This window comes from Lissotriton helveticus, chromosome 4_1, assembly GCF_964261635.1.
Source record: "Lissotriton helveticus chromosome 4_1, aLisHel1.1, whole genome shotgun sequence".
Classification (NCBI taxonomy): domain Eukaryota; kingdom Metazoa; phylum Chordata; class Amphibia; order Caudata; family Salamandridae; genus Lissotriton; species Lissotriton helveticus.
The window spans coordinates 2,141,329,650-2,141,401,738 of record NC_136063.1 but is presented as its reverse complement, the minus strand read 5'-3'; positions in this window follow the sequence as shown (position 1 = coordinate 2,141,401,738).

Here is a 72,089-nt window from a genome sequence, read left to right as displayed (position 1 = left end):
AGGGGTGTGTGAGGGTGAGGGTGAGGGGTGTGAGGGTGAGGTGGTGTGTGAGGGTGAGGGGGTGTGTGAGGGTGAGGGGGTGTGAGGGTGAGGTGGTGTGTGGGTGTGAGGGGGTGAGGCTGAGGGGGTGTGAGGGTGAGGGGATGTGAGGGGGTGTGAGGGTGAGAGGGTGGGTGAGGGTGAGGGGTGTGAGGGTGAGGGGTGTGAGGGTGAGGGGGTGTAAGGGTGAGGAGGTGTGAGGGTGACGGGGTGAGGGTGATGGGGGTGAGGGTGTGTGAGGGTGTGAGGGTGTGTGAGGGTGAGGGTGTGTGAGGGTGAGGGTGTGGGGTTGTGAGAGTGAGGGGGGTGTGAGGTTGTGAGGGTGTAAGGGTGAGGAGGTGTGAGGGTGAGGGTGACGGGGGTGAGGGTGACGGGGGTGAGGGTGAGGGTGTGTGAGGGTGAGGGTGTGAGGGTGTGTGAGGGTGAGGGTGTGTGAGGGTGAGGGGGGTGATGGGGTGAGGGGGGGTGAGGGTGTGAGGGGGGGTGAGGGTGAAGGGATGTGAGGGTGAGCGGGTTTGTGAGGGTGAGAGGGTGTGTGAGGGTGAGAGGGTGAGTGAGGGTGTGAGGGTGAGGGTGTGTGAGGGTGAGGTTGTGTGAGGGTGAGGGTGTGTGAGAGTGAGGGTGTGTGAGAGTGAGGGGGTGAGGCTGAGGGTGTGTGAGGGTGAGGGAGGGTGAGGGTGAGTGTGAGGGGGGTGAGGGTATGTGAGGGTGAGGGGGTGTGTGAGGGTGAGAGGGTGTGAGGGTGTGAGGGCGAGGAGGTGTGAGGGGTTGTAAGGGTGAAGGGGTGTGAGGGTGAGGGTGTGTGAGGGTGAGGGTGAGTGTGAGGGTGTGGGGTTGTAAGGGTCCGGGGGTGTGAGGGTGAGGGTGTGAGGGTAAGGGGGTGTGAGGGTGAGGGTGTGAGGGTGAGGGGGTGTGAGGGTGATGGGGGTGAGGGTGAAGGGTGTGATGGTGTGTGAGGGTTAGGGTGTGAGGGTGAGGGTGTGTGAGGGTGAGGGTGTGTGAGGGTGTGAGGGTGAGGGGGTGTGTGAGGTGGTGTGTGAGGGGGTGTGAGGTGGTGTGGTGAGCGTGTGAGGGGGTGTGAGGGGGTGTGAGAGAGAAGGTGTGAGGGTGATGGTGTGTGAGGGTAACGGTGTGTGAAGGAGAGGGTGTGAGGGTGAGGTGGTGTGAGGGTGTGAGGGTGAGGTGGTGTGAGGGTGAGAAGGTGTGTGAGGGTGAGAGGGTGTGTGAGGGTGAGAGGGTGTGTGAGGGTCAGAGGGTGAGTGAAGGTGAGGGTGTGTGAGGGTGAGGGTGGGTGAGGGTGATGGTGTGTGAGGGTGTGAGATGAGGAGGTGTGAGGGTGAGGGGTGTGTGAGGGTGAGGGTGAGGAGGGTGAGGGTGTGTGTGAGGGTGAGGGGGTGTGTGAGGGTGAGGGGGTGTGAGGGTGAGGTGGTGTGTGGGTGTGAGGGGGTGAGGCTGCGGGGGTGTGAGGGTGAGGGGATTTGAGGGGGTGTGAGGGTGAGGGGGTGTGAGGGTGAGGGTGGGTGAGAGGGAGTGTGAGGGTGAGAGGGTGTGTGAGGGTGAGAGGGTGGGTGAGTGTGGGTGAGGGGGTGTGTGAGGGTGAGGGGGTGTGAGGTTGAGGGGTGTGAGGGTGAGGTGGTGAGGGTGAGGGGATGTGAGGGTGAGGGGATGTGAGAGTTAGGGGGTGTGAGGGTGAAGGGGTGTGAGGGTGAGGGTGTGTGAGGGTGTGTGAGGGTGTGTGAGGGTGGGCGAGGGTGTGTGAGGGTGAGGTGGTGTGAGGGTGAGGGTGTGAGGGAGAGTGAGGGTGTGTGAGGGTGTGTGAGGGTGTGAGGGTGTGTGAGGGTGTTTGAGGGTGAGAGGGTGTGTGAGGGTGAGACCTAATCCGCAGTTTGGGGAAAGAAACTTTTCGGAAGCCTTACTGTAAATCTCGCCCTTCATCCCTGCCGGGATGGCATAGGCTCGACCGAAAAACGAGCATAGAGGCACGGGCAGCGAGGGGAACAGAAGGGAAACTGGGCTGAGAGACACAGGGGCAGCGAGGGGTAGAGAAGAAAAAAACGGGAAGAGACACGGGGCAGAGACAGGTAAAGAAGGAAAAACCAGGCTGAGAGACACGGTGATGGCGAGTGGAACAGAGGGAGAAAAACGGGCACACACCACGAACAGGCAGTGGGGGAAGACTGAACAATTCTTCTCTTTCCCATAAGTAAATGTCGGCAACATTGACAACCCTTTTATGCCTGCTTTCTTGTCGTATAGTATTAGATGTGAGAGTTCTCGACCTAACAGGTAGGGTGTTTACTCCAGAAGGGGTCACTTTCCATACATCCAGAAGAAAGAAATGTAACTCAAGGTTAGTAACCTATATAGCCTTCCCTGATGTCCCAAAACTGTGTGTGGTACAGGGCAATAAAGTTTACGAGGTCATGACGGAAGACATTTGCCCAGAGGTGGTATGACAGCTTTTATCGCCCTTACAAATCCTCACAGAGCAGTACACTCCCCAACTATTGTGAGGTGGGTCCCCTGGGCCACGCAGGAAGGTGGGATAGACACCTCCAAATTCGGGACCCATTCGGTCAGGGGGCGATGGCCTCTAAAGCGTTCTCTTTAGGGGTGCGGCTGGAGGATATCCTGAATGCTGCAGATTGGTCCTCAGATTCCACCTTCAAGAGTTTCTATTTTAAACTGATAGAAAATCTGGCCTCCTTAGTGGTGGACATGCTTTAAATTAGCCTAATCCTAGCCTCCGATCCCGACATAGAATGAAACATTTCCTAGCTATCGTAAAGGAAAGTTTCAATTCTATTAAGGACTCGAAGGCAAGGATTAGTCTAACCAAGTTTCTTGACACTTCCCTCCCAGAATATCTTGATTGTTGATGATGTTAGTAATCCTCTGATTGTTTATGGTTATCAATATAGAATGTTTCCTGTTTTGTAAATGACTATACTGTGTATCATTTACTTGGTTATTGCGGACAATGTTGGTTTGCACCCCCAAGTGGTGACTTTGCTTCTTTTACCTTCGTGGGATTGGAATCTAGTAAACAAGAGTGATATGGACATTTATCGGCTGTGTTCGCAGGGAGAAAGAGCAGGATAGAGAGTCCTTGGGGGTAGTTGTTGGAGCATTGGCTGCTTGATTGGACATTATCCGTGGAACCTTCTTTTGTTGATTTCCTGAGGTTTCATGGGAAATGTAGTTTTTGTTCTTATAAATGGCAGCTGGATGAAATAAAGCAAGAAATAAAAGGCCCAAATGCTCGCCTCTGAGTCCTTAATAGAATTGAAACTTTCCTTTACGATAGCTAGGGAACTTTTCATTCTTATGTGCCATAAAATGTCTTTGGGAATTGATTGATTTGATTTTTTGATTGTAAAATTTAATAAAACTTTGTTTTCATAAACTATTTTTTAATGAATGAGCTCTCCTGGTACCAAAGTGTGTAAAGATTACTATGTTAGAAGCCCCACATCCCCTGCACAGATGCATCATGTGCAGGACGCATATGCTCAACATTATCCAAGCTTAACAGTGAACACACCCTTTGCCTTTTCTGTTCTATTCTCTCTGGACACCCCCATTGCTGATGGACCAGACAATATTTTGTGTGCAGGCACATTCCAAATTCACAACTGGAAAGAGCACCCTCTTTTGTAAAATCAGTTGAGAAGAAAAGGTCAACTATCCAATTCCAGTATTCTTTCTTTATTTATACTCAGTATTACACCAAAACAGCCAGTGCGTTTCATTACTTTTAGCTATGGAACTTATTCAGAGCAATAGAGTGTATTGGTTTATTGCATGACTGAAAATGCTGATACATGGCAATTCCAGTCCAATTCCATTTTGCATGCAGTCACATGGTAAGGATACCTCATATGCTCAGCATGTAGCATAATTGTTGGTCGCACACAAACCTATCAGTGTGCATTGTCCCCCATTCATAGTAGGATTGTACTTGATTTGATTTAAGAATTTTTATATTGTGCAATTAAATGAAAGGTGTCTTAGAACTGAAGCAGGGGGAAATCTCATTATGTCGTGAAAATCCTGGTCTGCAGAGCTTTTCTAAAAAGATGTAACTAACCATGAGCTATGAACTGAACTGTGAGCAGGTTACCATGTTGGGCAGTCAAGGACTGCACCAGCCAGACTGGGAGTAACAAAACTTGTGCACAGAAAGCGGCAGAGAGTTTGATGACCTTAGAAGATGACCTGGAACATGATGGGTCATTTTCAGACTTAAATAGGTTGGACCTACTTGATGGAAAGCTCCAAAAGAGATATACCTACACTGGAGCATCACTCTTTTAGAGATTGGAAGCCAGTGTAAGGACTTGGGGAATGCGTAAGAAGAGGTAGTGACAGGTGCATCAAGTACTAGACGAGCAGCCGAATTCTGGATGCACTGAAGTCTCAGTATAACATATGAAGGTGAGCCCAAAAAAGAGAGTTATAACAATCCAATTGACTGAGAATAGTGGATTGAATTACCATATGGCAGGACACACTGGGGTGATAAAAAATAATAGTTTGCAGAATTTTCAATAAGAAAAAGCATTAGAAATAGAGGAGTAAGACTGATTTGCATATGAGCAGGTCTAAACTGGGGTGGCCTGGTGAGCAAAAGAATGATGGATTTAACCCAGATCTCTTGACTGGGGGTGAATGTTTTGATTTGTTCTGTATTCCGTGTGTCATTTGCTACTGGATGTCATGGCATGGTTCGCCTCGAAGTAGTGGCTTTGGCACATTAGTGTGATGCCCGGGATTGGCAGAAAGCACGGTCTTCTAGTGTTTCTCTAGACAGGAGTCAAGTAAAAACCGAGGGGACAGGGGCACTCCATGCCATGCCTGCTTTTCTGTGGCCACCCTCAGCATAACCCCTTGTTTATGGTGGCCATCCTGTCCTGTATTGGGCATTTGTGACATCCAGTGGCTTCTCTTGAAGTACATGGGAATGCAAAGAAACGTGAGGCAGAATTTGTTAATGTAGCATGATAGATCATGTTAAGACTGAAAAAAGTGACAAGCTAATGCTTTGGGCCATAACTCCTACACTTAATATTCCTATATTATAAATCTTTCCCCCATGCTTAAAATAATAATGCACCAACTTGGCTGGATGTTAGCCAAATGATGTAGTGTACAAACTCCATACACTGTGCCTCTCTTCCCTACCTCTCTCAAAACCTTTCAAGTCATATCCTTTCATGCTCACTGTACCTTGCTAGACACAACATCCTGGCTGTACTGAACCCACCCTATAAAACATCCAGGTACAAGTGCCATTGGGTCCAATGCACTAAGAGACAGGTCACATAAAGTGGTTTAAAAATGCGCACCAACACTTTTCGACCTGTCACTGACTTTGCAATGCAACTCTATGTACTAACAGGTCATGCAGTGAAAGTCACAATACAACCTACCTAATGAATATTAATTAGACAGATTGCTATTTGCGACCTCCTATCATTGGCTACAAAGACAAAGATGCTGGTCTGCAAGGTACAGCACACCGCCATCACTGTGTTTGCATTCAAAATGGGAAACTTTAGTAATAAGGCAAAGAAGCTGATTTAAAAAAACATAAAAGTTTCCAGACATAAGGGAAGCAGTCAGTGGTCTGCTTCCACTATTACCACATGGCACAAGTTACAAAGAGGAAGCTGTCCAACAGCGACAGATTCCCCTTTACCAATCTGTCACTACCTCCTTTTAGGAATCCATAACTATTGAAACATCTCATACCAAATCACAATTAGAAGGGATGCCCCTTTCACGATTCAGAGTGAGTTCCAAAACACCTTTTGCGAATCAGAACGCCATTTCTGAATCACAAAAGGTGTTTAGCAAACACTAAAATATCATTTTAAGGTCGCAAACCCTGTGATTTTGCGGATCTCAGGGTTTATGACTGAAAAATGCTTTAATACATCGGGACCTGAACTCCTTCAACTGGAAGAGCATCCAATGTGAAATCTGGACTAATCCCTGCCTTCCCACACCCAAATCCCACTCACATTCCACCTCACAACTGCCCTGGACCTTTGAGTCCTGATTCTTTTAGCCCTTTTAGCCCCTGTACCCTACTGCAAATATGTCATTAAGAATTTTTTTAATATTGTTTCCTATTTCAACCATATTCCGCTGCAATTTTCTATAAGGAACGACTACTCTACTAATGATTGTATGTACCCCAATGTACCTATGTACAGCCTTTCAATAGGAATAGCCTACCCTCCTGATTTAAAATAATAAAAACCCCTTTAAAAAGATAAACATAGAGAATATAAATGCTAATGAAATACTATTGATAGGACAGTTGTAGGAAGAAAAGTACATTTCTTTAAAAAAAATCCACTGCTGATTGAAGAACAAAATGTAATCTTATTTTAGCATCTGTGCAAAAACACTTTCAGTTTGGAGACACAATGTCCCCATTTCAGGTATTGAGGTAATCAGGTTGGAAACCCCACACCCGGTAGTTACCGGTACCGTGGTATTTGATAATTGCCAGTGGTAGACTGGGAGCTAAAACCTGCCCTGGAAAATAAGTCGTTATCAGCCTCCTAGTGTACAGAGTGATGTAGTGAGTGAGTCTGACCGTCTCCAGGAGGATTTAGGAAGCGGGGTGTAATTATATATGTGTCTAAAAGCAAACTATGTGAGTTTGCTCTGAGCTGTTTGCAGGAGGGATAACTGATGATCTCTCTGTCCATCCATCAATAGGAGCAGCCCATGGTCCTCAGCCTAGGGGGGTGTCCATGTGTTGCTTATGGTCTTGGTTTTTCCCCACTGCAAGTTTACATGCTCAGAATGAGTGATAACAATGAGAATCAGAGCCAGATTTATCAAGGGATTCATTGCCCGTGCACCACGTAGGGTGTTGCTATGGCAACACCATCCCTAAGTCAGGTTTGCCAAGCAACGCAAGGCCATTTTGGTTGGCCCTGCGTTGCTTAGTAAATCTGGAGTATTGAAAGGCAGCGCAAGTCGCTGCTTTGCGTTACTCTGCCCCAGGGAGGTGTTGCATGGGTTGAGTGTGTGTGTTCCCATGCATCCACCCATGGATTTTGGCGCATTTCTATATTTACCAACAATGGTAGACCTGGCACTGCTTCAAAATGCTACGCCCTCCCAGGGTAGGCAGAACGAGAAGTATCTTTCTTTCTACTCTTTGTTTCCTCTTTCCAAGTGTGATGCATTTTACAGTACACTTAGAAAAAGGAAAAAGCCTAGGAGGATTGTTTTTGTGCAGGAAGGGACTTCTTCCTGTACAAAATCAACCCTTCCCATAACCCTTGTAGCATGGCGCAAGGGTGCCTGCATTGACGCTAGGCAGCACACAGTGTGCCAGCGCAGGGAGAGAGCAGAAGTGCATCTTATCTTAGTAAACAAGCAGAATTTCTGCCTTTTCCCTTTCATGCAGCCCAGTGCAGCACGTTACTTTGCTGCGTTGTATGAACGGTTAGTAAATCTGCCCCTCAAGCTTCAGCCAGATGTAAATAACAAGACCACAAGATATTCAGCACAGGGAGAAAGAGTAATATGCCGCTAGAGGCAGTTTTGTGTAGGAAGGCATGCCTTACTGCACAAAAAACAATCCTGCTTGTAACGCAGGCACTCTTAGACCACAGTGCAAAGTTGCCTGCTTTGGCGCTAAGAAGCAGATTGTGCGCCAGCACAGCATCAGCCAAGCACAGCAGAGAGCAGGAATACACCATATATATTGGTAAATATGGCGTATTCGTGCCCTCACTCTTTTACACAGTGCAGCGCAGCAAGTTGTCTTCCTGCGTTGCATGAAACCTTGATAAACCTGGCCCTCAGTGTTTAAGCACTGATTTCCACAGTTTTTCTCTAATTCCACGCACATTTCCTCCTTCCTATTTTGCCAGGTTTTTCCTGACAATATAAGAAGTTGGAAATGACGGACTGGCAATTCAGGGCGACACCATGTTTCTGTCGGAATTGGGGTTAGGGTGGGGCTCGTAACGAGCCTCTTATCATTAAAGAGATATGTGTGTAATCTGAAAGAAAGCGGTTCACATCCTGTTGTGGCCAGTGAACCTTTCATTCTTCCACCATTGATAAAATAAGTATCTTTGATCTGGCTAATGGATACACCTGTTTTCAGTGCAAATAAATTGTAAAGTATGTTATACAAGGCTTCTTTCTCTTATTATTATTATTAACTCTAACAGAAGCTGATGAACGGGCCCGGCGACCCAGTTCCTATTAAAGATCCCTTGCTTTTTCAGATGTCTCTCTTTTTCTTAAGCTCCCTGTACCAGAGCTTAATTTGTGAATAATAAGCGCCAGGGCCTGCATCAGGAGGCCACTGCAGCTTCAATCAAGCAGTATTTGTATAGCGCGACTTATCACTCCTGGGGTATAAAGGCGCTGGGGTGATCCTCAGTCAAAGAGCCTGGTGTTGAGTACCTTCCTGAAGTCGGTAAGTGAAGGGGAGGTTCGGTGGTGGAATGGGAAGTTGTTCCAGGACTTGGCGGCGAGGTGCGGGGGACGTGTGCAAGGGCTAGGGATGCGAATTGGGGATGTCTGGTCAGTTGGGGGAAGGTCAGGCGGTGGTTGATGTAGGAGGGTCCTATGTTGTGGAGGGACTTGTAAGCGTGGGTCAGACGCTAGAACTGACATCTCTTTGGGACTCATCTCTTCAGCTTGCACCAGACAATGCCACTGCCAGTGTGATAATTCAGCCTATTCCAAGCTCCTAGAGCTATAAGAATGGCTTGGGTGGTAGTCAATATTCATTTTTAATGTACATTGAATTAATAAACAACTGTTGTGTGCTCATCTCTATATTAGACAGAACAGCGCCACCATGTGGCAAACATACAAGCCTGGTGCTGACAATCAAGTGGCGGTGCCGAGCACCGGAAACCAGTGGTTCAAATTAAGCACTGCCTTGTATAGCAGCATTTTTATATAGCTGATGTTTTCTCCACTGTAGTGCAATAACAAAAATAGGTTGTATTGGATTTCCTTTTTTTTCCGGCGCCCTCCATTTCTGTTTTGCGATACTGTGTAGAGTCGGATTCAGCCAGTCTTCCCGGACTTCAGAAATCCTTTTATTTCAAAGTGCCTCAGATGTGGGGTCTTTCGCATCCAATTACCCGTGGGTTCTTCTCCAGCACTGCCAGCCAGCCTCCTTCAAAGAGAGCGACAGCGCTCCTGCCGGCAGCTCTGGGAGCGGAAGTCATCATGCTGCTGTTAGCTCGGCCTGTTCCTGTGAAGACGAGTTCAAAGGTCAAGCTGCGAGGCGGTGTTTCCCCGGTACTTCCCTTCTGATCACACAGAGGAGCCGCACCGGTGCCTCTTTCAAGCCTTTAGTTTCTTACCTCCCAGAACTCTACAGTTTGAGGGGGGTGGGTTCTGTCAGCCTTCAGTACATCTTCACGATCCTGATTCGTGGGCTAGTCAAATGCATTTATAAAGAGGACGTCACGTAAGATGCAAGGAATTTCAGTGCTCCATGCAAAATAGGCATGCATGCCAATAGACCCGATCAAGGCTGGAGACTCATTATTTTTTAAGCCAAAAATTTCTTTATTTTAGAAGTCTCATGCTGAAACTGCTTCTGCTTCAATATAAGTCAATTGCGGAAATACATTGTCCCGTAATTTTAGTTAAACTATCCCACTTTCTTCTACTAAAATGTTGGCATGTATGAATAGAGTATGTGAAAAAGCATTTATGGAGGCTCTTTGCAATGCCACTAGGAGGCGTTCTTAGGTCTGACCAAACCTTATAGAAGCGCGGGTCTTTGGTAGAGACTAAGGGCCCCATTAGGATGTCTGGCGGATCCATACACGCCCGCCACCTATTCCCCCACTGCCATATTACAATGGCGGGGGGGACCGCGGAGGGATGGAAAGACCGTCCGCCGCTTTTCCGCTCCGGTCGCCTTGCGGCCAGGGCCGAAAAGGTTTATTTTGGTGGCAGCATCTATTAGACACCGCCAGCCATATTAATATGGGCAAAAACACATGTCTTTCCGTGGCGGCATGTGGTCTTCACTTTGGGGGCCCCCTGCGGACCCCCAGAGTGAAGGAGAGGTGGGGGGTGCACACGGGGGGTACCTGTGGTACCCCCCTGCATTTGCACAAAGAAAGCGGCAGCCACTGGGCGGTGCCTGCCGCTTTGTTTATGCAAATGCACATGTGCATTTTTAGCATTGCGGCGGGCGGTGCTGAGAGCACCGCCCGCCACAATGCTAAAAATGCAGGATGCACAATGCTAAAAATGCAGGATGTGCCCGCCACAGTGGCGGGCGCATCCTAATACCCCCCACGGGACCCCCGCCCTTATGCGGGCGGTCCCAATCCCCGTGAGGATGGCAGGCGGGCAAAGTCCGCCCACCATCCTAATGACCCCCTAAGACTCTGGCAATATGATAGATACATCTCAAGCATTCCTCTTCTGAGCAGTCGGATTGTGTCTTCTGTAGTAGCACGGAGGACTTACTTTAACACTTCTCCAGACTCTTCGTCCACCCTGTACAAAAGAATGCATGGACAACATTAATATTCAGCAATAGCACTGATCTCAGTAGCTGGAGGGGAGTACGGGTGGCAGCCGCTAAACATCTGGTCAAGGATGTTGGCCGTGCGCTACTTAGTCAGCATTTCGGCCAAACAATAGTTTTATTAGATATAGTTATAAACTAAAGGAAGCACCACAGAAAAACGAGTTGGATGTGGTGTTTTAGGGTGGACTAGTGATTCCAATGCAGGGACGTGTGTGTGGCCCATAAACACAAGTTGAAATTCTGGTGCATCCGCTCAGCTTTTCATCCTTCAGAAGTCGATAAAATTACCACAATTGATTTGGCTAATAAAAAAACATTGTGAGTGATCCAATCTGCAAATTCCAGTTGAGACTTACACATGCCTTTTACCACCTGGTCTTTTTTATCCTGAAATGTAAAATATCTGCTAATAATAAAAATGGTCGTTGCCTGAGAGGACATTGTAGAAGTATGTCTCTGGGATATAAAAACAAGTATTGGGCTCACATGTATGGATGCCGACAAAAGGATAACACACAGGCCGATTTGTTCTGGTGCAGTCAGGACAGAAACCTACGAAGTGCTTCGCGTGTCATCCCCGTATGTGGATGTGCCACTCTGCCTAGGTTCTGATCCTTGATGCAACTAGAACTCATCTGCAGTGGGAGCCTTTGTGCACCTGAGAGCAGCTTGGGGTACGACCCTTGCACAAAATGTTGGCCTCCTTCTTCCTAGTTGGAGTAGATGGTATCAAGGCCTTTAAAGATTGTGTAGTTTCTGGTCACTTTGCCAACCTCGGTTGCTCTTTCACTTTTTTACTTGCTCTTGAGGTGTGTTTGTGCATCAGTAGACTAGACAGTACCTTTGCCTTTAAAAATGTGCATACCTACAGCTCATGCCACCAACCACCATATCCCCCCCCCCACACACACACTGCAGATTTCATTCTTTAATTTATGTTACATCCACTTGGACCCCGTAGTTGAATCCTCACAATGCTCTGACTCTCCGCCTCATTTCATGTTTTTGCCCCCTGAATTTCGGTTCTCAGACACCAGTTCGAGTCTCTTCAACAATGTATTGTGCGAGTTGCTTTACCCATCTGAAAGTTCTGAATTTACTCTTGCATCCATTAAATGGCCAGTGATTAGAACTTTAGAAGCCAGCTTAATTTGGAGTATGCCCACATATCTGTTATGGGATTGGAGTGAAACGGTGAACAGGCACAACGGAACTGAAGTTACTGGGAAATAATTCTGTAGGAGTTGCCCCCATGGATTTATTAACACTTGAGGCTGCTTTGCATTTGGGCACCTGGCAAGGTTGGCCATTAAAATCCAGAAGAAACAATAAGCTGAAAAGATAGATGACTTAACTGGGGATAAATGCAGCTAAAATTGACCACGAATGCTTTGGGAAGAGCGAAAGTCATTAAACGGATACTTACCTTTTGGTGACTTTAGATGCCCTGTTTTAGTGCGATAAACAACAGTGGTTAGCCCACAATGCATTAGCAAACCTAAGCTGCCTTTCAGTGAATAGCTTTTTACAATCAACATACCATTTGTTGCAGCAGCCTTTCACTGTGCTGACACATCACCCTCCATTAAACTCAGTGCAGCTGAATATAGCCTTAGAGCCCGCCGTAGCATGCTATACCGGCCATCAAAGCCCTGCCACAGTGTTTTTGGCAAGGGCCTTTAAAAAAGGAGTGGGTCTTTAATGGCCGGTATAGCCCAGCAATGGTGAGTTATAAGTCTATTAGAGCATTCCGCAAGTTCACGCTATATAAAACTCCGTAAAATAAATCAATAAAATAAACTAGAGGGCAAAATATTCTAACAAATAAAACAAAGGCCTCAGTGAGCCCAAGAGGATTTAAATTCCCTCAGGCTCCGTGAGGCCTTTGTTCACAGCAACAGGTGCGAACGACACCTTTGGAATGTTGGAGCTCAAGGCTTCTACCATCCATTAGAAGCCCGGCGCACTCCATTGTCTTCAAAGGAGCTCTCAGCATTCCAATGTTCTAATACAGATTATATTGGTAAGGGTTTAAAATTGAGCAGTTTGGAAAACTGTGTGATTCATAGGAGTCCTTAATTGAGAATGGCCAAGAGTGAGACATTGATGGGAGAGTGGAGAGCCTCACCCTTTCAGAGAGAGAGAAAATGAGTAAGACCCAGAGGCTGCACAGCTAACCCAAGAAGATAAACTATTATCCAATGAGTGAGACTGCCTCCCAAAGAGTAAGAACCTCAAAAGTTGTAAGCGACTATGCACCAAGGAGCTAGACTCACATCCAATGGGAAACACTATGCATGATGATGTGGGTCACACTGAAAAAGTGAAAGTGAGCTGCAAGACATACAACTCATACAGAGTGACTGCCTTGCGCAAGGAGTGAAACTTACCACCAGCAAGTGAGACTGTGTGCCAAGGAGTGAGACTGACACCCGATGAAAGAGACTGCTCATTGTCATGTGTGACTCACACCCATAAGTGACAGTGTACTCCAAGATATAATAATTATAGACATTAGTGAGTGACGTTTGTGCTTTAATAAGTGTAACTTACAACCAGTGAGGGAGGACGTACTCTAAAGCATGCGTCTCACACCCAATAAGAGAGACTGTGCAGCTGTGAGAGTTGCTGAGATGTACTGCAAGTGAGACCTGCTTCAAAGTGTGCCACACTGAGTGAGGTTGTTTGTTTCCTCTGCTTTTTCTCTTCTCTTTTCCTTTGTCTATGCATAATTGCTTTCGGCTGTGCTTCATGAACTTTGCATTGCTCAATGCCTGCAGATTATGCTCATGAAACACATCTGCGCACAGCGGAGACAAGGATTCTCCATTTTGGAATTTTGTGGAACTCAGGGCTACTTTAATGCCACAAAGCCAGTGCTTAACTTAAGCCAGAGGGTTCCAGTTCTCGGCACCAGAACTGAATTAGCAGCACTGGCACTTATGACAGTCTGCCACATGGTGGGCTCTCTGTCTGAATTAAACAGAGCAGAACAATAGTTGTTTAATAATTCAATATAAGTTAAAAATTACTAATACCTGCCGCCCATGCTAATCTTATAGCTTTGGGGGCCTGGAATATTCTCAATTGTCTCATTTATAGGAGTATGATGGTTAGTGGCTGGTTTGGTAGTGTCACTGGCAGCGCTGGCATGGGCAATGGGTGGTATAGGCTGCATTGGCCTCCTGATGAAGGTCCTGGCACTTAATATTTCACATATTAAGCACCGAACAAAGCATGTGTCCAGAAAATGAAGAATGCCACTGCGCAGCAAAACACAGAATGGGAAGCGTTGACATTTTATTGGGATTAGCTACATCTCACGCCAATGGCTAGCTGATTTATCCTTCAACATACCCTCCCTGGCCTACTCCAAGGAGATAATCTGCTTGGATATGGAGAGGAGAGATCTGCAGCTGGGTAGTTGTATTTTATAATACAGTAGTTGAAATATCAACTTGTATATATATCGTGCCCATAACATCGACTACCGAAATCTCATCAAGGTAAGTGTAAATTTACTATTATTAGTTCCTCCCCGATGATGTTTCCATCTTTTCATTTCTGTAGAGCGATATTTCGATCACGGTTTTGTGGTACAACCCCACACTTGTTTTATTGACGAATTCCTGTCTGCCTGCCAGTTGGCTTGGGCTCTGCCTAAATGTCTACTTCCAGCATGTTGCTCCAGCCTACTCTATCTCTGTAGGTCAACCATTTTCTATTGACTCACAGGGCTGAAGAAGGTCTGCCACAGAAGTCTGCTTGCATCAGAAAGTGAAGATGGCCATGAGGCAGAGGAAGCCACTGCCTGCCTGAGAGAATCCCAACTGGCAAGTTAGTACAGGATTTTGCTTTTGAACCTGGAAGATGATTTGTTGGCATCACTCTGCAACTCATAGAAGTGGATTTGAGACTTTTGTTCTCGATATTACAGCTACGAGAACACGTGGAAACCTTGTGGACTTTGTCAAAAACCCCCTTGAAAGAAGCTGGGATAATTTGTTTGGTCTTTTAAAAAAAAGAACTTAGGGGCTTCGACATTCTCGTCATTATTTTACAAATATGTTCTTAATAAAGATTTTTGAAAAGCATAAAATAGTGCATAACAAAAGCAATAGAATTACGATAATATGGACAATAAAAATTGTACGTCATAGATTTAACTGCTAAGAAGGAACAGAGCAAGCTTCAGCATCCCATTCTAAGAAAATTGCTGTAAAGTTAGAGGCTACCACGAGACTACTCATACATTCTTTCAAGTTTGTGTAGCATCTTCCTAGCCGGGGTACCCGTGATTACTTGGTATCACACATCTTTATTCTTCTGCTCTTAACGGCAAACTCAACATTCTAAAGCAATTTTCAGTGCAATACACTCTATCCATCATGTCATAGCTCTACGGAGTTCATCAGTAGCCAAAGGGGTTTCATCATTAACTCGCAAGACACAACATCTCTCCCTCTGTTAAACAAAAGCTACCAATTTTACAAAATATGTACACATATATACATTTAAATCTCCTCAATTAATCTCCTTGGAGCTGTAATTTTTCGACCTGAACGTATCATGTAAAATTGAGACCTGCCACCATCATGATCTAAGATCTGCTGTGATTGTGAAAAGGCAGCAGCACTCACTGGTTCTTCAGAATCAGTCCCTCCTTCAGCATGGAGATCTGGTTAACAATGAATCAAACGCCAGAAGTGAGAAGAATCTGTCATAATAGACTTCCCAGGCCACTTGGCAGTCACCATGTGTCTTTTAGTCTACACCACTTGAAAAGGTTCTGCATCAAAGTGAGCATCAGATTTTCTTTTCCGCATCCGACATTTGAGCACTCTGTCTCCTTTCTGGAAGACGATGTTTTTCATATGTCGTCTGCATCTTTTGCTTCTGAACCAAGCCCCTTCTATGAGTTGCATTCTCATCTCTTTCTCTCTGATTGGTCCTCTGAGGTATTTTGGTTGTCACTGCTCTCCCGAACATCATTGGTGGTCGAGTGAGGTGTTGAAGGTAAGCTCTCAATGTAGAATTTAACACAGTTTGTAAATTGAGCTTTTCAAGGGTAGCATGCTGCACAACTTTCTTTAGTGTGCTTACACTTCTTTCAACCAGTCTGTTGGCCTGCGGCCACAGAGGAGTGCTCTTTTGATGCTTTACATTCAGATGCACTAAAAAGTCTTTCAATTCCCAACTATTAAAAGGTGGGCCATTGTCAGATTTTAGTATGGCTGGAACACCCCATGTCGCAAAGATGCCACCCAGTCTCTCAATAACTCGGTCCTGAGTGGTGAATGAGAGAGCCTCATTTAATGGAAATTTTGAGTATTCATCCACAATCATCATCAGGTGATGTCCGTTGTTGAGTAGACTGAAAAAGTCAATGGCTATTTTCTCCCAGAAATGCTTCTGGAGTACTGATATGTGTAGAGAGTGCTGGGTAACTTTTGTGGGTAGGCCGATGAGATGCATAGATGGCAGGCCCTTAATCCCTTCTTAACACGCTAGTCGAGATACGGAAACAGACTCAGCCTTGGAGAGCTTATATTGTGGCAACGATTCCCCTACTTCATTCGTGGGCCACTTTAATCATTTTCTGCTGCAGACTCCCAGGAATCAAGTGCTGGTTCCATAAGTGATGTGTAATTAAATCTTTCAACTATAGCATGCCACTAACATGGCTCGTGGCAGTGATAGTATGTGCTAACAAATGACAGCTGGTGTGTTGATTTTAGGATAACGTTTATTATAAGCTTCAGCTGACTTGGATGGAGTTCTATAACCTTGAGTGGGGACTCTGGAAAAGTAGTCAGCAGGATTCTGGTTCTTTTTTAGATGGTGCACAATGTTATAATTGTACTCTTGTAGACGTAGTCCCCAACGTTCAATGCCAGGAGGCATATTGGCCTTTGGATTGCCAAATATTGTTAGTAAAGCTTGATGGTCAGTTACAAGCATAATAGGCTTTCCATACAGAAATACATGGAAGTGTTCACATGCCCATACCACAGCTAAACTCCTTTTTCAGGTTGTGAGTAAGCACGTTCTGGTTGGGACAAACTCCTACTTGCATACGCCACAATATGCCTTTGAGCATTCGGTTTCCGCTGTGTTGTGCAGGGATAGGACGTAACCCAACTGGGTTAGCATCAACAACATCTGTATAAAGTTTCGGATTGAAATGAGACATTTTAGTAGCATTCTCAATGGCTTGTTTGATATTCTTAAAACTGTTCTCACATTCATGTGACCACTGAAGTGAAACATTCTTTTTCATCAACTCTCTCAATGGAGCACTTACGGTGACAAAGTCTTGTAGATATCTAGAACAGTAGCTGGCCAAGCTGAGAAATGAACACACCATTGAAACATCTTGTGAGGGATCAGCATTTGACAGCGCTTGCACTTTAGCAGGATCAGGTGTCATACCCCCATCAAACAAGGTATGGCAGAATTTTAACTTTGTCTTAATGATCTAACGTTTATCTGCATACAAAGTCAAACCTGCATCAGCCAGTAAATGTCATACTTGTGTGAGAGCCTTATTGTGCTCTTTTTGGGTAGCTCCGAAAACCAATATATCATCGCCATAGCATAACAGGCTTTATAATATGTTGAATGAAGTCTTGAGAAAGTTATGCAGCTGATGACACACCAAGGCTTATCGTTTTGTATCGAAACAGACCGACATGTGTAGTAAAGGTTGTAATGTACCTGCAGTTTTCTTTGTGTTCCAACTGATGATACCCTTTATTCAAATCAAGGCGAGAGAAGACCTTTGCACCATTTAATGAGGTTATCATTTCAGCAATGTGTGGTCCTGGATGTTGTTCTCATTCAATTGCCTTGTTTGCCTGACGCATGTCAACGCTTATGCGGACCGCTCCTTCACTGTCCTTTTTGGGCACTGCCAAGATGGGAGAAATCCATGGCGTTGGACCAGTGGAACGCTCAATGATATCATGCTTAAGTAACGATTCAAGTTCTTTTTTAACAGCACCGTATAAATGAAAAGCAATTCATCTATGTCTTTGAGTAGCAGGACAGACATCCTCATTAATTGCAACTTTACTTTCAGAGTCTTAAGCTTTCCCAAACCATGAAACAATGAAGAGAACTGACTTTCATGTTGTAGTTCACAAAAATCGGTCCTGTCAGCAGCTGTGCTGAAGCTGAGTAGACAAGCACCTGACACTGTCTCTTGAAGCACATGGATGGGCTCTTGCAGTTTCATTTTCTTACGGTTTCATCGTCGCGACAAATTAACCTTGTCTTTTTAAAGGTGTGGATGCAGCCCATGTATTCATTGAGATTTTTCAATGGCATAAGATGTGGTAAGGGATGCAATTCATTATATTTAACCTCAGGCATAATGTTTATCGATGCACCACTGTTGATGATGAAAGGTATTGAACTACTGTTTACTTTCAGTGTAATTTTCGGACAATGCTTGAATGACTTTGGTCCTTTGGCATGTTAACTTTTCTTTGACTGACATTTTTCTTTACATGTGGACATCGACATGGGATAACCATTTTCTTCACTTTTGCTTGATATTTATATGGAGGAACTGTTTGACGGTGGTTTAGATGGCAATCAACAATGTTCAGTGTTGATTTGTCATACGTGACGTCTTCGCTGGGCCTTGTGGGTGCACGTCAAATGCTGCTTCTGGAAAGTTCCAGCAACTATTTTGCCTTTGCGCTGTGACACACTTGTTATTCCCTTTGCTTTGCACACCATCACAAAATTGTTCTGTTCCCCAAAGCCCTTACATATCTATTCAATGGTGGGACATGTGTCGTCGTGTGGAAACGAAAAGCCTAATCTAAAACATAACTTCTTTTGACGTGTAGACATTACCTTGTTTCCTTGAGTCTTTTGCTTTGACTTTCTTTTCACACTCATGACAGTTGAATATTGTCTTTCTGGGCCCCTCCAGCCTCCATGTCATCAGCCTGTCGATCGGCACACTCTTCAGCTCTAGCAGCCATTAACACTTGTTCCAGACTCAGAGTTTCTCTTGCCATTCGCCGTCTGAATGAATCAGACAAGCATCATTCAATGACCCTGAGACGTATGGCTTCTTCATCATTAAATTCATGGAACTTACAGTGTTTGATGAGTGTGTCAAGTCTTTCTACAAGTTCATCAAAGGTTTCGCCACCTTTCGGTCATTCTTGACTGAAAATATATCTTTCATAGTCAACATTGGGCATCGGATTGAACTTGAGCTTCAAGGTTTCTTCACTCAAATGACATTCAATTTCTTTGTCAGTTTGTGACATTATTTTATGACTTCCTTTACACCATCACCAGCAAGATTTTTGAGATATTTGATAATCTTTTTGTTATCAGTCTCTTCAAGTGCATCAATAAAATCTTCAAATGTCTCAATCCATGTAGTCCCTCGATTGTAAATATTTTACTTTTTAGTGGTATTGAATGATGATGATGGTTTCAAGAAAGCGACAGTGTTTTAGACCAGTGTGGAACTTAATTAGGTGGGACGTGGTAGTCTTTCGGCCACTGTTTTTAGCTCATTCTCAATGAGACCATGTGATGTACTGGCCTCTGGATCATCCTTGATGATAACTAGAACCATGATTTTCTTCTTGGTCTCCGTCGTAACAACAACAATCTGCCACTATTCCGAACCCCTCACTGACTTTCACTCTTCAAAGAACTGTGGAGTTATTTTGAGCCCTACCCAGCAGCTTTGGTGGCTCGCCTCTTCAGGTATGGACAGCTCCGTAAGCACAGCCCTAGGCACCTCTCCTTAGGATGCTTTGCCCAGTGCTGAGCTATGAAGACACTCTTTAATTACTTCTGGTAAGCAGACAACAGCAGGTTGCTTTGCTACGGGTGTCTCTGTGCACTTGCTTACACCTGGTTGATTTCTGCATTGCAGCACTTTTAATTGCTGCATTATCTATCTGTACTAGGTGTGGCTCTATGTAGGGCAATACCTTTATGTATGGCCTGATCAACAGGTTCTTATCCAATGACCTGTAGATTCTCTGTAAATGGGTTAATTAACTGCTTCACAGCGTCTGGAACTGCCTTTTGGCTCCATATGCATTGAATGTCAATTCTCTACTGCAAGCAGTTTGCCTGGACCACGTAAAATTCTCTGAGAGAGGACTGTCAATCTTTGGGTTACGTATCCCCTATCGCATAGCCATTTGTAGAGTTTTCCCATAAGGGGTACCGTAAATACACACAGAGCTTGGTATCACATGTATTTATTCTTCGTCGTTTAACTGCAAACTCAACATTCTAAAGCAACCTTCACTGCAATACACTATCCATCATGTCATAGGTCAACGGAGTTCATCAGGAGCCAAAAGGGTTCTGTCATTGTTAAATCAGAAGACACTACATTTTGCCCAATTGAATATTGTCTTTCTCTAGAAAGCTTTCCAAGCTTTAAGGTAAGAACTTTCAGCTGGAACCAGGTGTAATCTTCATCCAATTGCATTTACTTGCGAGGCTTAGATAGAATGTGCCTGAGTTCCAATCAACTACGTGGGGGTATTTCTTTTACTTTTTTGCTTTTGCATAGGACACAATGCACCACCATTTCAATGGTCTCTTATAGTGCATTTTTCTATCAATCAATCAATCAGGGTGCTTGTAAAACATTACTATTCACCCGTAAGGGTCTCATGACGCTGTAGAAGGGGTGGAACTTGTGGCCGGTCAAAGGCACTGCAGTTCAGTTGAAGAGCCAGGTCTTGAGGTCCTTCCTGAATTGAAGCAGTGACTGTGATTGCCTGAGGTGTAGAGGCAGGGTGGTCCAGGTCTTTGCAGCGAGGCGGGAGAAGGATCTCCTCCAGCTGAGATCTTGCAGATCTGTGGGATGGTGGCCAGGACCAACTGGGTGGAGTGGAGGTGTCTGATGGGTGTGTATAAGGAGATGTGATGGTTGAGGTATGCAGTCCGGCGTTGTGGAGGGCTTTGTAGCCATGTGTAATTAGCTTGAAGGTATTTATTTTGTTCACTGGGAGCCAGTGGAGGTCTCTCAGGTGAGCATTGATGTGGCTGCAGGAGAGATGTTCAGGATTAGTCTGGCGGAGGCATTCTGAAGGTTCTGTAATTTTCTTCATCCAAGTAGTGACTGCTTTCATTCCATTGTGGAAGTTACTCTTGGCAGCTGTGGGTTTGTTGGTAAGGGAGAGAATCAGCTGGGTGTCTTCGACATAGAAGACAATGTTGAGTCCGTGGTTTCTGACGATGGTGGCAAGCGGGGCCATGTAGCTGTTGAAGAGAGTGGGGCCTTAAGTAGGAGCCTTGAGGCACTCTGCAGCTGATCTCTGAGGGTTTCTAAGTGGAACGGTGGCAGTCTGACTCTGAGTTTGGCCAGTGAGGAAGGAGTGGATCCATTCCAAGGCTTTTATTGTGGATGCCGGTGTCGTGGGGTCTTGTGCAGAGGGTGTGGTGTGACACGGTGTTGAAGGCGGCCGAGAGCTCCGGGTGGAGGAAGGCTGCAGTTTCACCTCAGTTGAGGAGGGTGTGGATGTCATCTGTGGCAGCAAGGAGCGAGGTCTTGGTGCTGTGGTTGCTTCTGAAGCTGAATTGGGAGAGGTCCATGATGGGGTTGGCTTCGGTGAGTTGGGTGTTGATGGCCTTCTTGATTACTTTGGCTGGGAAGGGGAGCAGAGAAATGGGTCTGTAGTTCTTGAGGTCCGTCAGGTCCGCAAAGGGTTTCTTCAGCAGGGGGTCGTCCTCTGCATGTTTCCAGTCTTCCAGAAAGATGGTGGAATTGATGGAACAGTTGATGGTGCGACAGAGTTCAGGGGGGATGGAGTTTCCGACTCTGTTGACGATGTGGTGTGGGCAGGGGTCCAAAGGGGCTCCAGAGTGGATGCTCTTCTTGATCTTGAGGTTGTCATCAGTAGTGATAGTGCTCCGGCTGAGCAGGGGCTGCTGGGGTATGGAGTCATTGGGTGCGGTGGTTGCAGGTGGGGTGGGTGGATCTTGGGTAGCGAAGCTGTTGTGATGTCCTTGATCTTGTGGTGGAAGAAGGTGCTGAGGTTGTTGCAGAGGTCTTGGGAGGGAGGGATGTCTGCTGTCTCTGTTCTGGGTTTGTCAAATTCTTTGACCATGGTGAAGAGCTCTTTGCTTTTGTGTGCATGGTGGTGTGCAGTGACAGCGGTTTTTGAAGGCTGTGTGGTCTTCCACGATCATGCTGCTCCTCCATCTCTTCTCGAGCTGTTTGCAGGTGTGTCTTGATTCTTGAAGGGAGGGAGAGAACCAGCTAACTATTTTGGAGGGCTGCTTGCATGGGGGTTTCTTGAGGGGAGCCAGTGTATTGGCCCAGTTGGAGATCCATAGGTGGAGGTTGTGCGCAGAGGCGTTGGCGTCCGTGGACGTCGGTGGTGGAGTTTTGCTAAGGGAGGTGGTGAGCTAGTTTTTGGTGACATTGTTCCAGCTTCTGCAAGGTAGCGGTGGTTGTGGTGGTGTACAGTGGGTAGGGTGAAGAAGTGGACACAGTGGTGGTAAATCCAGAGTAGCTTGGATGTGTCACTGAAGGTGATGGTGCTGGCAAGGAAAATGGGGTCGAGCATGTGTCCTGCTGAGTGGATTCTTGAGGTGACCAGTTGTGTGAGTCTGGCGGTGGCAAGGTTCTCCAGAAGGGATGAGGTGTTTTGGTTATTATGGTTGTCCAGGTGAAAGTTGAGGTTGCCGAGGAGGATGTAGTCCGTGGAGTCAAGAACGTGGTGTGCGATAAAGTCGATTATGGATTTGCTGACGGTTGGACGGGGCTGGGAGGTCTGCAGATGAGAGTGCAGCAGAGATTGTTGTTCGTGTTGGTCTGGACCTGGAAGTCGAAGTGCTCCATGTTAGTAGAGTGGTCGTCTGAATAGGTAGTGAAGCGTAGGGTGCTTTTGGTCGGTTGGTGCGGTCCTTGTGAATAAGCTTGTCGCCAACGGGGACGTTGGTGGCCATGTCTGGTGCAAAAAGTGGGGTTCATCAAGGTTTCCATGAGGAAGGCGATGCCGGGGGAGGTGGAGTCAAGCGGTCCCAGACCTCCACGGCGTGAGTGGGTGTTGAGCAGGATGCAGTTGAGTCGGTCGGGTCCAGTTCTTGTGTCGTGTGGCTGGTGAGTTTGGTGTGCGTCGATGGATGCAGGTCCTTGCAGTTGCAGCAGGAGAACGGGTCCCTGGGTGTCCTTCGGAGTCGCAAGGTGGGAGGCGGTGGATCGCCTGTTGTTGAGGGCCTGAAGTCGTAGCAGTGTAAGGTCTGGGAGCCAGGGTTCATGGCGCTAGTGGCAGTCTAGGGACAGTCAGTTGAAGACGTGCTTGCCTTTGACGCACCAGCAGTGCGCACCCTATGTGGCCACACAGCATCCACCGTTAAGAAGAGAAGGGGAGGGCAGGACAGCTAGGAGGCGGGAAGTGGAGCTGGAGGAGAGCAGGGCTGGGGGGACGATCGGCGGCAAAGGCGTGAAGCGGACGCACAGAAGAGAAAATAATAAAGATAATTTGAAAAAATAAGAAAAATAGAATACATGAGCAGGAAATAACAGAACAGAAGGTATACGAGAGCAGACTAGCACTAGGCACACGCGGTACATGAGGAAAAGAGGGAAGCAGAGAGACAGAGACTCGGGTGGAGATGGCCTCGAACTTGGGCCTGGCAGTGTAAGGGCAACAGCTACAGAGGAGGAGCTGTCTGGTGTGGGGAGCCATGCACTGACAAGGTCTCTATAACCTTTGATCCTTACATCTGACATTCTATGTTTTGGATTTCTTAACTGTATTGTTGTTTGGCTAGTTCCTGCACACAGTTTTTTCTGAGACAGCCCTTGCTGCTTATGTCAAGGTACCAATGGTGAGCCGGGGACTCATCACAGAAACCACTTGCCTTTGTTGGTCACATTGTTTGCCCTAGTACTCAATCACAACTTTCAAGCAACTAAAGTGACTCCCTCTTGACCTATACATACATTTATCACTGGAGTAATCTCTCAGACACAGGGCACATACCAACAATGTCTACACCAAATGTGAATTATTTTTCATTTTATTTCATTTTCAAAGTACAAAAATCAGTTTTTTTCATTTGTATCACAATTTTCGAATATGACAATTATAAAAAAAAAAATTTTTATATATACATTTTACAAAGTAATTTCAGAAACAATTATTATGCACTATGTCAAAGCTATGCATGTATATCCATTTCAATTCATAAAACCACAGTTAAATATATACAACACAGGTAAAGAGCCACACACGCACAACACATACATACTAACTAAACATCCATCCCATCACAAAAACAACAAAGATTGTATCCTACAACATTGAATCTGGTGTCCTTTACAAGACCCAAGTCATGTGATTTTAACAAGAAGAGGAAAAGGTCGACGCGTTTCGGTGGAATTAGCAGGAGTGCGGACCACCTTCTTCAGGACCAAAACAGATACAGTGCGGAATAGGATCTCTAAACCTGGATTGTCAATCTGAAATAATATGCACAAAATATTATTTTAGTCTTTCGTGCACCAGTGCCCTGTAAAGCTTAGTAGATGCTTAGTTACATTTGAAACAACAGACTGGATCACAACCCATACAACAGATTCTCACAGTTTCTCAGCACCCAGTGAACCTTATAACCCATTCAAAGAAAGGTGATACCCAGCTTCTAAATAGAGAACAGAGGGATCAATGCAGTGCCACAATCATTTCTTGGCTTGAGTCACAACATTTTATTAAAAGTGTGCTTGATAAATACCTCTGCCCAGAGCGAACATGTATATTGAGATATTTCTTGAGATGGCACCACTCTCACACGTCACCTCGATCAAAAAGTACATAGAAATGACTAGTCCTGACTATGTTTGGAATTGGCCTAAAAAATGTGCTCAGCATGCAGTGCAAAATAATCCACCATTATTACCTGGAAGATAGGCGCAGTCAATTTTTACATCCTTTTTAGTCAGAGTACGACAACCAGCCAGTAGCTAAAAACAATCTTTTTCAACAAAAAAAGAGAAAAGGGCCTTTTGTTGTAAGATCTCACTACGATTTAGTTAAGAAAAATAAATAATGGCCTACACAACATGTTTTTTACCTGATTAGTATAGGAAAATAGCTGACCAAGGCAGGGGGCGGCTATTAATAATATATCAATTTGGTGCTTATCCTTTGTTCAATAGTGTGGAGGGGACGCCACCTCTGAAAAGAAATAATCAGAAGCGCCTTCCATAAGCATCTTCAACAAAATTAGGAATGAAACCTCTCTCTCTCCCTCTCTAAGGGCATTCTCTCGAAATCCGAATGCCCTTAGTGAGTGACAGGAGCTGGGTGGTGATGACGCACCAAAGTATTCACTCATAGGTTATGTTTGAATAAACTATACTTAAATATCGGTTACCTGCCGCATTTGTGTAACCATAACTCGCTGAGAAATTAAGGCTGCAAGAACATGGGAGTTAGTTTCTAATTCCTAATTATCATATGCCGTTTCTTTCTTAGGCACTGAAGTACCCGTATGACGATCAGGAGACTAAACTGCTAGTGTTTGACACAGAAAAGTAAGTTAGCACCTGTGTGCTCTGTATTTAGGTTTCATTCCTAATTTTGTTGAAGATGCTTATGGAAGGCGCTTCTGATTATTTCTTTTCAGAGGTGGCGTCCCCTCCACACTATTGAACAAAGGATAAGCACCAAATTGATATATTATTAATAGCCGCCCCCTGCCTTGGTCAGCTATTTTCCTATACTAATCAGGTAAAAAACATGTTGTGAAGGCCATTATTTATTTTTCTTAACTAAATCGTAGTGAGATCTTACAACAAAAGGTCCTTTTCTCTTTTTTTGTTGAAAAAGATTGTTTTTAGCTACTGGCTGGTTGTCGTACTCTGACTAAAAAGGATGTAAAAATTGACTGCGCCTATCTTCCAGGTAATAATGGTGGATTATTTTGCACTGCATGCTGAGCAAATTTTTTAGGCCAATTCCAAACATAGTCAGGACTAGTCATTTCTATGTCCTTTTTGATCCAGGTGACGTGTGAGAGTGGTGCCATCTCAAGAAATATCTCAATATACATGTTCGCTCTGGGCAGAGGTATTTATCAAGCACACTTTTAATAAAATTTTGTGACTCAAGCCAAGAAATGATTGTGGCACTGCATTGATCCCTCTGTTCTCTATTTAGAAGCTGGGTATCACCTTTCTTTGAATGGGTTATAAGGTTCACTGGGTGCTGAGAAACTGTGAGAATCTGTTGTATGGGTTGTGATCCAGTCTGTTGTTTCAAATGTAACTAAGCATCTACTAAGTTTTACAGGGCACTGGTGCACGAAAGACTAAAATAATATTTTGTGCATATTATTTCAGATTGACAATCCAGGTTTAGAGATCCTATACCGCACTGTATCTGTTTTGGTCCTGAAGAAGGTGGTCCGCACTCCTGCTAATTCCACCGAAACGCGTCGACCTTTTCCTCTTCTTGTTAAAATCACATGACTTGGGTCTTGTAAAGGACACCAGATTCAATGTTGTAGGATACAATCTTTGTTGTTTTTGTGATGGGATGGATGTTTAGTTAGTATGTATGTGTTGTGCGTGTGTGGCTCTTTACCTGTGTTGTATATATTTAACTGTGGTTTTATGAATTGAAATGGATATACATGCATAGCTTTGACATAGTGCATAATAATTGCTTCTGAAATTACTTTGTAAAATGTATATATACATTTTTTTTTTATAATTGTCATATTCGAAAATTGTGATAAAAATGAAAAAAACTGATTTTTGTACTTTGAAAATGAAATAAAATGAAAAATAATTCACATTTGGTGTAGACATTGTTGGTATGTGCCCTGTGTCTGAGAGATTACTCCAGTGATAAATGTATGTATAGGTCAAGAGGGAGTCACTTTAGTTGCTTGTTGTTTTTTCCCTTCTACTCCCTGACCTGAAAGTATTTCTTAGAGGGGGTCCCCTTTCCTTTACTACTCAATCACAACTTTCCACAGGACTGAGGTCTCCTCCTTCACTCATAATCAAGCTCTCTGGTTTCATAAACCACTCATTTGTCATTGCTTTCTTATGCTCAGGGAAATATTATTTCTTCCTATCGTATAGGTTCAGCCATCAAGGGAAATGAAAAGGACATCAGTCTAAGGGTCAGGCGAAGAAGCTTCTGAAAGGCATCAGAAAAAACATCAGCAGCCAAGTAAGGGAGAAGCAGAAAGTGAATCTCCTCTACGTTACATTAGCGTCAATCATACAAGTCTAATGTTTCACTACACCTACACACAATTCCCAGAACCAATCAAGTCAAAGCAGAAGCAGATAAGATAAATGTATAACTTTTCTCAAGCTACTACACAAACAAGCTACTATAGACGTACTTCAGACTGACAGCTATCTGCAACAAAATCCGATACATTCGTCTAAGGCTGTCCTCTGCAGGTTCTCCTTAGTACATTTTGTAGTATCGTCCTCGTAATAATAGGCGGACACTATCTTCATTTGCAGGAGCTTTGTTTAATACGTCTACTCTCTATCTCGTCCCTACTCTAACTTCTCTAAGTTCATGTCCCCTGCTCCTCCCTTTCCTACTCCTCCCACGACTCCACCCCCGAATACTAGACTGCTGTGTGCAATATTACATCTCCCCCTTTGATAACAAAATAAAATTAACTTCAAACATGTTAATAGTTCCTCGATCAGCCGCACAGGTCTGCGGACGGTCCGCTTGGGTCGTAGAGACGCATCTCCATTTCCAGGCTCAGACTCAGTCCGCTCCTCAGGCATCAACAATGTAGAGTCTGTTGGAGACGCTTCTTTGTCTGGTCTTTCTGTTGTCTTGACAAAGGCATCCTTGACCGCTGGAGTGCACATTGTGTGTGATCCTCTTGTTCTCAGATTCTGCCGTTATCATGGTTCCTGTTTGATTAACACCCAGTCCCCTTCGTGGAGGGGACTGGGTGTTCTCCGCCGGGCTCTCCGCCGGGAGTCTGCGTATGACTTCATCCTGTGCTCGCGATCTGTGGCAGCCAGGTTCTCATGTTCACTGTGTAGCTCGCAGGACTTCATTTGTTTCGATGCTTCCCGAGAACTCTGAGACCCATTTACTTGTTCTGTTTGCCTCACACATTCCCACTTGCTTTCGGGACTATTGAAGTCTCTGACCATCCGAGCATCTGCAGGTTCCTTTCTCATCCCCTTCTCCTTGAGAATGACCTCCCTCGATCCACATTTTGCCTCTCTTACAGAGTGGTGAGACAGCCTTTTCTCAACATTTTGGGTAATGTCCCATCCATTCGTTCTCCTTCTGCAAACTCTTTGAGCCAGCCTAGCTGACCCCATCAAAGGTGACGGTATCTTATTCAAGTCTTGATGGGAATATAACTGGCATGACATGTGGCATGATGGGCTAACTGAGTGTTCTGAGTCATTGGCATGTGATGTTTTGCTCTGGATGGGGAGAACGTTCTCTGATTCCATTTTGCATTCGGGTGATTGATGCCATGGGCGTTTTCTTGATTTTGCCTCTAGTGACCTGAGTGATTGTGCCGACATGCTTTCTGAATCAGATAAATCTTCTACTGATTTTCTTTGAGGATGTTCCTTTGGGTGTGTTTTGACTGGCAAAACTCTTGAGCTGATGGACTGTGATGAACTGCTCCTTGAATCGGAGTTACATTTGAGACGTTTCTTTGGGTATATCTCTCGAAGTGTCTTATGTGCTCTTTCAATGAAGGGAACATTTAATAGCCAAGTGTTCATTTCTTTTGTTTGGTCCCAGGGCATTTTGTCTCTGCTTCTCTCAGTTTTCTCCCTATTGTCATTGGTGTCTTGAGTGTATTTGCCTACCCCTTTCCGGTGTCTGAGTGAATCACCCCGTCTTGTGTGGTTTGTTTCTTCTTCTTGCTTGTTGGGTGCATTGACGTCTGTGCCATGGGTGTGATGTAGCCTACTGCTTGATGCTTCTTCGGACTCGTCTACGAAGTTTGATGAACAGTGGGTTGCTCGGGTGTGTTTGTGTACCGGTTCCCCGGGTTGCCATGACTGGTCCAGTCTTCTGTAGTTTGTCTTTCCTTCACACTGGTTGAGCAGTCTGTCATCTGTTCCGTTGGTGTGGTCTGTCCCACTTGATGCTTCTTCCGAATAGTTTGTAACGTTTGTTGAATGATTCCTTGAAGTTGAATGACTCTTTGAGGTTGAATGACTCCTTGAAGTTGAATAACTCCTTGAGGTTGACTGACTCCTTGAAGTTGAATAACTCCTTGAGGTTGTATCAGTGAGGCTGTCATAATCCTGGATCATCCCAGTCTTTTGCTTGCCATCCTCCACTGCCTTTTGTATTCTTGACTCGGAGTATTTCACGTTGCTTGGTCTCTTCTGCTGTCTTATCTCTAGTCTGCCTTCACCCTCCCTCTTTCTGGTTTTGTTTGTTTCTTGGGCTTTATTCACAGACACGAGAGACATCTCCTTTCTTTTGTCTTCGTTTCTTGCATTCGGGTGCAATTCTTTTGCTAATTTTCTTGCTTTGACCCGCTCTCCAACTTCGGCCTTCCTGATGATTTCCTTTAGCGAGAACTGCCCTTGAAGGATCTTGCGCTTTGTGCCGGGTGATGAACAGCCCTCGATTACCCGGAGTCGAATTGCTTCCTCATTTGTAATGTGTTGAAATGGCTGCATTGTACCAGACTCTGCAACCTTGTAATGAAGTTTGGTAATGATTCCCCTGGTTCCTGCTGTGCTGCGTTGAAGATGATGCGTTCATGATCCACGTCTTCCTTTGTGTTGAAGTGGGCACGTAGTGCCTCCTTAAGTTTTCATATGTCTCTGTGTCCTTTGCTGAAAATGTTCTGATTAGGCGTCGGCCGTCATGACCCACCAACTGAAGTAGTAATAGCAGACGTTTGCCATCTCTTCGCTCACCGGTTGTTTCAAGAAATGCATCCAGAGATTCCAGCCACCAGTTCCATCTGGGACCCAAAATCTGGATGTCAGTCTGTGTCGCTGGGGGTGGCACTTCAATGCAGGGGTTAGATATGTGTATCTCTTTTCCCACCAACATGATGGAGGAAGTTCTCGTATGACAATGTCACAGGACTGCTCACTTTGCTTTCTGTATTATTGGCTGACCCTCTTCGGTCGAGATCTGGCGTATAGTTGTTTTCCTTAGACTTTGGGAAGATTCACTCACGGGTGACCACTGTATTTTGTCCACCAGCTTCACCTGTTCCTGTTATGCGTATTCCTTTCAAACCCACCCTGGCATGGCGGCCGCCCTTAGCATGACTGTCTCAATAGACTTCAGTGAGTTAGGTTTGGATTTTCTGATTTCAAAATGGCTGCCACTCAGCTGCAGCATGCGGGGCTCGTGGCTCAGGGAATTCCCGCATTCTTTAATGCTGCATGCTAGCTGCAGTTGGGTTGTGCTTCCTTAGCACGGGTACTTGGTGATGTCGACATCTTGTTCTTGTGTTTCTTGTCAAGACTAGTGCAGGTTACCAGTCAGTTAGTTGGTGAGAGAAAGCTTCCTGTATACTTGTTTACTCAGGCTTCTAGATCATTTGTTTTCTTAGGTTCCTTTAGTTTCAATTATTTATCTTCACGTGGTGCTGAAAATCTACTTCGGGACTGCCTTTGCCCGTGCTTGTTGCGTTCGGGATCTGCATTTACTCGGGCTTGTCGCATTCGAGATTTGCGTTTGCTTGTGCTCGCTAAGTTCGGGACTTGTATTTGTCCGTGCTTGTTGCATTCGGCATTTGTATTTGCTTGTGCTTGTTGTGTTTCTTTACTTCGAAATTTGCATTTGCTTATGCTTGTTTATTTCAGAGTTTGCGTTTGCTTGTGTTTGTTTACATCAACTTGCATTTGCTCTGGCTTGTTTGTATTTGAAACTTGCATTTGCCTGTGCTTGTCTATATTCGACGCTTGCATCTGCTTGTGCTTGTTTATTTCAGAATTTGCATTTGCTTGTGTTTGTTTATATCACCTTGCAATTGCTCGGGCTTGTTTGCATTTAAAATTTGCACTTGCCTGTGCTTATTGCATTTGACTCTTGCACTTTCTTGTGCTTGTAAAATTTCCATTTGCCTGACTTTAAGATGGCCGCCCTGTGTCTTTGATAGGGAATGGGAGCCACAGCCTGACTTCAAAATGGCCGCCGCTATGGAGATCTCGTCTCCCACAAGATTTGGCTTCATTCACTCTCCCCCAGCCTTAGTTTCCACTGACCGGCACTCACCGAACAGCCGATCCTCTTAGCAGGCTGCAGACTCTCAGGCAGGCTCCAGACATCCATCGTTTCTCAAGGCGGAAGGTAAGATCGGGGTGGGCTCCCGGCAGCAGTTTCACTACGCGATGTCAGAGGCTGGGGTGAGCACCCAGACCTCAGCTGGTATTCTTCCCACACGATCCCCGAGGCTGGGGTGGACACCCAGACCTCGGCTGGTACTCGCGCCGTCAACGTCGCGCACCACAGCACTTAGTCAGGGTTCAGGGCACCCAAGGCGGGCCCGACTCGGTACGCTCCGGTTGGCGGGGAATGGCAACCCGGCGGTCACGCTCGCACTCTTCACACGTGGCGTTTTATGACCCACTCAGCTGATTGGGGATAGCACGTCTAGACAATGCGCCGCATCCCACCCTCGTCGCCAGCTGTAGTGTTGTCCTCGTAATAATAGGCGGACACTATCTTCATTTACAGGAGATTTATTTAATACGTCTACTCTCTATCTCGTCCCTACTCTAACTGCCCCCAGTTCCTGTCCCCTGCTCCTCCCTTTCCTACTCCTCCCACGACTCCACCCCCCGAACACTAGACTGCTGTGTGCAATATTACACATTTCACAAAAAAAACACAAGATATATCATGTCAGCTTGCTAGTTAAGTTTCTCCTGAAATAAAGAAAGATACACGACGTACAACAAAAGGGTAACAAGACACTAACCATTTTTTAAATATGGCCTGCATTCGCTATAGCCAATATAAATGCACACGGTAAATATAATTGCATGAGCACGTGCTAATGTTGATATACATGCAAACTTTTCTAAACAAATTAATTAAACATCCGCTTTAATAATACATAGCAGGGGAGAAACAGTGCATTCTGGTTGGCCTTTGATCAGTCTATGACAGTTGCTTCTCCTCACAATCTTCCAGTGGCTGTTGACTCTCCGTGGCAGTAGAATTTCCAATTCTGGCCCCAAACAGGGTTTAAATGTAAAAAGAAATATAAGGCAGGGTCCCAGAGATTTTCTTAGGATCACTGCCTGCTCGAAAACAATATTTGTTTTTACATTCTCAAAGAGTAGAGATCCCCTTGGGGTGCCTCCCTATTTGCGAATGATTATGTATACCTTTCAGTAGTCAGTAAAACATGTGTGTTTTGAGACCCTATTTTGGCCCCTGGAACATTAATACATACTACTGCACATCGATATTTTCAAGAAACGCACTAAACACGCCCCTTCCAAATACAGTTTGCAAGCCCAAACTGCGATTCTGTAGAATCAAACAGCCAGATTCATGAAGCCGAAATCGGCTCTCAAAGGGCCAGATTCTGAGAATCTGGCCATTTGCGAGCGCTATTTTTGCATTTGGGATTCATCACCCCAAATGCAAAAATCGCATTTGTAGAAATCGCTAAATTGCGAATAATTGCATTTAAGGAATCTCAATTTGAGATTCCTTAAATGCAATTAATGAACCATTTAAAATTTGCGAATTTGCAATCTGGGGCCGCTATTTACCGCGAAGTCTGACTTCGTGGTAAATAGCGAAAACTTAGAAAAATGCACTTTAGTACATTTTCTAAGTTGTATGTTACACACACACATGTCCTTTGGACATGTGTGTGCGCAACACCAGTGCACAATAGCATTTCAGAGGTGCTACAGGGTGTCCTTTGGACACCCTGGCACCCTTGAAATCGCTTCCTTATTTGCGATTCACTAATTGCTAATCGCAAATAAGGAATGACTCCCCATTCATTCCTATGGGCTTTTAGGCCCATAGGAATGAATTGGAAAGCCGTTCCTTATTTGCGATTAGCAATTACCGAATCGCAAATAAGGAAGTATTAGAAATCGCAAAAAATATTGCGATTTCTACATGCATCCCGTTTTGCGAGTCTTTAATAGCGATTCCTTAAAAATTGCTATTAAGGACTCGCAAAACGGGACTTTGATGAATCTGGGGGAAAGTTTGCTGTTTGTATATACCAAAAAGCATTTTTGCAGTCTCATACTGCCCGATTCCCTGAATCAGGCTGTTTGCGACTTCAACAATGCTTTGTGCATCTGGCCACAAGCCTCATACAAGTGGGTTGGATGAACCACACACAACAAATGCATGCACAGGATGTTTTTGCACCGACACAGGTCAATTAATTAGGTAGAAATGTGATTGTTCAAATCAGTATGAATCAATGAGTGACTCGGACGGGCAAGCGAGGCGTTTCTGCTTGGTCCACCTGTATAACAGAATATTCTCAGCATGGATACGCCCATCGCCAGTAGGCCTGCCCCTTTCAGGGCACTCCTCTGTGGCACATCATCATCCACTGGCAGATTTATGAAATTTTAGCTCAAAGCAGTGAAGCAACACTAGTTGCTGCATCACGTGGGCTGGGGGGCAGAGCATTGCGGAGCAATAGCTGCTACGTTCTGACACTGCTGCCAGCTCTAGTAAATGTAAATTGATACTTGTATAGCGCACTACTCACCCGCAAGGGTCTCAAGGCGCTTGTACGAATACCGCTGTGGAACCCATCCTGGCTTTCCCTGTGAGGTGTCCACTCCTGGGCACCCCCAAGGTGGAGGCCAGGCATCCTTAGCGTTGTGGGGGCCGTTGTGGAGATTAAGCAAGCTATTGCTCAGAGTTGCAGAGTGGGACTCCATGATTGGAATAGGCACCGAGACGAGAATTATCAGGTCCGTGGAATTTTGAGCCCAAGACCCGCCGAGGCGGGGAATTGAACCCTGGTCCCAGGCTAGACCTCTGCATCAGGGTCTGCCGCTCTAACCATTGAGCCACACTTCTCCACAAACTAGTGCACAAACAGGTTGCATAGTGCTGCACAAACGCACACATTTGCATCATAATACAAATGTGTGTGCATGACGTCTAGCAAAGGTTTTGTACTAGAAGGATAACTAACCTTCCATTACAAAATACAGTGGTTAGACTTATTTTAAAACGTAAATAAGACAGGGATAGGAGGGTCCAAGGGAATATATTTAACAACCACACACCGCTATACTCCCCTAAGTACAATGAATAATAACTAAAAATAGCGGTGGGTCAAATGAGAACACAGTATGACTTTCTACACAACTGACAATATGTGCTATGAAGGATATTTAGTGACAGTGTTTCACTAAAAACTGTGGGGTACCTCTTTCATGACTAAAGAAAATACCCATCAGTAACCGATCCTTGGCGCCCTTTTCATCATGTGGGTTCCTTCAAACCATGAAGGAAGATTGTTTTGCTCCAGTGTTGTTCGTGTTAAACTGGAAAGGAACCAGTGACAGTTTATCTAGGCCACAGGAGGCTACTGTAAAGCAGTGCATATGAAATATGTGAATAAGTGCAAAAAGTGAAGGATTGTGCTCTTCATGAATTTTAAAATTAGATAGACATGAGGAAAAATTATTTATTTCAAACCTCAATGTTTCTAAATCAATAAAAAAGTAGTAATGCGATGTTAGTAGTTTTAACTAATAGCTACTAATATTTTGTGGTCGACATGTTTCTGCAGATTTAGAGGACCCCAGAGGTATCCACTGCATTCCTCAGGACCTATGGCGCTACTGCTTAAGATTTGTGAAGATTAAAAAAGGAAATTTTTCACCTGGGTTTTTGAAGAATCATTCTCCCAGCTGGATTTTCACATTCCAAAACGGACAAGGCACACATGATCAATACCAGAGAAAGACAAACAAACGATTAGTATAGATCAGATATCCAATATCTCACATTAATTGATACATCATGTCTACAGAGGAAAACGATGTATTATTCAATTCCCCTTTGGTTCTGTTAGTACTAGTTTTTACAAAGATACCTCTTAGTGATATCTGTTCTCTCACTTACCAACTAATGCAGGAGAGTAAAGCCTCACCTCACCTGGCTACAGCGCAGGTAGTTGAAGCACCGCTCTGGGGGGGGAAAAAGACGAACAAAGACATGTCAGCTACTGCTGACTTCACAACAAAATTCCTGCTATCTCTGACAGTTCCGTAGTTTACAGTTATGGACCATATGACTGGTCCCGTGTATTAAAGGTCATGGCAACATTTCTGTTCCTTAGCGCGTGGAGGAATATCAGTTTCTCAACGTAAAACCTCTGCTCAATTCACTGGGATTCGTATAAATTATTAGCATATAATCCCATCAGGAGTGTAGTTTTAATGGAGTGTTCGAGATTAGCGAGTTTCACAAAAGAACGCTATTTTCGAAAGCTAGGTTTCTTTTAAAGCTCTCGTGATGTCTCTAGCATTTGGTGTTTAGAGAGAGTCATTCATCATCACATGCGTCCACATCGTTTATACATGAAAACGCACATAGAAAAGTATTTCAAAATAACTTTTAGCGTGAAGGCGGGCAGGCAGGGACTCCCTCTCCTACCTGTCCGTCGGTACCTCCGGCGTCCCTCTGGGCTGTTTGGGGAGGTGCCGAACGCGTGAAGAACTGCAGTATTTACTTCCTCATTCCCAAGACGTAGCACGCATCTTGCAATGTCACGTGACTAATGGTATCATGGGAAACGTGGTTTGGAATACAAAATCAGCGGCGTTTGGACTTCTCTTATGTTGTTTTGAGTCGGAAGCGTTTATATTACGGTATTATTGTGACACCATATTTGTAAAGAGTTTTGCCTATAGCTGATTGAGCAGGCTGATGGCAAAAAAGTTAGAATAAAGCCCACGCCTACTGTGATCTGGCAATTTATAGCTCTCCTATATATCAGTAAAACAAAGATTTTCTCAATTCATAGATCACCAATATAGGAGTAAAGCGGAGAGTTTGTCAATGCCTAGTCAGAACTACATCCAAACTGCAAACTGAACTTTATTTTATATACCTGGGAATGCGTCGAAATGCTACACCTTCCCAGATGAGGGGTAACAAGGAGAATTATCTTTATTTCTCCTTGTTTTTTCCTCTCTCTATGTGTGTTGCATTCTGCACCACACATAGAAAGGGGAAAACGCTTCAGAGGATAGTTTTTGTGCAGGAAGTGGAGGAGTGTGGCTCAATGGTTAGAGCGGCAGACCCTGATGCAGAGTTCTGGCCAGGGACCAGGGTTCGATTTCCGCCTATGCAGGGTCTCGGGCTCAATTTCCTCTGACCTGTTAATCCTCGCCTCGGTGCCTATTCTAATCACGGGCCCCGCGCTGCAACTCTAGGCAAAAGCTTGCTTAGCCTCCACACCTGCCCCAACAGCGCTAAGGATGCCTGGCTTCACCCTGGGGGTGCCCAGGAGTGGACACTTCACAGGGAAAGCCAGGAGGGGTTCCACAGCGGTATGAGTATCAGCACCAGGAAGCCGAATAGGCGACACCGCAAGGTGACCGTCTGGTGACAGTGCACTCTATATGTACCGTGACATTTACATTTACATTCCTGCACAAAAACAATCCAGTCTGCAACACAGGCACTCTTGTACCATGCTGCAAGGAAAGGACAAATGGGCCGTATAATGTTAAATACAGCACATTCCTGTCATTTCCCTTTCATGTAGCACAGCACAACAAGGTGGCTTGCTGCGTTGTGTGAAACCTTGATAAATCTCCCCCTCAATACTTTATGAAGATGTTGCGCTGGCTTGCTACACTTTGCATGACTTTGCACAGGCACAGTCTTGATAAGTCGTCCCAGCCGATCTATTTTACGAAGACTTCATTTTTTCAAATCATGCTTTGACTTCCAGCACATTTGATTTAGAGCCAATGCATATTTTAACATTTATGCCTCCCTAAGGGATTCTATTTTTAGCTTTGAGCTTTCTGTTGTTTAGCCATGTGCCTTGGCGCGGAGGCTTTCTGAGTAATATTAAAATCAAATAAAGTCAGTAAACTGATGGCAAAGCTCTAATTATCTTTTGGTTTTTATACATCATAAATGCTACTTATGTAAGTGGCAAGTTTTTTCCCCAGTTTTGACCAACGCTGAATCCTTATGCCTTGACTTATTTTCTAAATTGTTTTTGTATATTGTTTAGGCTAGGTCCCTTCACAGCTCTTAAAGGGGGTAGGACGGGGGACAAAGAAGTGCTCTGAAGAGTAATCAGCTAAGATGAAAGTTACATAAACTATGGAGACCTCGGAGGGTGATAGTAAGTGATGGGGAAACGACCAAAGGATGTCAGGAGCAGTGAAACGTCATTGAATTATTCAAACAGAGCTGTGGCATTCAAAATCCTTCAGGTGCTTTCCACAAAGATCTCAGGGCCAGATGTAGGTGGCTAAATACCGGTCGGTAATGCCGAAATTCGGTAAATTTCAGCGTTACTGACCGGTATTTATCCATGTGCGATATAGGTATTTTTACTGATTCCTTATTACCGAACGCCATCGGTAATAAGGAATCAGTAAAAATAAGGGAAACCAGTTACCGATTGATTATTTACCGATTGGCAGACAAAAATACCGAATCAGTAAATAAGGAATCGGTAAAAAAATCGCAAATGCGATGTACCAAAAATCGGTAATACCGAATTTGCAAAAAATTGGTATTTAAGAATCGGTAATTAGCACTAACTCAAAGCAGGTGGTAATCAGGTGCACTGCATATAAACAGTCCCAAAATGCAATTCTGAACAAATTGGCGGCCCTCTATGTGTTTACAAGGCGTCTACGTTTGCGAGCAGCAGGACTGAGCATCTGGAGACGGGAGGAGCGTGTGTACAGACTGCGCATTACACTGTTCCAACTGACAGAGGCTGAAATCCATGAGAGGTACAGGTTACAGCCAAACACCATCCTGGACCTGATAAGGGACCTGCACCCACTCCTGGAGCACCAGACACCAAGGGCGCACGCAATACCCACTCATGTACAGGTACTCTGTTGCCTGCACCTCCTGGTATCTGGCAGTTACCAAGGAGTAATAGCTGTGGCAGGCAGAATCCCACAGAGTTGCCTGTCACGTTTTTTCCTGAAATTCCTGGATGCCATGTTGCAAAGGAGGGCACACTACATCAAATTTCCCAGCACAGAGGCAGAACTGCTGAAGACCAATTTGGACTTTTATCAGAAGGCCTAGTTCCCACACATCATTGGTTGCATTGGCGGGACACATACACCAATCTGCCCCCCTGCTGCGACTGAGTACATCTACCGCAATCGCAAGTCCACACATCCGATCAATGTCCAGGTCATATGTGATGCGTCTTCCATCATCACCGACATAGTTGCAAAATTCCCAGGGAGCACCCATGAGTCATACATATTCAGGAACAGTGGGATCTATACCCGTCTCCTTGCAAGTGAATTTGGAGAAGGCTACCTGCTAGGTAAGTACATGCGACACCCCCTGAAGTATACACCTGTTCCTGCGATTGCAGTCTGTGAATTACTTACTTACTTCTCACACACAGGTGACAGTGCCTTTGCAGTGCGCTCTTTCATCCTGACTCCGTACCTGCATCCATCCACCCCAAGTGAAAGGCGATACAATGTTGCACATAGATCGACACGCAATGTGGTTGAGCGAACATTTAGACTCCTCAAAAGCTGGTTCCGCTGCCTTTACAAAAGTAGAGGTGCACGGCAGTATCAGCCCCTGGTGTTCTGCAAAATCATAGCTGAATGTGCCATGCTGCATAACCTTACCACTAAGAGGGGGACACCTGTCGAAATGTGTGATTCTGAAGAGGAAGATGAGGAAGGTACACAGCCACAGCCACAGCACAGCGCAGCAGGTGGCGCAGCTGCAGCAGATGGGAGACACAGACGGTCAGAGATCACACAAAATTATTTCTGAGTAAGTAATGAGACAAAGCCAGTTAATGCATTTGTGTCAGGGTGTTTAATAGACCTTACAACAGGCAATTGTCCAGCAGACCGTAACACCAGCTATGTGTCCAAAGGGCTACGTCACACACAACAGAATGGGAATAGAGGGCCGTGCCTATCTCCTGTGCCCCCGCACACGAGACCTGCATTCAGCATGCACACTGTCCTCACCCGCAGTGTGTCCTGCAGCAGAACCATGCCTCACACTGCGCCTCCTGCGACTGCTTGCCTCCTTACTCTTGTCCACATCTCGTGTACTAGTGGCAGCAATTTGGTTAGTCTGCATCACCTCTACGGCACTGGTGACTGTGACCAGGCCCTGAGTAACCTCACGGCTGTACTTTGCCATTTCATTTGCATGGCCACAGATGTACGAAACAGCACATGGGTTGCATTGCACAGCCTGTTCACAGACTTGGTGAAGCCTGCAAGTACCTGCCTGACTCTCCGCCTTGCACCATCCATTCTGCCACATAACTGCCTCCGATACCTCCTTCATTCCCTCTGCCACAGTATTGTTGAGGCAGTAGATGGCCTCCTTCATGTCGTCAACCTTCCTGTTGTTAGCCACCATCTGTCTTTGAATGGCTCTCATTGTCTTCCCCTGCAGGTGCTGCACTTTGAGCATCTGCCCCTCCAGTCCAAAGAAGACACTGGATCCATCGGCGTCAGGACTCTGTGCCCTCTGCCACCGTCTACGGGCACCTGTGGTGGTTTCCTCCACGGGGGACTGTGGCCCAGATGCCTGTGTGTCATCGCCCGGTGTGGTCTGTTGGGCTTCCTGCCTGTCCTCCTCTGTGGCATCTGTCTCCTGAGTGTAGCTACTGTGTACCTCTTTGACCGTGGTGGTGGGGATGTTGGTGTAGTGTCTGCAGGTGACATGACTTCCTCCTCAATTGTGTTTTCCTACCTGGAGACATCGTCAGTTTCCCCTTCTGCAGCCTGAGGCGCTGTTCCGCCCATGGATACAGTATGTACTATTACTCACTTTTCATCCAGCATCTGTCTGCAAATACATTTCACAACTGACATTCTAGCTGTCTTTCCTTCGCTATCTCATCTATTGATGAGTGTGACATGCCTATGCTTATTGGGGACTGGCTGATTTGCTACCAGTTGATAGGGACTACATTTCCCATGATGCATTGCTGATCTTACAAAAAAACATGATCTGGAGTGGGATTCTTGCAGGGGGATTGGGGTTAGGGAGGGGAGACAGCATGCTGTGCATGCATCTTATCTTGTCTCTTGGATGCTGTTGCTGAGCTATCCACGTCCCCAATGCCACTGACGCTCTCTGGCTGGAGGGTGGACTCTATCAGTTGGTCTAGGGCAGTAGGAGCAGGCGCTGTGGAGCTTCCCCCGTCTGTCTTCCCGGCTTGTTTCTGCCGGTCAGCCATCCTCTCCTTCGCACGTGTCCTCAGGTCATACCATCGCTTTTTTAAGTCCTCAGTTGTGCGATGTGTGACGCCAATAACGTTGATCTTCTGCTGGATTGCCAGCCAAATTCTCCTTTTCTGAGACTCAGTGACGTTCAGTGATCTCGTGCCAAATAGCAGGTCATAGTCTTTGACAACATCCTCTATGAGGACCTCAACTCCCTCTCACTGAGCTTGTGCTTCCTTTTCCTTCCAGAAGCATCCTTCCCCTTCTCCTGTGTGGCCATGGTGCAGTTCCTCTGTGTTAGCTGGGTGGTGGCTGTGCAGCTCCTCTGCTCTTGCTCCTGCTCCCTGTCTCTCCAACAGCTACAGATTCAGTGAACCTGCATGGGTGTGGCCACTTCCTGGTTGTGAGGTCATGTGGATGCACAGGATTGGCTGAATCGACAATTACAGAATTTTTGAATTACCGAATCGCTAATTACTGAATCGGTATTACCGAATCGGTAATACCGATTCGGTAATGGGGATTCGGTAATTTTTTTACCAATTTGTAGGAAATCGCTAATTTTTAGCACCTATTACTGATTTTTTACCGATTCGGTAAAAATCGCTATTACGGACTCGGTATTTGGGGATTACCTACAGCTGGCCCTCAGTGTTTTCCCATCAATTTACAAGGAAAAAATATAGTTGAAATACATTGAAACTAAAGCAGATAACAGAAATTATGTTCTGATTGCAGGTGTAATTTTATGTGGAGATTCCCTGTATCTAGGCACCTAGGTATCATTCTGGACAACAAGCCAACTATGATGACTCAGGTCAACTCTTTCTCCTTCTGTTTCTTCATCCTCCACATACTTCGGAAGATATTCAAATGGCTACCCCAAAGCTCAAGATGTACCATCTCCCAGCCCCTCATCTCCAGCGATCGGACTACGGTGACGCTCTCTGTGCAGGGACCGCAGCTCACCTCCTCCAACTACACAACATACAGAACGCTGCAGCCAGACTCATCCTGGATCTCCCTAGACGAACCCACATCGCCCCCTACCTCAAGGAATTCCACTTGCTCCCTTGACAGAAAAGATGACAGTTCAAGCTCCTGACACACGCATACAAGGCCTTACACAACTGCGGACCTGCCTACATGAACCACCACTTGAAAATCCATCAGCCCACCAAACCCCTCCACTCCACGTCCCTTTTTCTAACCCTCACTCCCTGCATCCGAAAAAAGCAGATGTGGAGGTTGCTCCTTCTTCCAAAAGTCCCTGAAGACCTGTCTATTCGGCTAATCAACTGGACCTTGCCAGTGCCTGGATATTTTCATGGGTGCCAAGTAGCGCTCTACAAATCTACTGATTGACTGGTGGCTGGCATTTTTGATACTGGCCACTTTCTCCAAATAGAATGACCGTTATTACAAGTTAAACCCCTCAGAATGGGGGATTACTGTTCTGAGGTGGAATTAGTTTAGCATGGAATTCCCTGTTGTAGGGTAGTTTAATGGAGATATTTACTACCTCGCCTGAGCAGGTGCTAACTAAATATGAGTAGGATCTCTGTGCTAGGGGTTGGTCAGAGAGGGTGGAGGAGAATGTCACTTGGCAAGGAGAACATTATATGCTCCCACGCATGCCTTGGCTGAAGATTGGGTGGGTGGCTGAGAAACAGGTATGTCCTGCAGTACATCACTGTCCCAAAAACATAGTGGCTGAGAAAATTAGTACCTGGTAACTCCATGTATGGGAACACCAGGCCACTAATAATAGGACACAGCAGAAGTCTGTGTGGGAAAGCAGGGCCAACATATGTGGCACAAAACCCCACAGAAACAGGTTTTTCCCCAGATTTACTAATGTTTTGTGCAGATCCGCCTATGACGATAAGTAAAATGAATGATAGCAATGATTACATTTCAGGTAAGGAACTGCACACAGACACCCACAGCTGCTAAAGATGCACAAACCAGCGTGACCAAGCACTGCATGGATTACTCAAGCCAATTGAAGGGAAGACAATTGCAAAAGATGGGGTGATACACAACTGTGTAAGAATCACAAAAAGCACATCTTTTCCCAGGGGTGGTTTTTCTTTGCATTCAAGGGTATGTCTTTAGTACAAAAGCCATACAAGGTGCTATGTGATATTCTTTGCACCATGATGTAATGGTAGATTGTGTTTTGCATCACTTGAGTACTGCATTATTTGTGCTACTGTCAACAGTTGTCGTCATCACCATGTAACTCGTGGTCAATAGGATGCTTTGCTAAATTTGTCAATTAGCACAACACAGCTTGGTTACATGATGAGTTGCAGACATTTTAATAAACGCGTTCCTAAATGCCTATCACCCTTTATTTCGAAATTCTGTTCTAGACTGGGGCAAAATAGAAAGAGTGAAAAACCTGTGTTTTCACCTTAGTTATGCACCACAACATCCTATAACTCAGTTCATCCACTCTACCAAAGACAATGACGCTCTGGTATCAAAACAGTTAGTGACATATGCATAGGTGGCTCCTCTTACGGGGCACTTGTAGCACATCCCAACCTGCAGGGGATGCACATCTAAACAACAAAGATGAAGGATATTTACCTCAAAAGTTAGTCACAGAAAGCTTCTTTTCCCTGGAACATGGTAAAACATAACAAGTGTATTTGGAGAGCACACGTTCATTACTGAGGAAGGCCTGTAAGCATTATAAAACATAACAAATATGTATTGTTACACAATTCAAGGGTACTCACTTTAACAAGATGAACATACCCGCAGGATTCAGACCTGTAAAAGGCAGATTTCTGGAAGGGTTGTGTTAGTCCACTAAGCCCCAAGATCTGGTTAGAACCATGTGTTCATGTGCAGTGATCTTTCAGAATCAACCTTTGAATTCTGGGGGTGATTTAGTGTTACTTCACTCCAATGATGCTGATCCAGCGCTCCTATTGAAAAACTGTCTCAATAACACTACCTATCACCTCAATGCTCACCATTAATCATGAATCACTAATAATGGCCCATAACACCAATGAGACAATTTCTGAGCGTCTGAATCAGGTGGCCTGATTAATAGTATCTATTCACTTATTATTTACAAATTTATATACAACTGCAGTTTTATCTATATTCACCATGGTCTTAAACATCACATATCTTTAATCAAGCCACTAAGGCGATTGAATCAACTGATGATAACTAGATCATGAATAAACAAGACCAGCTTGTCATTTCAAATCTATTTTTATTAACTTTATTATCATAAAGAAAAGCATTTTCGTTTTAAAATCTTTATTTTATAAGCAATCAAGAAAGCAACTTTTAGTGACGAAATGAATTAATAAACTAACATCATTAAAGCAAGTTCAGAATCATGAATTAATAGCAAAATAACAGTTTCCATTCCCTAAATCTATTTCCCTGTCTGACTCTCACACTCCACCTAGAAAGGAAAAATCATTTAAAGTCTGCTGTCCTTACGTGCGCCAAAAGTCCGACAGCATCTCACGTCAAACAGGAATCGGAAAGAAGAGCGTTTTTTTCTCCGCTCCAAGTGTCAGGTTTTATACCTTTCTTTCTAGCTAAACTCACTACAATTTACATCTTTTCATGAAAATCCAGGCTTCTTATTGGCTGTACAATGTCAGTCCACGATAAGGTATGAAGTCATGTCCGACTCTTTACCAAAATCAGGCTTTTACATAAAACCTATTGTCTCTTGCTTCCACAACTTTCTGCTTCCTCAAGAAAGATACTTTCCTCGAGTTTACATATTCGCTTCCTAGCCTTGGCAGATACAACAAGTTCCTGTCCTTGAGCCTTTTTCTCCGAGAGCACATTTAATTCAGCTGAAAAACTGCTTTTCCAAATTACGTGATAACTCTGCAGTAAAAAGTCTTCACAGCTGCGCATGTGCAATGAATCGCTCTGGACAAGCTGAACCACCATTAGGCCTCACTTTGGAAACTATTATTAAACAAACACAAGACATCAATCAATTAAAGAATTGAGACCCATTCTGTTACCCACCCCCTTTGCTAATTAATCCCATTAATTATGTTACCTAGCTGAAGCACATATAAGTAGCTTTATATCTACCATTACTTTAGGAACTGCAGGAACTCTTTTTTGCTTTTTGACACAGAAAGACATAACATAAGCACAAAAAATAAGCACATGCCATTAGTTAAACAGCCGCATTTAATACTGACAAAGACAATAGACTAGGTTAATTTATTATTTCTTCTTTTGCGTTTGTGACATGAAAGCACATTAGTTAACCCGCGTGTAGTGATGCAAAAACTCTTATACTATGTTGATTAGTATTTTCACCACAAGCATGTTATTTCATTTATGATTATGGGAGATTAACTTCGCAAGTTTGAACAAAATATTGTTCTGCACCTTGCTTCATCAACTCCCTCATCTGGTGATTTTAAAATCACCAAACAATACCCAAAAAATTATAAATTTTCAACCCTTGAACATGTTTTGGACTTTCTTAATATTAGTATTTCTAGAGTTTAGATTCATTTATTTTTCTGCAACTTTCATATTGGGTTCTTCAAAACTCTTCTAACTCTATTTCTTTTTCTTTCTCCTTTCTAAGTTTGCAAATTCTTTTCCTTTCCATTACATGTTTTCTTCTCTTCTGTATCATGCAACTAATTTTTAACAAAAGTATCACTATAACTATAACTAATAAAGGAAAAACTATTTTACCTATAACTGAACTACCAATCTCTTGAAACCAGTGTTAAATAGCTGAAAATCTTTTGCTTAAGTGTTCTGAAAAACTATCATCTTCTAAATGTTCTGTTTCGTCATGTAATTCAGTTATGTTTCTAATGTACATTTCTATATTCTGACTCTTGTCTGGGATATATGTACAGCAATGCTGGACATGCAAAATCCCACAGACTCCACCCTCTTCTGCTAGCAAAATGTCTAAAGCAAGACAATTTTGCATTACCATAGTTCTCATGCCAATAAGCTCTGTATTCACTAATTGAAAACCATTTGCAGTATCAGTTGACAATCTATCAACAATTGTAGACATTTTTCTGATCTTAACTGCATTCAGGGTTATACCCACCATAGGTATTACTGCACCAAATATGTCTCCCAATATTTCTGAAAAGCTCTCCCTTCTAAATCTATTCAGATGATTGCTAATTTCAAATGAACCTTTTGCATTTCTATCAACATGGAAAATTTGGGGGAAAACTAAACCTATATAACAGGTTCCATACCAGTGGTCAGGGAGATTATAATAATCTTTGTCCCCACAAACAAAATATATTCCAGGAAAAATTGGATCTTTGCCCCCTTTAAATCCCCAACCCCCTATTATACGATAAGTGTCTTCACATTGACTTGCACCAACAAAATAATTATCAAACAAAGTATTATCTTTTCTAATACAGAATTTTCCACTAACAGGTGTATCTATGTTAATTGCAACATTCTCAATTCTGCCATTAAATTTTTCATCTTCCATTTGCCTGAATTTTGACTTAGTATGTTTTAACATCTCATTTCGAGAGATTGCCCTTCTTTCTTCCACCAAATTTAAGAACGACTTTTCTTCTGCTCTCAATTTACATGTTAAATTATTTCTAAAAGCATACTCATATGTGAGTTCATTAGTTACTAGGAAAAATTCCCTCATCTGTTTAGCATGTTTCACTTTATTCAAACTATCTACAACTTTTAAATTTGCAAAAATGTCATCAAAATCAGAGTAATAATATTCCAAACTACCAGTTTGATAAAACAAGCTAGCTATCACACTACAAGTTATTCCATAAGTAAGAGGAAGCATATTATATGTAACACCTTCCGACACAGAAGTAGGTAATTTCACACAGATGTGGCAATCTTTTGCATCCATCACCTTAACATATTCAGATAAAAGTCTTGAAAAGGTATTACTAGAAAAATCTCCTACAGATCTATCTTGATAAATTTCTGGTTTGTGTTCAATGATTCTATTAGTTTTGTCAAATACATCATGATTAACCACAACTTTACTAGTCATATTAGTTTTATATATTTCTTTATCAATTCCAAAAGGAAAAATGACAGCTAAAATTAACCAGACTAAAATGATCAAAATTACACATATTGAAGACAATTTGCAACATCTTCTAAATATTGAGCATCTCTAATTATTATTATAAGAAGGCATCTTTACTAACAAACAAGAACCCTAAAAAAAGAAAAATTAAAAATTACGTTACTGAATATATACTCCCCTCTTTTTTTTATCAGATAACTTTATTTTCTAACAGCTTGTCTTTGACCTTATGTCTTACATCAATGTGTATTTTCCAACTAACACAATTTCTTCGACCTTGTGTCTCCTAACACAATTTCTTCAACCTTTTGTCACCTAATGAATGAAATCAATCATTATCACTTGCATCATTAAAATTACTTTGACTATTTACCTCTTCAACTGGAGGAATGATTATATAAGTCCACTCAGGGGACTTGTACTTTTGATTTGGCTTTATTACTCTTTTTGCTCTGTTGTTTATCACTTCTATTCTCTTGCCTGCTTGAACTTTCTTTGACTCTTCTTCTTTTTGACTTACTTGTGATCTCATTAACTTGCTCCTTTGCTAATTTAAACTTTAGGCCTTTGTTTTCATCTGGCCAATTATCTCCCTTTCTTGATAACTTCTTTTTCGGTTCAGCTGAATTATACTCCACTCTCCAAGCTCTTTTCCTAGAACTTTTCACCCTCGATTCATCTCCACCTACATCCGATTCACTTTCTGTGTTATCAGCTGAATCATTAAAAATCACTTTAACTGCATCAGATTCTTTTTTAGATTTAGGAACTTCTTTACTCGGCAGTTTCACTCTGTTAGGAACATCATCCTTATAGCTGGTACTTGGAATTTCTTTTTCTTCTTCTTCTTCGATTATTTCCAACTTCCCAGTTTCAGAACTTTCGTTCCTGCTTCCAGAGCTTCCAATCTGCTTTTCAATACTCTCCTGATCTTGATCTTGAATCACTACTTTTTCAGTTTCTTTTTCTGCTTCTTGATCTAGCAGATCTTCATCATTTTCATTATCTTCAGAATCTTGTATCACAATCTCTTCATTCAATGCCTCCTTCGCATTTGAATTTTCCAGATGTCGACTCTCTTGTCGATCTTCAGGATCTGGATTTCGATTTCTTTTAGGTTCTTCTTCTGAATCTGAATCAGCAGTTGTATCACCTTCGTCAGGATTTTCAGGTGCTGGCACTCGTATTGTATGGCTAGCATGAATCCATCTTTTCAATCCCTTACACTTTACTGCATTTGTTGTGACTAATATCACCTGTCTTGCCTTCTGCCACCTTGGTACTAGGCAGTTTCTTCTTCGGTGAACTTTTGTCCTCACCCAGTCTCCAGGTAACAAATCATGTGCTTGTTCTTTCTCTTTTGTAATTATTTCAGTTCCCACCTGATGGAACACAGAAGTCACCACATCAGATAGATTTTTACAATAATCCATTATGATGCTATCATTAATGCTCAACAGTTTATCAACTGGGACAAATGCTTGCCTCATGACCCTACCCATTAGTATTTCATGAGGGCTCAAACCTGTTTTTCTATCTGGAATACTTCTCAAAGACATCAAAACAAGTGGAAGTGCATCAGTCCACTTCATTCCTGTTGCTAAACACATTTTTGCTATTCTGTTTTCTATTGTACCATTCACTTGCTCAACAACACCTGATGCTTCTGGTCTGTAAGCACAGTGCAACTTTTGCTTTATGTCCAAAGCTTCACAAACCAATTCTAGCAATCTGTTTTTAAAATGTGTGCTACGATCTGTCTCGACCGTCACAGGAAATCCATACCTTGGTATGATTTCTCTCAAAAGTAATTTTGCCACAGTAATTGAATCATTGCGGCGTGTTGGGAAAGCTTCCACCCATCTTGAAAACAAACAGACTATCACCAACACATATCTGAGTTTGTTGTGAGGTGGCATGTCAATGAAGTCAAGCTGTAATCTGGTAAAAGGACCACCCTCCCGTCCTATGGTTACCATGCTAACAACAGTTTTTCTGTTTGGGTTTATCTGTTGGCAGATTAAACATCTCTGACAAAGTGATTCTGCAATTATCCTGAATTTTGGATTGTACCATGTTTGCCTAAATAATCTAATCATTGAGTCTCTGCCAATATGTCCTGGACCATGGTACATGCGTGCCATGTCAGAAATCATGCTTTCTTCTCTCTGTCTGCATCCTGCTTTTAACCATGTGTTTTTCTCTTCATCATCTGCTTCATCTTGCAACTGTTTTACTCCCTGCCAAGTTTCAACTACAGATGTTAGCATAAGTGAGTTCAAAACATGTTCATTTGCTTTTTCCCGATTAATTGCACAGAATTTTGCCACTTCATCAGCATATGAATTTCCTTTTGTTATGTAATCCTCTCCCTTTTTATGTGCTATATACTTTACAACTGCAATTGTTTCTGGTAATTGAATTCCGTCGATCAATCTTTTGATCAACTCTGCGTTTCTGATTGGTGATCCTGCAGAAGTTAAATACCCTCTTTCAGACCAGAGCTGGCCATAGTCATGGACTACGCCATACCCATACTGACTATCAGTCACTATGGTAATCTTTTGCTCTTTTCCCAATTCACATGCACGAATCAAAGCAATCAATTCTGCTACTTGAGCTGAACGAATTCCTTTGAGACAAGCAGCTTCAATTACATCTGCAACTGTGCATACTGAATATGCTGCATTCAGAACACCTTCATCTGTTCTCAAGCATGAACCATCAACAAATAGAACATAATCTGATTCAGCTAATGGGACATCTTTTATGTCCTGTCTTGGTTTAGTGCAATATTCTAATACATCCAGGCATTCATGATCAACAGCCTCATCTCTGAATTCTGTTTCAGAAGTGTCAGGTAATAATGTGGAAGGATTTAAATTCACACATCTCGCAATTGAGACATTATCTGAACCAAGGATAATCTTTTCATATTTTGTTAGCCTACTGTTTGTCAAATGTTGTCAAATGTTGTTCTGCTTCTTTGTGAGGAGAATATCAACTGAGTGTGGTACATATACTTTTACAGGGAATCCCATTATTATTCCTTCACTTTGTTCCAAACTTACAGTGGTTGCAGCTACTGCTTTTAAGCAACCTGGTAATGCTTTTGCAACAGGGTCAAGAACAGCTGAGAAATATGCTATTGGCTTTCTCAGTCTTCCATGTCTCTAAATCAGAACTGATAATGCACATCCTTCTCTTTCACTGCAATACAGCTCAAACTCTTTTTCATAGTCCGGCATTCCCAATGCTGGAGCTTCACACAAACTTCTTTTTAACTGTTCAAAAGCTTTTAACTAAGTATCTGTTATGCTAATCGGGTCTTTTATGTCTGCTTTGGCAGTCTCTGCAGTGGTTTTGCAATTACTGAAAATCCACTAATCCATTAGCGACAATAACCAACCATTCCCAGAAACATTCTAACCTGTCTCTGTGTTTTTGGAGGTTGCATTGCTTGAATCATTTTTATTCTTTCTGTTGTCACTTGTCTGACTCCTTTTGCAATTCTGTGACCAAGATATTTTACTTATTTGCAAAACTGTAATTTTGCAGGAGACACTGTATGTCCCTCATCTGCCAGATGATTTAAAAGAGTAATGGTATCTGATACACAATTATCTCTTGTTTTTGCATCTACAAGGAGATCACCAATATATTGCACTAACGTAGATTTTCCAGGTAAATCAAAATTTTCTAAGCATTTCTTTAGCAACCGATTAAAAATAGATGGACTTTCGGGGTACCCTTGAGGGATACGACACCATGCTAATATACGCTCTTTGAACCTGAACGCAAAAATTTGTTGACTTTCTGGATGCAATGGAACAGTAAAGTACGCATTACATAAGTCAATAACCGTGTACCATTCTGCATCATGCGGAATCTGATATAAAATTACCGCTGGGTTTGGCACAACTGGGCAACATGGAACAACAATTTTGTTAACCTTTCTCAGGTCTTGAACAATCCTGAAAGTACTGTTTGGCTTTTTAATTCCCATAATCGGTGAATTACATGGGCTACTCTCAATTTATTTTAGAACACCTTGTTTTATGAATTTCTCTATTACAGGAATAACTCCTTCAATCACTTCTGCTTTCATTTTATACTGTGGAATGTTTTGATAATCTGCTCCTTGTTTTACTGTTATTTTTACTGGATCTACATTTTTCATCAGACCCATTTCATCTCCAGTGAAATCCCAAATTTTAACATTCACTGTGTCTTTTAATTCTTCAGGTAGATTATTCTTATCAAACACAGGAAATAATTTACTTTCTTCTGCCTCAACCATTGACATTGTTAATTTGTAAAGCCCATCTTCTTCTGGAGTTTGTAGCTCAATACCATCCGGTGAGCAATATATTTTACAATTCATCTTACAGAGAATATCCCTACCAAAACGATTTACAGGACTGCTATCACAAACTATGACTATATGCATGGCTTTAAATTTCCCTATTTCAACTTCAATTGGTTCAGTTAAATCTGTTTTAATTTGCTGATTAGCTACGCCTACTACTTGGATTTTGTCCCTGGAGAGAGGTAGGTTTTCTATTTCCACTGATCTAACAGTAGAACGGGTAGCACCTGTATCCACTAGGAAAGTAATTTCTACATCATTCACTTTATCATTCACAAATGGACCAGACTGATCTACCTCAAGAGTGGCTCCAAGCACACACTCTTCCTCCTCTCTCGGGCACCGGCAGAAGTAATCATCAGATTCACTCCCACCATCTTCTTTCAACCAATATTGTTGTGACACATTCGACACATTCACTCTTGGCGGTCTGTTTACCTGTTCACCTCTGCTGAATCCTGTTTCTGCACTGTATCTCTGCACATTTACACAGTTTGGAAGTGGCGGTTGTGGTATCTGACTTTGCTGATTCACTACCTGTTGCTGTAGCTGTTGCTGCAGATTTATCTCATTCTGCATCTGTGGATTTAATGATGCATTTTTAAAATAATTTTACACTCGCGCTTCCAGTGTCCAATTTCACCACAATTAAAACATGGGAGTTTCTGTTTTAACTCTTCTATATTACCCATCACTTTTGACTTATTATAATTACCTTTAAATTTACCTTGATTTTGGTCAACATTTTTATTTCCCAAATTTGCCAATTGTTGTTCAGCCACTTTTACCTGTGCCCACATAGCTTTTTCTTTTAGCTTCTTTTGTTTAGCATCTATTTCATCACTGCAGTATTTTGCTTTTCCCAGGATCTCATCTACTGAATTTGATTGCCAACCAACTATTCCAGTTCTTATCATTTCACCAATTTCAGGTCTCAAGCCATATACAAATCTGTATATAAAATGGCTCATATCCTTTTCACTTAAATTCTCATAACCACTGTATTGTTTGAATACCAGCAGTAGTCTCTCATAGAATGAATGAACTGATTCTTTTGGCTCTTGAGTTGTTCTATCTATTTTAACCCAATCTATCTCTTTTGGAGGAATCTTTATTTTCAAAAACACAATTACTTGATCATATTTTCTCATTACCACTGGTGAAGGAGCACCCGTTACTTTATGTCGAGGTAGTTCTTCTGTAGGCCAATATATACACATTTTTCATTCTGCCCAAAGATCTGATGGGACAACTATGTCAAAGAATCCATCAAGGTCAACGCACAAAACTTTTGAAACTTTCACAAATCTGTCTACCTGTCGCTACCATTCTACAGGTTTTTCTAGTAACAGTGGAAAATCATTTGTGAACATTAAAATGTCCTGCCTTGTCCATGGGACATGTACATACCCTCCTCCTGGTATTTCTCTCATTGGTAATTCATTTACCACTTCCACTTCTTCTTTCTTTTCTCTGACAGGAAAAGCTAAGCTTGTTCTGTCTTCCTCTCTTTTCTTTGTCCATTTCACTCTACATTTTCTTAGTTCACCCCATTTTCTCAAAATCACAATCAAATCTTTTATATGAATTATTCTTCCTGAGGTATTCATATTTTAAATATCGTTTTCAGAGAAATCCACCCTGTAATGTTTCTTCAAATTCTTTTGCTTGCTCAAATCTACTTCTAATTCAACAGCCATCTCCTCTAATTGATAATATTTATTTTTCGTTTTCCAAGTTATGCTTTTGCAAATAAACAATAATTCATCATCCTGATATAGCTTCAAACTGTCAGTTCCAATTGTTCCAATTATTAATTCCTCAACATCTGCTTTCAATTTTGCAACATCAAGTAATTTACATTCAGGGGTTTTTGTTAAATCTATTTTATTCGGACTCTTTTCTGGAGTTCCTGAATCAGACTCTGCACCAGATGGAGTTTTACTTGTTAAACTTTGATTAAAAGTTAAGTCAGGCATCATCATTTTCTCTCGATGTATTTCAGATAAATCTGAATAAAACTTTCTGTATTTATGAATTTAGTGGAACAGTCAAAGCTGAAAGTCTAATTTCTTTTTGATCAAATACTGGAAGAACAGGTCCAATCGTTACAGGTACTGTTACCGCTTCCATGCTTTTAGTTAGCTGCTGTATTAATTCATTCGTAGAACGAATATTTTCTGGGGTACTCGGTAATTCCTCATACCTTTCTGTTCTTTTTCCATTTGGGGTTACATTTCTCTGGACTGGGGTTTCATTATTATAAACTGGAGTCTCATTTCTATGGACTGGTGTTTCAACATAATTTCTATTCTCCCCTGATAAATTTGAACTACATCTTGTTTCTACTCTTGCAGGTGTTTTTCTATGATTAGGATTTGTTTTAGGAGAAGCCTCTTCAATAATTTCTCTTGGAGGGGCACTTGGAGAAGTCCATGTACAAACTGGTTGATAAGGTGGCGGTTTTCTAGTATAAATTTCTTCTAATACTGGATCTTCTGACTCATTTTCTTCAATAATATTATTTTTCTTCTGAGTACATTTTTGTCCAGTTACCTCATCAATTAGTCTCTCTGGGTACAAACCATCACACATGTCTCCACGTCTCCATCGACGCATTCTATCCTGATGTGTTTCTCTATTAAGATCTAGTCCTGTTCCCCTTGATATTCCTCTACTTTCTCGTTGTAACTCAAACATTTCATCCTCCCATTCAACTAAAGCTTCAAATTGAGTATGTCTAGGCTTTGGTACGAGTTTCATAATTTTTTCTCTTAAGTTTTTCAAAACTGCCATATTAAAAGATCCATCTTCTGGCCATGCCAATACACCAATATTTTTAGTGTACTCCATCCAATTCTCAATCCAAAGACAAGTATGATAATCATATTCACCCAACATATACGCTGCAGGTGTTTTGTACTTATGAATTAATTTTCCACCTCGCGTTGCAATTTTCTTGTCAGGTTTAAGTTTATTTTTCAATTTCTGAAACCATGAAAGCTTCTTTTTCTCTTTCATGAAATAATAATCCATGTTTTAAAACGATTTCCCTTACTTCGGAAAAGATCTTAACAACTTATAACAAGGAAGTTGTTATTCCGCAACACCAACCAATCCGTGCGCGAAACTCACCCACAAACCAATCAAGTTAAGCTACGTCAATATTCTGCTCAACCAATAGAATTGCTGCTTTTCGGATCAGGCCAATCCGCTGTGGCTTGCCTTAGTCACGTGAACCAATCAGTGCGCGAACACTGTGACGTATGTTAGCCAATCACAGCGCGACTCTTGTGACGTATGCTGCCGCTGCAGCTTCTCTGTCTCTCGCTCGGCTCTTTACACTGACACCTCCTTTACAAAATATTTTTCAATCCGCCATATTTACAAATCCTTTAACTGAATTGAGTTAGTAATTCCACAAATAAACAAACCATTTGTCTATATCGCTAAATAAAGTGATAGCTTTCTCAGTCATTCAAGTATTCTTTTGCGTGAAATAGACAACGCTATTTTCACAGAATATTTAAATTCGTCGATAAAGTAAGACTACTCTATCCTTCTAGCATGTAATAACGAACTCGTTTCCCTCTGAATGCACATTGACAACTCAGAGTTTAACTCGATCATATATTACAAATTCATTTACGCACATCCATACAGGAAATCCCTAACCATGCATACATAAAATCTTTAGTAGGACTCTAACCCACCAAAAGAAATCCTCATTCGCCAGTAAGATAGACGACGCTTCCTTACCCTTCACTCAAGCTTGAATAAATTCTACAACACTTTTCACAGTGAGTTTTAAAACAGGCTAATTAATCCCGTTAATTATGTTACCTAGCTAAAGCACATATAAGCAGATTTATATCTACCATTCCTTTAGGAACTGCAGGAACTCTTTTTTGCTTTTTGACACTGAAAGACATAACATAAGCACACAAAATAAGCACATGCCATTAGTTAAACAGCCGCATTTAATACTGACAAAGACAATAGACTAGGTTAATTTATTATTTCTTCTTTTGCGTTTGCGACATGAAAGCACATTAGTTAACCCGTGTGTAGTGATGCAAAAACTCTTATACTATGTTGATTAGTATTTTCACCACAAGCATATTATTTCATTTATGATTATGGTAGATTAACTTCGCAAGTATGAACAAAATATTGTTCTGCATCTTGCTTCATCAATGCCAATAGGAATCGCGCGTATGAAAGCATCCAAGTGAACTGAAATAGGTGCTTCACGATATGTATGTACCCACTGGGGGGAAGACATACAAGAAACTAACACATCTGTAGAGATGAGTAGGTTTCCCAATGCCAGCCTGCGATACCCTGGCGCCATAATGGATGCGCCCTAGTTACAATACGGCGCACTATCGTGCAAGGAATGACAGATGCGTCAGAAATTCTGACGCATCCGTTGGCCCAAAAGTCACGCATTGCTGGAGTCGTGTCACAAGCACAATACAACTCCAGCAATGCATGGGGAGGCCTATAGTCATTGTAATGCCTCCCCCCTTACGCTTGTTTCAAACAGACATAAGGTTTTGACGCAGTGACATCCTAGAAGTGGCGCAATAAAATCTTATAGATTTCACTGCGTCACTTCTACGAGGATTTCCTGCATGGTAATGCCCACCCTGCATACATTACACCTGACGCAGGGCTTTACAAGGTGATGTATCTCCCTAGATGTTTCACATTGTAAATTGGCTGCATTGTTTACACCACTGCTGCGCCACAAAAGTGATGCAACAGTGGCACAAAAGTGTCACAAGGGGCTTGTAAACCTGCCCCATGGTATTTACAGTTAGGACCACCTTTCCATAGGAAATTGATTTTATTGTTTGCTAATAACTTTGGTGCTGTTTGAGCAATCTTCATTAAACTTTTTTAAAAAGTCTCATCAACATCAGCTCCTTCCTGGAAAGTTTTGGGATGATGCGTCAAGCAAGGTCCAAAAAAAGAGGGGTCTCAAAATGTGTTTTCCCCATGCAATTTTCCATAGGAAAATTATACCGCAATACTGCAAAAACAGCTGAACGGAACAGAATGACACTATATCTGACAGAAAGCTAGATCTTGGTAATGAAAGCATGCTTTTTGTGATTTGGCGTAAATCCATTCAATAGTTTTTGAGAAATAAAGGTGCACAATTGATGCAAATCCACAGACCAGACAGATTTAAGATCTGAGTAGCTGTCACCACATCAACAAAGAGGTGGAGGCTGCCATTTTGGGACTCAGGACTCTGCTCCCTATGTTAGGCTAAAAAGTAGGGGTGGGTGGACATTTCCGTTCTGCCCACGGAATGTGCGGAAATTTGCACCTTCCGCAAAGAAGGCGGAAAAACTGGGCAAATTTCTGCACATTCGCAGGCGGAACGGAAGTTGGCCGCCCGCCTCCCGCTTCCCGCCCACCTTATTAAATTATATTTACAGGCTACAAATAAAGTTAAATAAAACTTACCTTATTGAGCTGCAAACTTCCCCGTCGCGGCTTCTTCTTTGAAACTGCGCATGCACGGGAGCCTGCGCATGCAAATTCCTGACGAGGAATGTCTCCTCAAAAAGTTTTGGGCCCTTGCCTGTCGCAGGTACTTGACCATCCACGCAACTGAGGTACGATTTTTAGTGGGAGACCTGAGGGAACGCTGGGTGGTAGGAAATTTGTGGATCCACGCAGATTCCAGAACTTTCCCACACAGAAATGTAAGAAAAATTTGATTTGTTCAGCCCAAATTTGAGGTTTGCTGGGGATTTTGGGTATGAAAACGTTGGGAGGTCCACGCAAGCCATACCTCGCTGGACTCCCCCGGGTATCTAGTTTTCAGAAATGTGTGGGTTTGGTAGGTTTCCCAAGATGGCTGCCGAGTCCGGGGCCAAAAACCCAGGTGACTGCCCTTGCAAAACCAAGTTGTTTTGTGATAGGTCATTTTGATGTCTCCTCAATACGTTTTGGGCCCTTGCCTATCGCGGTTACTTGACCCACCCAGGTGAGTGAGGTGTCATTTTCAGGGGGAGACGTGGGGGAAAGCTGGGTGGTAGGAAATGTGTGGATCTATGTAGATTCCAGATCTTTCCATTACAGAAATGTGAAGAAAATGTGTTTTTTGACAAAGTTTGAGGTTTGCAAGGGATTCTGGGTAACAGAACCTGGAAGAGAGCCAGACAGGTCACCCCATCCTGGATTCCCCTGGGTGCCTAGTTTTCAAAAAAGTATAGGTTTGCTAGGCTTCCCTAGGTGCCAGCAGAGCTCCGTTTTAAAATCCACAGCTAGGCACTTTGCAAAAAAAGGGTCAGTTTTCACTGTAAAAATGTGGTGCATCCACGTTACATGTTGGCCGTTTCTTGTCACGGGCACCAGGTCTACCCACACAAGTGAGGTACTATTTTTATAGAAAGACTTTGGGGAATTTAGGATGGGTGAAATTTAGTGGATCCATGCAGATTCCAGAACTTTCCACCACAGAAATATGAGGAAAATGTGTTTTTGTTAGACAAAGTTTTAGGTTTGCAAGGGATTCTGGGTAACAGAACCTGGTGAGAGCCAGACAAGTCACTCCATCCTTGATTCCCCTGGGTGTATATTTTTCAAAAATGTATAGGTTTGCTAGGTTTGCCTAGGTGCCAGCAGAGCTAGGGTTCAAAATCTACAGCTAGGCACTTTGCAAAAACAGGGTCCGTTTTCACTGTGAAAATGTGGTGTGTCCATGTTGCGTTTTGGGCCATTTCCTGCCGGGGGTACTAGGTTACTCACACAAGTGAGGTACCAGTTTTCTGGGAAGACTTTGGGGAATGCGAGGTGGGTGGAATTTTGTGGATCCACGCACAGGGGCGGCTGGTGACATTTGACAGTGGTGATGCGTAAACTAATTTGCATATTGCACTGCAGCGAGCGAGCGTGCCCGAACCTCCTTAAGGGGGGGTTCTGTTGTGAAGGCACTGGCATTTCAAACTAACATTTATATAACCAAAAACAGCCACCTAGTTATCCATGTTAGTCACTCTGCTTCGCTGCTGCTAACATCGCCATCCCAAACAAAGCCAAAATACGAGTAGGTTTGTAGTTTGGACCATTCAATGCATGACGGCTTGCCCACGCATCACTGCAAACTACTCAAAAACTGCATTTGAAATTCATAATGCTACTCAAAATAGGTTTTAATAAACTATTTGTATTTATTTATTCTATTCACGGACATAGCACAGACATGAGCATGGTCATTAAGCCTCAGTCTCTTTATCCTTCATGAGCAGTGTGTCACCCTGGACAATGTCATAAGACAAACCTAGTACCTGTGATGGGTATATGGAATTAAGTCAGAAAATCATCCACAAGGTGTCTGTGGGCCTCTGCTTTTTGTTTATGACTAGACAGCTGGGACTTTGTATGGAGAGGATAGAAAAAAAACCAGCTGATAAAGAAAAGTGTATAGGTAAAGTGGAGACAGAGCTGATAAGGGCTGAAGAATAGACAGACAAGAGCTATGGTGGAGGGGAGAGGGAGAAGGGCAGGGTTTGAAGGGGCCAGGAACGGACAGAATGCTGAATAGGGACAAGGCAAATGAGAAATAGTGGGAGGGAGGTGACAGACCTGGGAGCACAAAGGAAAGAGACCCGTCACAGAGGAGTGAGGATATAGACATTTGGTAATTTATTTTATGTTTTTGCTTACTGACATTTGTTTCTGGCTTGCATTTGTTCCCAGCAGCTCATTGGCATGTATCATTCCCTCATTGAAATATCCCATCGTTCACCGACAGAGCCCCCCTACCCCCCCCCCACACACACACAAAGCACTAAGCAAAGGGCAGTTCCACTGGGACTTAACTTGGGAAAACAAAGCGCTTTAATGCCTCTGCCTCTGCATCCAGGGTCTAATGCAGAGGCAGAACGGAGGGTAGTTGCAGAGGTTAGGCCCCAGAAACCGAACCCGTTTAGAATGAGCAGTTCAGGGCAGGCTCAGCAGGCCCCAGAGAGCACAGCGCTCCAGGAGGTTACAACGAAAGACAGGCACAAGTGTTACAATAAATCCATAGTCAGAGGTATAAAACAAGCTATGTTTCCAGTTTTCAAAAGATCAAACTTTGCTGTACGTATTCTTTAAAACCAATATATCAACACTGTAGTTTATCACAACACCATAAGACTCAATCCTATGAGCGATATTTTGCGGGAATGTTACAAATCTCCCCCAGATGTAGTGTGCTGTTAAAGTACAGCTCTCTCACCACACTCACTCACTCTCTTTGCCATCTGCCACCGCCCACTTCTCGCTTCAGAGAACCCGGATCACGTATCCTTTTTGCTTTATCATGCATATCCGCTAACGTGAGCGACGTTCATTCATTTCAATATTAACTGTTAGTAAGTCTCCTCACACAGCATATCTATCAAGCCGGAACTGCATCCCCGTCAGTCTACCGAGCTCAAGCACGTGCTGACCTGGACACTGCTCAAAACCGTTCCATTATATTTATTCATGGTTTCTATTCTGCCGCTAAGTAAAGCTCAGAAAGTTTCAAGAAATGCATTTTAAGGCTGATAAAGAATGCAACCCCACTGGGACTTAACTTGGAAATAACCACAGAGCCCCCCCCCCCCAAACACACACACAAAGCACCCCCCCCCCACACACACAAAGCACGAAGCACCCCCCACACACGGAACAGAGGGCAAGGAAATCGGGAGAAACTCTGAGGGCAAGGCACTTAGGCAAACAAATGCAAAGAGGGCAAGAAAAACGGATTAAAAGAGGGCAAGCAAAACGGGAAACATAACATTGCAAAACATAACGCATAATGCTCTGTGGCCTTACCTGGCTAGATGAATTTAAGAGTGGAAGATACAACGTCACAGCGGCGGCCATCTCGAAGTCACAGAGTGATTGGCCTGTACGTGGACCACTGGACCAGCCAATCCCGGCGCTGCATACAGCGCCAGGATTGGCTAGGGGGGCACCATGTCTGCTCGCCCAGTCCCCTTTGTAATCCCGGGGGCTGCGGCCCGCCCCCTGCTCCTCTCACTAAGGGGAACTTGAGCTGGGAACCTATCTGCGCATGCGCGGGCTAGTTTCTGCCCAAACATTCACGTGCGCAGTACTGCTGCAGCTGAGTGGACTGCCACTCAAGCGGCAGCAGGCCTTCGCACTCCGGAAAAGTCGGGTGTCTCCCGCATTCCCGGCCGGTAGGTAGCGCAATCAGTAAATATTAGCATTTTTATTTTAGCGACGACGCGGTGGGTCCATAGGACTTAGGGGGGCTACGCCCCTACGCTCCAATGGACGCACCGCGCCTGTCCACGCAGGTTCCAGAACTTCCCAACACAGAAATGTGAGGAAAATTTCATTTTTTAGACCAAGTTTGAGGTTTGCAAGGGATTCTGGGTTACAGATCCTGGTGAGAGCCAGACAAGTCACCCCATCCTGGATTTCCCTGGGTGTCTTGTTTTCAAAAATGTATAGGTTTTCCTAGGTGCCGGCAGAGCCAGTGTTCAAAATCTACAGCTAGACACTTTGCAAAAAAGGGTCTGTTTTCACTGTGGTATGTCCACCTTGTGTTTTGGGCCATTTCCTGTCGCGGGCACTACACCTACCCACACAAGTTATTATTATTATTAATTATTATGCATTCTTATATAGTGCTCGATTACCCATAGGCATCTCGGCGCTTGCCTTGGGAACCCGTCCTGGTTTTTCCCTGTGAGATACCCGTACTGGGCATCCCCAAGGGGAAAGCCAGGCATCCCGCCGCAGGGGGGCTGTGGTGGAGATTAAGCAAGCTAATGCCCAGAGCTGCAGAGTGTGAACCTGTGACTTGAGTAGGCACCGAAACGAGAATTATCGAGTCCGTGGACATTTGGGCTCAAGACCCTGCCGTGTCAGGAATTGAACCCTGGTCCCGGGTCTGACCTCTGCTTCAGGGTCTGCCGCCTCTAACCAGTGAGCCACACTTCTCCACAAGTGAGTTACCAATTTTATCGGGAGACTTAGGGGAACATAGAATTGTAGAGCAACTGTTATTACCTATTGACTTTCAATGCTTTTTTGCCTTTCAAATGTAAGATAATGTGTAAAAAAGAAGTCACTTTGGAAAATATCCTATAATTCACATGCTGGTATGTGTACCCACAATTTCGGAGATGTGTAAATAGCTACTGTTTCTACACTCTATAATTTGTTCACATTTCATAAATACATAGGTGTCTTTCATACCGAATTTTCCCTGTTTTTATTTTTCCAAATGAATTGGTATATACTCAGTACACAATAAAAAGCCATTGCAAGACGCTGCTCAGTTATTGGATCTGGGTTCCTCAGGTTCTTGGCAAACCTTCAAGTCCTATATATACCCATAGCCATAAGGGTCCACCGGATTGAAGCTATATTGTTTTAAAAAATCTGTCATACTTAGAAGAAGTTACAGCTGAAAACATTGGCACAAATAGGTGTTTTATTTTACTCATTTTCAGAAATGTATAGTTTTCCAAGATCCATCATTGCTTTCATACCCATTTTTATCATTAACTGGAAGGAGGTTGGAAGCACAAAAAAAAGCAAAAATAGGCTACGTCCCAGTAAAAAGCAAAAACGGTGTAAAGACTTTTGTTTTTTTGACAAAAGTCTTCTTGTCTCTGAAAGCTGGGAAGATTGTAATTTCAGCACCACAAACCCTTTGTTAATACCATTTGCAGGGAAAAAAACAGGCACTTTCATCTGTTGCTTTTTTTCCAAATGTTGCTGTATTTTACCTAATTTCTGGGTCCCCTCCAGGGAAATCCACAAACCCTGGGCAACTATAAAATCCCCACGATGTTGGAAGAAAAGAACGCAAATTTGGCATGGATACCTTATGTGGTCAAAAAGTTACATGGGCCTAAGCGCGAACTACCCCAAATAGCCAAAAGAAGGCTTAGCACAGGGGGAATAAAGCCTATCAGCGAAGGGGTAAGCACTTAAAAAAATCCCACACCAATTTAGAAAAATAGATTATAATTTGATAAACTATTGGACACCAAAATGTCAAAAATCCAATAAGTAGAACCGGATGCATGCAATTTGAAAGATTTTGTAATAAACAAGTGCTAAGAAGCAAAAAGAGCCATCTGCTGTTATCTGGTCACAGTAGACGGAGTCCAAATCACAAGTTCAGGGGGACTGCAATGGAGCGCAGGCTGGATACAGGACTGAGTTCAGCCTGCTGGAAAAGTACCTTGTGGTCTAGGCATTGAGGAATCGACAAGAAGTTGACGAGGAGCTGTAATGTGAGGTCTGGCATTGATATGCACAGTGAATGGTGGTCCAACGAGCAGTCGAGGAGATGCATTGCAGTGACGGACTGATGAGATGTCTTTGAAGTTATATGATGCGCCGTCCATGAGGCAGCCACTGGGACTTACGAGGAGTTGTGCTGAGATGCGTTGGCGATGATCTGCGTCGCGATGGGCTAGAGTCACGGTGAGCTGGGTGGAGTTGTGTCAATGTCGAAGAAGACTGTTATGTCCCTGTGGCTTTGAATAGGCAGCCAGCTAACTGACCGTTGGAGATTTACTGGAGTTCTGGCCCAACACAGGCAGGGTGGATTCAGAAGGGCAACTCACAGCAGCAGAAGAGTTCTGGTGCAGCAACAGCAGGCCTTGGGCAGCAAAGCAGTCCTTGGTCAGCAGGCAGGTTGGCAGGGCCGTCTTCACAGCTGGGCAGTCATTCTTTCTGGCAGTCTACAGCTCCAGAAGTGATCTGAAGAGTTGGGTCTGAGGGTCCACTATATATACCTGGTGCCCACTTTGAAGTAGGAGAAGCTTGTAGAGTATTACCCCTATAGAGGTAGCTGTCTGGGGACACAAATGACTAGTGTAAGACCCTTTGTGAATGTGATAAGGTGGAACCTTTGTGATGTGCAAGTGTGGTAGGTGTCAGCTCCTCCCCCTCATCAAGTCAGAAACGGCTCATCCTGCAAACACCTATTTCCCCTTTATCTCACTGCCTCAGATCGATACACAAAAAACAACTGCCAGCTACACCTAGTCATGTGACCCAGGATAGAGGCTGCAGGCACCAAATGGTTAGGACAAGAAAACATTACCTTTTTAAAAGGGGCATTTTCATAAATGTGACTTAAAATCCGACTTTCTCATTAAAGATCATTTTAAACTACAATTTCTTAGACACCAAACTCGACATGTCTACCTCCTCCTTTATTAAATTAAACAGATAACTCTAAGTTACCTGTTACCTGTACTACAAGCCCTTCCTCAGAGGAAGGGCTTGTAGTACTGTCAACTAATTTAAGAGCTTTTGACTACCCGGACATACATGTTATAAGTACATGTTATAAGCACTTGTCCAACCTTTTAAATACACTGCCACATGCTCTATGGGCTGTCTAGGGCCTACCCCATGGGTGACTTATATGTATTAACAAGCATTTGCAATGCAATAGGTCTCGCATTAGGAAAGTTAGAGCTATTGGTCTTGTAAATGACACATTTTTTATTTATGTGTTGGTTTTGAAAATAGCGAAATTATTAGCTTTGTCATTTACAATGCCAATACTTTTATCTTTTGCAAATGTGACACCTATAGCATTTGTAATGCAACATGTTTTGTATTTACGTGACTTAGATGTATTGATATTACAAATAACAATGGCTAAAATTTTTTAAATAATTAATACTTAAATAAAAGTTATTGTAATTTATAATGGCAATAGCTTAAACTTTTGTAAATAACTTTTGTGAAGATTATGTTCAGTGTATTTTATTGCGATGAAAATCCAAGAACAGAAGTGAAATATTAACATCTTTTTGTGACATTTGTAATAAAGCTTGAAACATTGAGAGAACATATTTGAACCAGTTGTTGTTGAATGGTTGCACAGATTGATACTTTGGTGGCGCTGAGTGATGTTGTGGCGACGAGTGATGCTGTGGCGATCAGTGATGCTGTGGTAGCGCATAGTGATGTTGTGGTGCCCCTGAGTGATGCTGTTGTGCCCCTGAGTGATGCTGTGGTGCCCCTGAGTGATGCTGTGGTGGTGCCATAGATAGAGTGAGGGCGATAGATAGCTAGAGGGAGGGCGATAGATAGCTAGAGTGAGGGCAATAGACAGATAGAGAGGGCGATAGATAAATAGAATGAGGGCGATAGATAAATAGAATGAGTGCGATAGATAGAGTGAGGGCGAGAGATAGAGTGAGGGCGAGAGATAGAGTGCGGGCGAGAGATAGAGTGAGGGCGAGAGATAGAGTGAGGGCGAGAGATAGAGTGAGGGAGACAGATAGAGTGAGGGAGATAGATAGATGTGTGTGGTTGTGTGTGTGTGGCTGTGTGTGTGGTTGGGTGTGGTTGTGTGTGTGGTTGTGTGTGTGGTTATGTGTGTGGTTGTGTGTGTGGTTGGGTGTGGTTGTGTGTGTGGTTGGGTGTGGTTGTGTGAGGTTGTATGTGTGGCTGTCTGTGTGTGGTTGTGGTTGTGTGTGTTGTTGGGTGTGGTTGTGGGTATGTGTGGGTAGGTGTATTGTTGTGGTTGTGTTTGTGGTTGTGTGTGTGGTTGTGTGTGTGTGGTTCTGTGTGTTTGTGGGGTTGTGTGTGTGGGGTTGTGTGTGTGTGGTTGTATGTGTGTGGTTGTGTGTGTGCGTAGTTGTGTGTTGTATGTGTGTGGATGAGTGTGTGTGCGTGGTTGTATGTATGTGTGTGTGCGGTTACAGAAGGATGTACGTGGAAGAGAGCAGCAGATCAGCACAGCAGAAGAGAACAGGGAGTTAAAGAAGGAGGCGGTGGAAGAGAGCAGCAGATCAGCCCAGGAGAAGAGAACAGGGAGTTGGAGGAGGAGGCAGTGGAAGGGAACAGCAGATCAGCACGGGAGAAGAGAACAGGGAGTTGGAGAAGGGGGCGGGTGGAAGAGAGCAGCAGATCAGCATAGGAGAACAAAACAGGGAGTTAAAGAAGGAGGCGGGTGGAAGAGAGCAGCAGATCAGCACAGGAGAAGAGCAGAGAACAGGGAGTTAAGGAAGGTGGTGGGGTGGAAGAGAGCAGCAGATCAGCACAGGAGAAGAGAACAGGGAGTTAAAGAAGGAAGCGGGTGAAAGAGAGCAGCAGATCAGCACGGGAGAAAAGAACAGGGAGTTAAAGAAGGAGGCGGGTGGAAGAGAGCAGCAGATCAGCACAGGAGAAGAGAATAGAACAGGGAGTTAGAGAAGGATACTCTGTGCACTGGCTGAGCTGCAATGACTGAAATGGTCTGAGCCATGATCAGGAGGCGCTGTACACTGGTTGAGATCCTCAGTGCAACGGTTGAGAAGTCTTATGCAAATGTGAGATTTGTGCAGTTGTGAAGATGCTCTGTGCACTGGCTGAGAAACTAAGCGCAGTGATTTAAATATGATATATGATGATCAGGAAGATCTGTGCAATGGTTGAACCCCTCTGTGCAATGATTAAGAAGCTCTGTGCACATGTTGAGGTGATCAGTACAACGTGCAACTGCATATGTGCAGTGGTCAAATGTCCTGTGTAATAGTTCAGATGCTACGTAAAGTTTGGAGTGCTCCATGAATGGTGGTTATGCTATGTGTACTGCTTGTAATGTTACGTGCAACGGCTGGCGCGCTATGTGCAATGATTTAAATACTATGTGCCATTATCAGAAGACACTGTACAAGGGTTAAGATTCTCAGTGCAATGGTTGAGAAGTCTTGTGCAAATAAATGTCAGATCTGTGCAGTTGTCAAGATGTTCTGTGCACTGGCTGAGAAACTATGCACTGTGCTTTAACTACTCTGTGTGATGATCAGGAAGATCCATGCAACGGTGAGAAGCCTTGTGCACATGTGATCAGTGCAACGTGCATTTACAATTGTGCAATGGTGAAATGTCCTGTGTAATAGTTCAGATGCTATTTTTAAAGGTTAGAGTACTCAATGGAATTGTGGTGATACCATGTGCACTGCTTGAGGTTCTATGTGCACTGCTTGTGGTGCTATGTGCACTGCTTGAGGTTCTATGTGCACTGCTTGAGGTTCTATGTGCACTGCTTGTGGTGCTATGTGCACTGCGTATGGTTCTATGAGCACTGTTTGTGGTTCCTTGTGCACTGCTTGTGATGCCATGTGCACTGCTTGTGGTTCTATGAGCACTGTTTGTGATTCCTTGTGCACTGCTTGAGGTTCTATGTGCACTGCTTGTGGTGCTATGTGTACTGCTTGTGGTTCTATGAGCACTGTGTGTGGTTCCTTGTGCACTGCTTGTGCTGCCATGTGCACTGCTTGAGGTTCTATGTGCACTGCTTGTGGTGGTATGTGCACTGCTTGTGGTTCTATGAGCACTGTTTGTCGTTCCTTGTGCACTCCTTGTGATGCCATGTGCACTGCAATGTGCGGTGGTTGAGTTGCTGTATTGAATGCGAGGCCCCTTGTGCTGGCTCAGATGCTTTATGCACTGCTTGAGATGTGAGCGCTAATTAAGAGGTCAAGTGCAGTAATTGTGTGTTTCTTTTTAGAACTTGGTCCTGAAGAAGGTTTTAATTGTTGCTCCAAAACCGAAACGCCGCGTCGACCCCTGTTCTTGTGAACATTTTTAATGCATAAATTGTTTGTCTTTTGCTTATAGCCATAATTCTATGTGTTTTTAATTGCGACACCGTATGCCTTTTTTTTAATCAATTGTTATTATGGTGATTATTCTGTAATTGTGTAATAAATATACAAATGTTATATTTTTAAAGACAATTTTCCTGTTTTTTGTTAAACCTTGTCTATAGACTTGTTAGACTCTGAGCTCTACACATATTGTATCAATTGATAAGTTTTCAATAATGGCTGGCGTATGTACAGTTGAATAAGTAGTGCAGGGCACTTGGTAATACATTATTGTGTGATTGGTATTGTTCAAAAATAAAATTCCAGACACCTGTTAGCAGCCTTAACCACCTTAGAGGGTTACTAGTGGGACCTCCATGTTTTTCAAGATTGCATTAGAGCCTGAATCAGAAACCCACTTAAGATCATTTGATATAAGACGTCTCCAGGAGACCCGGAGCTGTGGAGAAACACCACTCATGGGTTACTCAAAATTCTATAACCCAATTGTAACCAGATAAACATAAGTAAAAAATAAATACCGCCTTCGGGTGAAGTCCGCGCTATATAAAAATGCATAAATACATAAAGAAATAAATCCCGCCTTCGGGTAAAGTCCGCGCTATATAAAAATGCATAAATAACTAAATTAATTAGTACCGCAAATCACCGCCGTCACTGTGCCGGCCTGCGACCAGGAAGTCAGGCAGGCCGGCGCGACAACAGGAAACAGGAAGTAGGAGGGCGGGAGCCTACCCCTCCTCCAACGGAAGAGCCGCGATGGGAGCCGCGTTTGAAGCACCGGAGCTGGCAGGAGCCGGAGCCGCATTTGAAGCACCGGAGCTGGCAGGAGCCTACCCTGCGGGTGCCGAAGGAGGGAAGAAGAGTCCTGCTGCCGGGCCCTGCAGCTGAGGAGAGCCGCCGCACGAATGAAGCCGGTGAGTGGGTTGCTGAGCGGGGGGGGGGAGCATGTGTGCGCGCGCGCGAGTGCGGGGGGGGGCGGGCTGTGTATGTGTGTGTGCGTGCGTGTGTGTATGTGTCTGGAGTGCGTGTGTGTGACTGTGGGGGAGGGGGGTGTGTGTGAGCGAGTGTCTGTGCCGTGTGCCTGTATGTGTGTGCCTGCGTGTGCATGCGCTCGCCTGTGTGTGCGCATGCAGAGGGGTGGGGGGTGGGGGCTGCCTATATGTAAAGCGCTCTGATACCTGATTCGGTTCGGGGCTGGGATAAAAAAAAAAAAAAAAAAATGGCTGAGTTACTCTGCGCATGCGCGGGTGAGACGCGCGCTCCCGCGGTGAAAACTGCGAAGGAAACGCTCGTCCACATCGGTGTCCACATTCCCATTAACGGGCAACAATAGTTGTCGAGACAGACACTCTCAATGCTCACGCATTGAGAGTACGTCTGCTCAACCTAAAAAGGAAGGTTTAGACCTGACAAAAGATTTTTTTTGCCAGGTCGTACTGGCTGTTTAAAACTGCATACATAGGCTGCAGTAGTATGCCTGAGATATGTTTAAAGGGCTACAATCATTGCTGCATGCCAACTAGTAGCATTTAATTTACAGGCCCTGGGTACATGTAATACCCCTTTACTAGGGACTTACAGGAAATTAAATGTGCCAATTTGGAATAAGCAAATGTTACCAATTCTAAAGGAGTGTGCATAAGAACTTTAGCACTGGTTAGCAGTGGTAAAGTGCCACAAGTCCAAAAAGCCAACAAAAATGGGTTCAGAAAACAAGAGGGTGAAGGCAAAATGTTTGGGGATGGCCCTGCCGACAGAGCCAAGTGCAACAAAATCACTATTATTAAACATTGCAAAATGTGAATTTATACAATGTACATTTGATTATAGCTATTTTTGACTTTTTGACAAAGCCAACAGATCTGACTCTTATATGTTGGCGTGCTGACCTCTTGATAAAGCTTTTTATATTTTGGTGTTCTGACTCTTTGACAAAGCTAGTAGGTCTGCGTTACATTTAAATGCCACTCTTTACATTGTTAAAAGACATAGTCATCAGCTAGGTGCCTGTAAGAGGTTGAGCACCGGACCTGGCTGCAGGCGAAGGCTGTATTCAGCTGGGGGGTTGGTGCTTACAGGGATTTGGGCGCAGGGCCTGCTGCAGGCAAGGGCCATGCATGATGGCCAGTTGAGTGCTTATTGGGGGTTAAGTGCATGGCTTGGTTGCAAGCTAGGCCCTGCTCCCAACCTCTTACTGCGCATGGCATCCTTTATATTGTTTTCGGCATAGGCAGTCAATGGGTGCCCGTGGGGGCATAGGATGCAGGGTGTGACCGAAGGATAGGGACATGAATTTGGGCGCCCACAGGGGTTGGGCACATGGCCAGGCCACTTTGTAAGCACACTTTGTAAACCCCCACACAATGCACAGCCAAAAGCCCTCTGTAAGCACTTTGTAATCACTCTAATTTTGCATGTAAGGGACACTAGAGCATTCTGAAAAAACAGAAGTGTTACCATGGGGTACTGACTTCTGGCTCATGTCATTGTTCGCGCTATATAACACTTTATAAATATAAATATACATGATCATAGCACATTAAGATGGAGGCCGAGAATGTAAACGTTTTTTAAAAGCTCCTTCCATGTTCTGCTGGTCACATATATTGATGTTGATAGAATTTTGTTTGAACGATAATATCTATTTTTTCAATTGCACTTTCTATCTGCAGGTGAGGAGCACTGAGAAAGGCACCTGCTCTGCCCCTGTTTATGCCAATGTATTGATGGGCTGGTGCGAGGAGCAGGTGCCTAAGCCAGAACCACTAAGACAGTTTGCAGAACATGTGGTCCTATGGCTCAGATAAATAGATACAATGTTTATTGTGTGGAAGGGATCGAAAGAACGAGCAGAGGAATTGTGTCAACTTTGAATCAGTACAATCTGAACTTGCAGTTCACAAGCACTCTGAACAAAACTAATATTGAAATGTATTCTGTTAAAATCATTATCAGGAATAGCAACATAGCCACAATTTATTTTAAAAATCATTAGTGGCTAATAGCCTGTTGCATCCTATTTGAAATCTGAGAAGTCTGCAATGGACCGTCCCCCATAGGGAGCTCCTAAGAGTGAAAAGAAATTGCAGTAATCAGTAACTGTACAATTTGGGGAAAAAACGCAATGCTACAACGATTCAGAGAAAAGTAATTATACCAAATGTGTTTTAGAAAGCGCAGCCTTCAAAGTGGATGAGAAAACTAGGGAAACTCCACGTTACGGAGAGGAGAGCCAACATAGGAGAGTCAACATAAACCGTACAAAGAAAAAAAACATAAGCTAGTGACTACCTTCAGTAGACAGGAGGGAAGGATTAGGAACATCCTTAGAAAGCATTGGCCAATGCTCTCAAAATACCTGGCAATCGAGGAACAATTAGCTCTAGTCCTAGTCACCTTTCATAACTTGGTGTAAAGCATGTACAATGGAGAAGATGGAAGGAAGCATGCATTTAGGGGGTTCTACACGTGTTAAATGTAAGGCAAGGAAAAATACACAGTGCCATCTACTGCAGAACGCATTGGTAAATTGATGAGATTGGTAAATGTATAACTTTAAGTTCAGATCACGTAGTGTATGTTTTGTAATGCCCATGTGGTATAAGATATGTGAGGAGTACCAGATACCCAGTCAAAAAAGGAATGATATTACACATGAGAGCAATCAATATACAGCACTCAAAAGCTAGGCACTTCCATTAGAAACGCTTTGGGTATTGGCAATTTTTGCAATATTCTGGCACAGACAAAGTAGATGGAAGTATCAAAAGAGGCAAACGAGAGCTGCAATCGACACAAAGGGAATCCATGTATATCCTGGACTTAGAGACCAGAATCCCACTGGGTTTAGATGGGGAAGAGGAAATAAACCATTTTCTAGGCATAATGGGCTGCCTCCTTTATTTTGCAATGCATCATAATTATGTATTTTGACAATCAAGGGGCATGGGCAGCAATTTACAAAAATGTTTCACTATGTTTTTAGATAAAGAGCCATTGAGAGTGAGAGGGCAAGGAATGTTTAGTCAGAAAAGCCAGAATATTGAACAGTGGATAAAATGAGCTACACAGTTGATCAAGAAGGCTCAGGGACAATCATGGTTTACAAAGAATATATTAAGTGAGAAGCAAAAAAGTGAGAAGAAGTTTTAATGTCTGGTGGCACTAAGGAATTCAGACAGATGCCCAGTGGGGATAGATACAAATAAAATTCCTTGATGTTACCAGTTGCGAAAGAGGGTTATATTATGATACATAGGAGGCACATAGAACTTTTGCAGTCGGAAATGGGCTGATTCATAGAATCGGACCGATCCAACCACAAAAATGCTTTTTGATATGTAGAAAACACAAATTGCAATTCTGCAACATGCTATCGAATTGCAATTTGTGTTTAGCGATTCTGTATTTGGAGGTGTGTTTACGGTATTCTTTCCAAATAGCAAATCTCAGTGGTACATATGAATTGTTTGCCACCGAATTACGGTAGCAAAACATTAATTTTTTACCAGCGTCTCAAATATGGTAATCATTTGCAAAAGGGAAGGGGTCCCTACAGGAACCCTTCCCCTTTGTGAATATTGAAACAATTATTGTTTAAGAGCAGGCAGCGGTCCCACAGCCCACTGCATACCTTTAAAAAATGAAACTTTAAGGTTTCATTTTCATTTTTGAAACGCATCCCGTTTCCTTTAAGGAAAATGGACTGCATTTTTTTTTTTAAAACATTGCTTTTTTAAAAAGCAATCCCAGACATGGTGGTCTGCTGACCTCAGCAGGCTACCATCTCTATGATGGCAGAGATTCCCTCATTAATATTCATGAGGTAGCTCAACTGTGACCCCCCCAAAAGGAATCGCTAAAGGAAGCTAAAATAATTTCATACATTAAGGATAATGATTTGAAATCGCTACCCTTAAAATCTGTACGTATGGCCCATAGAGACTTGGCTATGGAATGAGGTTAGGTAGAGACTAAAACATAATTTAAGATGAATTAACATATATAATCAAGTTCTCTGATATACCAATATTGTTTAATGAAAGTCCTAGGTGATAATTGACAATGAAAACAATATGATACAATATAACGTATGAATATTTGCGCCAATAATAATCGGAAACATAGAGGCTATATTATGAGAGCGGTAATTTAAATGACGTAATAATAAATGTACAAGGACTAGGAATATGTCCTAGTATGCACTCTTAGAGGAGAAATATAGAGTTGAAAAGGTTTATCCAATGCGTTTCATGCAGGTTTCATATAACTTCTTCAGGGCATATATTTATTGCTGATTACGAATTTTAAACAATAGGCACCTCATTAGAAGGCCTATTCCTGATATGAAGGTCAGCATAAGAAAGAGGGGCCAATTTTTTTTTAGTTCATAGTAGTAAGCAATAAAAGGTTGGTGTACCATGAGCAACAGGGCTCTGACAAGCTTCTACATATTTAGGACATGTCTATATTTATGTGGTGTGGACCTCCCCGCCTAGCGGAGCAACGCGACGCTGTCAGGGCGCACTGAGAACAGCCCGTCCCAGTCGACAGTCGCGCCAGGAGCAAGGGGCCCCGTCACCCCTTCAACTGCCCCGGCGTGCACCGAGGGTCGGCGGGGATGGGTGCCCAGGGGAGGGCGCGGAGGCGATCGAATTTCCCTCGGCCCTGTGGACACAGCGAAGCTGCTGCCAGGGGGGCTGTAACACCCTCCGCCGGAGCGGAGGGCCACCTGCCATCCCAAAGCCTTCCTAGCCGACTCGGAGCCGGTGACGGGGCACCGCTGCAGAGACGCACCGCAGCCGAGGCCTTTGGCAGTGTGGCAGGCTGGGGAACGGGGGACGGGGCCCAGGGCCGGAGCACCGGGCCGGAGCCCGGCGGGACCCCTGCCCCAGCCAGGGCTCCCGGGCCTAAAGGCGCAGGGGAAACCTTCCTGGGCCCGCAGGACCTTTTTGGGCACCCTGCCATGCAGCAGGACTGAAGACAGAGCCTGGGGTGGGGTGGCCACCGTCCCCGGGGCCCCTGGACCCAGTCCAATAGGGGGA